General features: G+C 40.8%; 1 protein-coding gene across 1 annotated transcript; it reads right to left on the bottom strand.

Annotated features, from left to right (window-relative positions):
* Window positions 1–45,388: 45,388 nt before the first annotated feature.
* ISOC1 (isochorismatase domain containing 1) lies at window positions 45,389–63,367 on the bottom strand. The gene is made up of 5 exons (XM_047731013.1): window positions 63,006–63,367; window positions 53,635–53,754; window positions 53,322–53,525; window positions 51,569–51,685; window positions 45,389–46,539 (listed from the first exon to the last, which is right to left on the bottom strand). Exons 1-5 carry the CDS (start codon window positions 63,306–63,308, stop codon window positions 46,393–46,395), a joined length of 891 nt encoding a protein of 296 aa, XP_047586969.1. The 5' UTR covers window positions 63,309–63,367; the 3' UTR covers window positions 45,389–46,392.
* Window positions 63,368–72,089: the final 8,722 nt, after the last annotated feature.

Below are 72,089 nucleotides of genomic sequence, written 5' to 3'. Positions count from 1 at the left end.
TTTGGAAGGAATCTAATTAGAAAACCCAAGACAAGAAATTTTGGGGACAAAGTATGGGGTTAAACCTCCCTGGGAGGGGGGGAAAAAAGGGTACTTGTGTCCCATGTAAACTCTCAACAAAGAGTGACCTGAGCAGCAAAGGATTTCAATAATCAAGTGGCTAGAGGGACCTGATGACTGTTCTGTAGATACCAGTCAGTCTCTTTCCCTGGTCACTCCCATCAACACCCAATGGGCTCATGAACAAAGCGGCCATGATGGCAGTAGCAGAGGTATGAACAGGATCTTCCACTCACCGAAGCCAGTCTGGCTATGACCAGCACTGAGTGCCCCATCTGCTAGCAGCAGAGACCAACTCCAGACCACCCACAGAGCACCACGCCCTTAGGTGATCAGCCATTAACAGGCTGACTACACTGGACCACTGGACTACCAGTGACTACACTGGCCCTCATGAAAGGGCTACATCTTGTCCTTAATAGAACAGACCCTCACTCTCGATATGGACTTGCCTTTCCACCATTCAATGCTTCCAGCAAAACTGCCTGCCATAGATTTATGGAATGCCTTATCCATCATCACAGTATTCCACATACCAATGCTTCAGATCCAGGAACTCATTTTACAGCAAAAGAAGTATAGGGATGGGTCCTGCCCGTCAAACTCACCCATGGTCCTCACCACCCCCAAAGCAGCTGGCCAGACAAAACAGAGTAATGGACTTTTGAAGACTCACTCACAGCACCACGTCAGTAACAATTCCTTACAGGTCTGTAACAAGACTCTCTAGAAGGTTGTATATGCTCTGAATCCATATATGGTATTATTTTTCCAGAAGCCAGGGGAAACAGGTCCAAAAATCAAGTAACAGAAATAGCAGCGAGACCACTCGGTTTCACTCCTAATACCAACCAGCAAAGTTTTTGCTGTGTTCCTGGGTAATAGGCTCTGCTGGCCTAGGAATATTTTTCCTTAGGAAGAAAAATCCACCAGGAGACATAACAATGAATCCATTTAACTGGAGGTTAAGACTGCCACTGGCTGTCCACTTTGGGCTCTTCAGGTTTCTGAGTCAACAGGCCAAATGGGAAGTTTTACTGTCCACTGGGGTAATTGATCTAATACCAAGAAAAATAATGGACTACTACTCCATAATGGAAGCAAAGCAGAGTATGTCTGGAATACAGGCAATTCCTTAAGACATCATATAGTAGTACCATGTTCTGGAACTAAGGTCAACAGGTCACTACACTAACCCAGTCTAAGCAGGAGTTCTAACTGCCCAACTACTTCAGACATGAAAAACTGGGTCACCTCACCAGTTAAAGAACCAAGACCAACTGAGGTGTTCCCTGAAAACAAAGAGAATCTGATGAGGGCCTGAATAGAATAAAAGGCAGAGGAAGGGGGGATTTGCTTCTTTTTTCCCCTGCCTCATTAGCTGAGCAGAGACATCCCATCTCACCTCTTTCAGTCTCAGACTAGACTCATATCGTTAGCATCTCTGCTTCTCAGGCCTTCAGCCTAAATGAATTACACTACCAGCTTTCCTGGTCCTCTTGGCTGCAGATGGCAGACTGTGAGGCTTCTTGGCTTGCATAACCAAGTGAGCTAATTTCTATTAATAAACTTGCACATAGAGACACCCACATACATATGTACACATATATACTTATCCCATTGTTTTTGTTGCTTTGTGGGACCCAGAGTTAAACTAGGCTTCTCTTCTGAACATTCTAATTTTGTCATTTCTTAAAGGAAGTCAGAAAAAAGTGTTCTCTTAAGTAAGCACCCCAACTGATTCTTAAGATGAAAAAAGTTGCAAACCTCAGATTTAAGCAAACAATTCGTACCACTGTACCCATAGTTGACTTAGCCAGTCTGATCAAGTCTAAGAATCCTTCCAAAATTCAGTTCTTCTGAAGAGAAATATGGGGCTATAACAGAATCCAGTAACTAAATTTCTCAAAGAACCTTCCATTGTGGACATAATCTTCCCAAAGTAAAAAAAAAATTTTTAAGATTTTATTTATTTGACAGACAGAGATCCCAGGTAGGCAGAGAGGCAGGCAGAGAGAGAGGAAGGGAAGCAGGCTCCCTGCTGAGCAGTGAGCCTGATGCGGGGCTCGATCCCAGGACCCTGGGATCATGACCTGAGCCAAAGCCAGAGGCTTTAACCCACTGAGCGACACAGGCACCCCCCAAAGTAAAAATTTTTTGACAGCCATAACATTTATCTATGGAAGACAAGCCAATGTAACTAACTGAATTTTCACAAATGACAAAATTGGGAAAAACTTGTTTTATTTAGTTAGCATGTTGCTATTCCAATTAGTTATCTCACTGCACCATAGAAGGATTGTTAAAAAAAAAAAAAAAAAAAAACTTAAGAAAAAAATCCTGTTGACATCAGTGGATTTAGCAAAATAATATTTAAAGTATCTTGAAGTAGATTTTTAAAATCATAATCCTCTAATTTACCCACTTACAGAGTCTAACTAATGAGAGCGCAGAAAGATAATAGCCAGGGAAAATATAAGAGCTTCCCAGCTATAATTGCCTTAGTAATAGTTCCTTGGGCACATCACACCAAACTCTGGGGAGTTCATTTTATTGACTGATCCCAAGTATTAAAATTCAAGAGAAAAAACAGTCTCCATTTGAACCACACAAAAAAGAGAGAAACTCTTGTTCTTTGATTCCATGTTCCTGCCAAATATATTAGGTCTCTATATTCACAGATGATAAGCAGTTATTTCTAGTGTCATGATAAAAAAAATACTATCTTCTCATATTGTTTGCCTGTTTTAAATTCTTTCCACAGAGCCCTTAGGTCACATTGAATAGCAGTAAGTTTGGCCAAAAGAGAAACCTAGTCATCTTTATTTTCTGTTCTCTCTCTATCTCTCTAACTTCCAAAATCCAACCTATTTTCAATATATGCATGTTTACCTCCTAAGCATCTTGGAGCCTGTGCAGTTCTCTCCATCCCTAGAGCCTTCTAGCAGTCCAAACGCCCCTTCTATCTGACAGGATTACTAACATACCCTGCTATGAAAACTTCCTGTGTCTCATATTGCTCCTGTTCCGTTAATTCTCTCTTCTGAAATCACACCTCTCTTTTCAGAACACAAACAAATATTGATCATATTTTATTCTCTGCTTGAGAGTCCTCAAACCCTATTTCCCTCAGAAGACTGCTGTTGAAAGTGTGGTCCATGAATGTGCAGCATCAGCGACACCTAGGAGCTTATTAGAAATTCAGGAGAGTGGGCTCCCCTTGAAAGCTAGGGAGTAAGACTCCGTGTTATAGTAACATTCCCAGGTGGTCTGAATGAACGTTACCTTTTAAGAGCCGCTGCCTCAGGATCCAATCCAAAGTTCTTCACAAGGCCAGTGAGGGTCCTCATGAAGTAGCCCCCACTTACCTTTCCTGCTGTTGATCCTGACAAGCCCCATCACCCAATGAAGATGCTATGAGGTCCCCGCCATCTTTCCCATACCGTCCGAACTCCTCGCTTGCTGACCTTTTTAATCATTTAAAAATTATTCCCCAGGGCGCCTGGGTGGCTCAGTGGGTTAAAGCCTCTACCTTCGGCTCAGGTCATGATCTCAGGGTCCTGGGATCGAGTCCTGCATCGGGCTCTCTGCTTGGCAGGGAGCCTGCTTACTCCTCTCTCTCTCTCTTTCTCTGCCTACTTGTGATCTCTCTCTGTCAAATAAAAAAATAAAATCTTTTAAAAAAATTATTCCCCCAAAGAACTTCACCTGGTAGACTGAGATAGATGTTTCAACTAGGTACTGTAATGACCCTTTCTATGTCCTTATTGTAGAACATCTCTCAGTATTATAATGGTCTGTGTCCTCCAGACTACCGTAAGTACCCCAGAAATAGAGACCCAGTTTAAATCATTTGCTGTTGTGCATGTGACACGAGAAAAATAACACCTATTCATGTAGAATACATATGTGTTCAAAAGTTTAAAGGAAAAAAGCTTATCTCATAGCCTACTTAGGTGTTTTTTTTTTTCTTCATGCCAAACTATGCCCAAGACTAATTTTGTGGGTTGCTTTTGTTTCTAACCTAAGGGTTACCTAATTCTGGAAAATGAGACGGAATGTAGTAGAACATACTCGGACAGTCACTTGGGGGCAGTTAGGGAAGAGGAGGCAATCCAAAAGGTAGCATCTCAGAAGATAAAGCCAAAGCCAGAGAAACTGTTGTTAATCTGTATATGGCAGTCAGCATGGGCCCTTACATGTACATCAGTGGGAAAGACACTGAGTAAATCATATGGGAGCAAGTGGGTTTTCAGTGGGACAGAGAACATGCGGAAATTCACTGAGTCAAAGAATAGAGCTTATAAAGAGAAGTCTGCAACCTTAAGAATGGATCATTCAAGGAATGAAAAACCCAATAGTTCAGAATATTTTGCTTTTCTGTTCTCTTTCCAGGATCTTTTCTCTTCCTCCCCATCTCATTTATTTCACCTATAAATAGTTTCCTTTGCCTCCAGAGGAGGATTTCACACTCCAAGTGGCTTGTATTTTTAAAATGTTGTATACTCCACAGAGCTGTGTGGATAAGGAATTACTGGATTTCCAGAATGGATGCTACGAAATCTGTGACAATAAACCAACCTAGTTATTATCAAGGCCTGGAAAGTGATTGTGGCAGTGAAGGTGGAGGGAGGATGGGATATATGGGATATATTTGAGTGACAGTAAAGAGGCAGTGTTGGTGAAGGAGATTATGAACTGAAATAGAACGTCATTGGTGATCTTGTTTAATACCATAATATCTGGTAGGTCAAATACATTGCTGAGGGAATTATAAAAATAAAGTGTTCTCTTCCTAGGGCAGTGCTCAACAAGGAGGATGTAATTCAGGTAGAGCATAAAGATTGTGAAACCTAATGGTGAAAAGCCAGGCAACTTCTAGCCCACCATCTCTCAGGCTCTCCTTGGGCTAGAGATTAATTCCCAAGTGAAGGCACGGCTATGGGAGCTGAATATCATACCAACCAAGGAAACTGAAGTTGATGGTGATCAGAAAGGTATTATAATCTTTTTTTCTTTTTATTTTTCAATCTTTTTTTCCTTTCTTTCTATTCTTCAACTGAAATAATTCTAGGGGGGGATAAAAAAAGTCTGATAAGTACAAGAGTTAAAGTTGAGTGGGGAGTGTTGGGTCTGCGACTTCGGGAATGCAGGAGAAACAATAGAAATGACCAGCGGGCTGCCATCTTCCAGGCCCCTCCCCCCTCCCAACCCTTGACTCTCTCGTCATAAGGATGTATGCCCGGGTCACGTCTCCACAAGTAACCTGATACCTATGCAAGAAACCGGAACATCTGGACTCCCCCAACCCTCCAATCCCCGAATACCATACCTTATATAGCTGTGAACCTATTCCCTGTCTTAACCCAGATAAAAGACCCACTTGACCCCCTCCTGGCGCGACTTCCCCAACTCTCCTCCCCAGAGTCGTGGAACCTTGCCCAAGGGCACCTTTAATAAATCTTGACTTGTGCCTACCTCGCCTGGTGTCATGTTTATCTCGCCTGTAAAACCTTATAAGGAGCACATCATCTTCAATGCCCAGAGGAGAATTCTGCCTAATCCAACTTGAAAAAGCTGTGTAAAATAATAATAATAATAATAATAATAATAATAATAATAATAATAATAGCAGCATTCCAGGAACCACACTCTGACAGTTGCACGCATGTGATCTGGAAGGACTTAGTCTTCCCAAATGGAACTGTGAAAAAGAAAATTCAGGTGAAACTGGACGCCAGTCAGCTCATTAAGGTTTGTTTAGATGATGCATGGCAGAAAAATGTGGAGCATCAAGTTTCAACTGTTTCTCGAGTTTGTAAGAAGGTCATGCATGAGGATGTTCATTTGAAATCCCCAGAGTTTCAGCTGTAAACAAAGATGGCAAAATATCCTTCACCTAAACAAAATAGGGGGAAAAACAAACAAACAAAAAACAACTCCACAAACATTTATATAAAGGCAATTTCACAGCCCAATTTCAAAGACATACCAGAAATAAAAGGAACTTTTTTCCAGGAGATTGATAAAGGTCCAGACAAGCTAAAACATATTCATCCTATATAGACCCTTGTTCCAGAAGGTATCACTAAGGTATGGTTCCCTACAACTACTTAGTACCTAAGAGAATGACTTGCAAATATTTAGGTTAGCATTTACATCAACTTGCTTTCCTCTTTCTATATTGCCAGCAGCAAAGAGATCTTATTAACACCTCTCCAATACCCCATTAATATCATGCACACTCAGCAAAGACCGAAAGCCAACTCTGGAAATAAGGACCAAACACCAAAGTAAGACCTACTTTAAACGTAACCTAAAACAAATTAAAACCAGGTCCAGGGAATATTTCGAAGACTTACTACCCAAGTAAGAGGGGCTTGAGAAAAACCCTAAGCTTTCCAGAGATTCTAAGAAAGCATTAAGTCAAGCCTACACAAGTTCTAAGCGTTCAATGAATAATTAACTACATGCTCACAGAAAAAACCTAGAGTTTCTACAAAATGTTTTCTCAGTAATGTGCTTTACACATTTAAAAAAATGCTATTTGACAAAATACAGCATCTGTTCCTGATTAAAATGCTTCAAAGTATAGGGATAGAGGGAACATTCCTCAACTTTATAAAATTTATCTATGAAAAACCCACAGCAAATATCATTCTCATTGGGGGAAATGCTGACAGCCCTCCCTTTGAGATCAGGAACATGACAAGGATGTCTACTGTTGCCCCTATTGTTCAACATAGAAGTCCTACCTTTTACTAGAAGTCATAGCAACAGCAATCAGACAACAAAAAGAAATAAAAAGTATTCAAATTGGCAAAGAAGAAGTCAAACTCTCTCTCTCTTCGCAGATGACATGTTACTTTATATGAAAAACCCCAAAGACTCCACCAAAAAACTACAAGAACTCATACAGCAATTCAGTACTGTGGCAGGATACAAAATCAATGCACAGAAATCAGTTGTTTTCTTATACACTAACAATGAAAATATAGAAAGGGAAATTAGAGAAGCAATTCCATTTACTATAGCACCAGGAACCATAAGATACTTGGGAATAAACCTAACCAAAGAGGTAAAGGATCTATACTTGAGGAACTACAGAACACTCATGAAAGAAATTGAAGAAGACACAAAAAGATGGAAGAGCATTCCATGCTCATGGATGGGAAGAACAAACATTGTTAAAATGTCTATACTGCCTAGACCAATCTATACTTTCAAAGCCATCCTGATCAAAATTCCACCAGCAGTTTAAGTGCTGGAACAAACTATCTCAAAATTTGTATGGAGGCAGAAAAGACCCCAAATTGCTAAGGAAATGTTGAAAAAGAAAAACAAAACTGGGGGCATCACATTACCTGATTTCAAGCTTTACTACATAGCTCTGATCACCAAGACAGCATGGTACTGGCACAAAAACAGACACACAGACCAGTGAACAGAGTAGAGAGCCCAGATATGGACCCTCAACTCAAATAATCTCCAGCAAAGCAGGAAAAAATATCCAGTGGAAAAAAGACAGTCTCTTCAATTAATGGTCCTGGGATAATTGGACAGCTATGTATAGAAGAATGAAACTTGACCATTCTCTTACAACATACACAAAGATAAACTCAAAAGGATAAAAGACCTCAATGTGAGTCAGGAATCTATCAAAATCCTAGAGGAGAACATAGGCAGTAACCTCTTCGACACTGGCCACGGCAAATTCTTTCAAGACATGTCCCCAAAGGCAAAGGAAACAAAAATGAAAATGAACTTTTGGGACTTCATCAAGATCAAAAGTTTCTGCACACCAAAGGAAACAGTCAACAAAACAAAGAGGCCACCCGTGGAATGGGAAAAGATATTCACAAGTGACACTACAAAGGGCTGATATCCAAGATCTATAAGGAACTCCTCAAACTCAACACACACAGAACAGATAATCATGTCAAAAAAATGGGCAGAAGACATAAACAGACACTTCTCCAATGAAGACATACAAATGGCTAACAGGTACGTGAAAAAATGTTCATCATCATTAGCCATCAGGGAGATTCAAATCAAAACCACATTGAGATACCACCTTACACCAGTTAGAGTGGCCAAAATCAACAAGACAGTAAACATGGAGAGGATGTGGAGAAAGGGGAACCCTCTTACACTGTTGGTAGGAATGCAAATTGGTGCAGCCACTTTGGAAAACAGTGTGGAGATTCCTTAAGAAATTTAAAAATAGGGCTACCCTATGACCCTGCAATTGCACTACTGGGTATTTATCCCCACGAAACAGATGAAGTGAAAAGAAGGGCCATCTATACCCCAATGTTCATAGCAGCAATGGCCAGAGTCGCTAAACTGTGGAAAGAACCAAGATACCCTTCAACAGATGAATGGATAAAGAAGATATGGTCCATATCTACAATGGAGTATTATGCCTCCATCAAAAAGGATTAATACCCAACTTCTGTATCAGCATGGATAGGAGTGGAGGAGATTATGCTGAGTGAAATAAGTCAAGCAGAGAGTCAATTATCATATGGTTACACTTACTTGTGGAGCATAAGAAATAACACAGAGGACACTGGGAAATGGAGAGGAGAAGTTGGGGGAAATCAGAGGGGGAGACAAACCATGAGAGACTGTAGACTCTGAGAAACAAACTGAGGGTTTTGGAGGGGAGGGGAGTGGAGGGTTGGGTGAGCCTGGTGGTGGGTTAAAGAGGGCACATATTGCACAGAGCACTGGGTGTGGTGCATAAACAATGAATTTTGGAACACTGAAAAAAATAAAATTAAATAAAATTTTTAAAATGCTAGAACTATAAAAACTGTTGTTGAACATGTTAAAAAAAAATTGTTATTAGACATCTAATCTAAATTGGCCAAGATGGTAAATTTAGCAGACAATTTTTTTTAAAGATTTTATTTATTTATCTGACAGACAGAGACCACAAGCAGGCAGAGAGGCAGGCAGAGAGAGAGAAAGGGAAGCAGGCTCCCTGTCGAGCAGAGAGCCCGATGTGGGGCTCGATCCCAGGACCCTGGGATCATGACCTGAGCTGAAGGCAGAGGCTCCAACCCACTGAGCCACCCAGGCACCCCTAGCAGACAATATTTAACACAGGAAGTATAAATAGGTTCAAAAACTAGAGAAAAGTGTGGTCAAAGACATAGAGGAAAACACAGTCTTGATGAATGAACAGATAGGAAATAGGAACTGAAAAATGAAAATTATCAAAACTAACCAGGAAAACTTTCTTTCTCTCGATGAATGTTAATTTTGAGAGGATTCTCTTTCTCTAATAGTAGAAAACATAACAAAATACATAACAACTGAGATATTTTCATTATACATATTTTAGTTTCACCTTATATTCTTAACCTTCATTGTATTTCTAAGAGAACCATTTCAAGCAGCCTATATTAAAACAATTTGTGTTAAGAATTTTTAGATTTAAATTACAAATATTGGCTGGAAAATTTCAGTTCTAAAAAATAAAAAATTTCTCTTTTTCTCTAAAGTAGTATATTTTATATGTAATGAAATTTCTTTTTATCCTATCAGATATAACCTTTTACTTCCAGAGAAATATACTTGGTGTCTTTGAGAGAAATATTCTGGGGCCATAAAGCAGAAAAACAAAGAAGTTGATTGAGATAAATAAAAATAGCAACTGCTGATTTTAAAGCAATGACAAATTTATAATTTGTCAATTCCAGGTATCAAACCCATTTTCCTTAAAAGGATACCATGAAATATAAAGAAGTCAAGATTATCTCATCAAAAAGTGCCTAATATTTAAACAATATTAGAATTAGCATAGTAAAGTATGCTATGAAGTATTTTAGTAACAAGTTCCTATAGTGCACTTTAAATATCTATTCCTAGGAAACCTTTATATAAAAATTATATCACAGGTAAAATGACGCTTTTTAAGAAAAAAATCTCACTGATCTTGTTAATTTATTCATTCAACAGGTATCCATTATTGAATACCTAAAATGCTCTTGGCATAGTTGTAGATGCTTGTAGACCAAAAAAGACAGAAAAAGATCTCTTCCTTCATGTAACTTTTATTGTATCATGGAGAGAAAGCAATGATTAATAAATATGATAGATTAGTAAAGTAACCTGTTAGTAGTTAATAAGTGATTTGAGGGAAAAGAATAAAGAAAAAAAAGTAAACCAGAAAAAGAATGATCAAGAGTGCCAAGGTTTTGTGTGTGTTACATCTTCTTACCAAATGAACTGTAGCTATTTTTTCCAACATACTAGTATTTTTTAAAAGATTTTATTTATTTATTTGACAGAGAGAGAGAGAGATCACAAGTAGGCAGAGAGGTGGACAGAGAGAGAGGGGGAAGTAGGGTCCCCAGTAAGCAGAGAGCCCGATGTGGGGCTTGATCCCAGGACCCTGAGATCATGACATGAGCCAAAGGCAGAGGCTTAACCCATTAAGCCACCCAGGTGCCCCCAACATACTAGTATTTTAATAAGACATTTTATAGTGCAAAATAGTTCCCACGTTAAGAGTGCAATATCTAGGAGAAGGGAGCAAGATGGCAGAGAAGTTGGAGACCTAAATATCCTTGGGTCCCAGGAGTTCAGCTAGATAGTTATTAAGCCATTCTGAACACCTATAAATTCAACAGGAGATGGAAGAGAAGAAGAGCAGCAATTCTAGGAACAGAGAAGCAACCACTTTCTGGAAGGTAGGACGTGCAGAGAAGTGAATATGATGCGATGGGAAGATAGTCCGCGGGGTGGAGGGCGGGGAGCTGGCTCCCAGAAACCAGTGGAGCAGCAGAGCACAAAATCAGAACTTTTAGAAGTCTGGTCCACTGAGGGATGTCACTACAGAGGCTAACTGGGGGGTGGAGCTCTCCCAGGGACAACTGTGGTCTCAGGACCCATAGAATCACAAAAAGACCAGGGGTGTCTGAGTGTGGTGAAGCTCCCAGGTATTGGAGCAGGGAAGCTGGCTCAAGAAACAGAGCTGAGGAGTCAGTTCTCAGCTCAGGCTTACCTTAAACCATGATCCAAGGCACAGTTAGGCCACTGCTCTTCAAGCAGGGACCCCACAAGTGGCAGATCTCTGGAGACTCCCTCCTTTCTCTTCCAGGAAGAGTGGCACAGGAGTAAACAGCAGGAATCTGCTGGGTTTGGAGACTCCAAAGAGGGCTGTGCGCCTGTGATAGAAACGCCCGGTCACAGGCTGGGCGAGCAGAGTGTGGCTGGAGATGAGGAAGACGGGAGGGATTGACTGCTTTTCTCTGAGTGGACACTGAGGAGTGGGGCTCCAAGCTCTCAGCTCCTACAGGGCCGGAGTTTGGGAGGCCGCCATTTTCATTCCCATCCTCCAAAGCTCTACGGAAAGCGTTCAGGGAACAAAAGCTCCTGAGACCAAAACCGCGCAGAGTACTTAGCCTGGCTCCAGACAAAGGCTGTGCAATTCCACCTCAGGCAAAGACATTTGAGAATCATGGCAACAGGCCTCTTCCCCGGGGAGATCAGCAAGAACATGGAGCCAAGACCAAGTTTATCAATCAATGAGAACTGGAAAACTCCAGCAATAGGGGAAAAAAGCACAAAGAATTCATGGCTTTTTTCCCATGATTTTGTAGCCTTTAAGAGTTAATTTTTTAATTTTTTTTCTTTTTAAATTTTTCTTCTTTCTTATTTTAACCTTTTTAAACTATTTTATCTTATCAATACTTTTCTAAAAAATCTTTTTAAATTTTCATTGTTATATTCTATCACTTCATTGTATTTAACCTTATTTTTTGTATACATATAGATTTTTCTTTCTTTAAAATTTTGGGATACAGTTTCTTCTAACAGATCAAAATATACCCTAAATCTAGCACATGGCTTTGTTCTAGTCTTCAGCCTGATCACATTCTTTCTTTTTTATTCAACCAACCTCTTATCTTATCAATTCCTTTTTTAGAATCTTTTTAAATTTTCATCTTTACATCTTTACAGTCATATTCCATCCTTTCATCATGTTGACCCTTATTATATACATATATATGTATATATATATGATGTGTGTGTGTGTATATATATATATATATATATATATATATATATATTCTTTCTTTCTTTAAAATTTTGGGATGCAATTTCTTCTAACAGACCAAAATTTTGGGAGGCAGTTTCTTGTAACAGACCAAAGTACACCCAAAATCAAGTGTGTGGCTCTGTTCTACTCACCAGCCTAATTTTTATATATATATATATATATATATATATATACACACATACATACAGAGAGAGATATCTATATCTAATTAGATATCTATATCTAATATCTATCAATCTATCTAAAGTACTTTTTTTCTTTTTTTTCCCTTCTTTTCTTATCCCCCTGGTTTCTAGTCTCTTCTGATTTGGTTAGTATATATTTTTCTGGGGTTGTTGCTACCCTTTTAGTATTTTATTCTCTTATTCACCTATTCTTACCTGGATAAAATGACAAGGTGGAAAAACTCACCTCAAAAAAAAAAAAAAAAAAAAAAAAAGAACAAGAGGCAGTACCAATGGCTAGGGACCTAATCAATACAGACATTAGTAAGATGTCAAAACTAGAGTTCAGAATGATGATTATCCTCTCTGTCTGCCTCTCTGCCTACTTGTGATCTCTGTAAAATAAATAAATAAAATCTTTAAAAGAAAAAAGAATGATGATTATCAAGGTGCTAGCTGGGCTCGAAAAAAGCATGTAAGATACTAGAGAATCCCTTTCTGAAGAAATAAAATCCCTTTCTGGAGAAATAAAAGAACTAAAATCTAACTAAGTTGAAATTAATAAAGCTATTAATGAGGTGCAACAAAAAATAGAGGCCCTTACTGCTAGCATAAATGAGGCAGAAAAAAAGTATTAGTGATGTAGAAGACAAAATGATGTAGAATAAAGGAACTGAGAAAAAGAGAGATAAACAACTATTGGACTGCAAGGGGAGAATTCGAGAGGTAAGTGATACTATAACATGAAACAATATTAGAATAATTGGGATCCCAGAAGAAAAAGAAAGAGAGAGAGGGACAGAACATATATTGGAGCAAATTATAGTGAAGCAAATTTGGTGAAGTGAACAAACATCAAAATCCAGGATACACAGAGAACCCCCCTCAAAATCAATAAAAATATGTCCACACCCTGTCATCTAATAGTAAAACTTACAAGTTTCAGTGACAAAGAGAAAATCCTGAAAGAAGCCTGGGACAAGAAGTCTGTAACATACAATGGGAGAAATATTAGATTGGCAGCAGACCTATCCACAGAGACCTGGCAGGTCCAAAAGAACTGGCATGATAAATTCAGAGCACTAAATGAGAAAAATATGCAGCCAAGAATACTATATCCAGCTAGGCTGTCACTGAAAATAGAAGCAGAGATGAAAAGCTTCCAGGACAAATAGAAACTAAAAGAATTTGCAAACCCCAAACCAACTCTACAGGAAATCTCAAAAGGGGAGCTCTTAGCAAAGAGAGAGCCTAAAAGTAACAGGCCAGAAAGGAAGGAAACAATATACAGTAACAGTCATCTTATAGACAATACAATGGCACTAAATTCATATCTTCCAATAGTTACCCTGAATGTAAATGGGCTAATTGCCCCCAATCAAAAGACACAGAGTAACAGAATGGATAAAAACAAAACAAAACAAAACAAAACCCACTGATATGCTGTCTGCAAGAAACTCATTCTGACCACAGACACTTCCAGATTTAAAGTGAGGGGGTGGAAAACAATTTACCATGCTAATGAACATCAAAAGAAAGCTGGCATGGCAATCCATATATCAGATAAATTAGATTTTAAGCCAAAGACCATAATAAGAGAGGAGTAAGGACACTGTATCATACTTAAAGGGTCTGTCCAACAAGAAGATCTAACAATTTTAAGTATCTATGCCCCTAACATGGAACATGGGAGCAGCCAATTATATAAACCAATTAATAACAAAATCAAAGAAACACATTGACAATAATACAATAATAGTAGGGGACTTTAACGGCCCCCCCTCACTGAAATGGACAGATCATCTAAGCCAAAGATCTACAAAGAAATAAAGGCTTTAAATGACATACTGGACCAGATAGATATCACAGATTTATTCAGAACATTCCATCCCAAAGCAACAGAATATACATTCTACTTCAGTGCACATGGAACATTCTCCAGAATAGATCACATCCTGGGTCACAAATCAGGTCTCAATTAGTACCAAAAGACTGGGTTCATTTCCTGCATATTTTCAGACCACAGGGCTTTGAAACTAGAACTCAACCACAAGAGGAGAGTTGGAAAGAACTCACATATATGGAAGCTAAAGAGCATCCTACTAAAGAATAAATGGGTCAACCAGGAAATTAAAGAAGAATTTTAAAAACTCATGGAAACAAATGAAAATGCAATACAAGTGTTAAAATCTTTGGGACACAGCAAAGGTGGTCCTGAGAGGAAAGTATATAGCAATACTAGCTTTTCTCAAGAAACAAGAAAGGTCTCAAGTATACAACCTAACCCTACACCTAAAGAAGCTGGAGGAAGAACAACAAATAAGGCTTAACCCCAGCAGGAGAAGAGAAATAATTAAGATCAGAGCAGAAATCAATGAAATAGGAACCAAAAGAACAGTAGAACAAATTAATGGAACTAGGAGCTATTTCTTTGAAAGAATTAATAAGATTGATTAACCCCTGGCCAGACTTACCAAAAAGAAAAGAGAAAGGACTCAAATGAATAAAATCATGAATGAAAGATGAGTGATCACAACCAACACCAAAGAAATACAAACAATTATAAGAACATATTATAAGCAACTATATACCAGTCGATTTGACAATCTGGAAGAAATGGATCCATTCCTAGAGACATATAAACTACGAAAACTGAACCAGGATGATAGAAAACCTGAACAAACCCATAACCAGGAAGGAGATTGAAGCAGTCATCAAAAATATCCCAACAAACAAGAGCCCAGGGCCAGACAGCTTTCCAGGGGAATTCTACCAAACATTTACAAACCATTATCCTTGATGAACATGGATGCAAAAATTCTCACCAAAATACTAGCCAATAGGATCCAACAGTACACTGAAAGGATTATTCACCACAACCAAGTGGAATTTATTCCAGGGCTGCAAGGTTGGTTCAACATCCACATATCAATGTGATACAATACATTAATAAAAGAAAAAACAAGAACCATACGATACTCTCAATATTTGCTGAAAAAGCATTTGATAAAGTACAGCATCCTTTCTTGATCAACTCTTCAAAGTGTAGGGACAGAGGGTACATACCTCAATATCAAAGCCATCTATGAAAAACCCACCGCAAATATCATTCTCAATGGAGAAAAACTGAAAGCTTTCCCACTAAGGTCAGGAACACAGCACAGATGTCCACTATCACCACTGCTATTCAACAAAGTACTAGAAGTCCTAGCCTCGGCAATCAGATAACAAAAAGAAATTAAAGGCATCCAAATCGGCAAAGAAGTCAAATTCTCACTTTTTGCAGATGATATGATAATTTATGTGGAAAACCCAAGAGATTCCACTCAAAATCTCCTAGAACTTGTACAGGAATTCAGTAAAGTGTTAGGATATAAAACCAATGCACAGAAATCAGTTGCACTTCCATACACCAACAGCAAGACAGAAGAAAGAGAAATTAAGGAGTCGATCCCATTTATAATTGCATCCAAAACTATAAGATACCTAGGAATAAACCTAACCAAAGAGGCAAAGAATCTGTACTCAAAACTATAAAGTACTGATGAAAGAAATTGAGGAAGACACAAAGAAATGGAAAAAGGTTCCACGCTTATGGATTGGAAGAACAAATATTGTGAACATGTCTATGCTACCTAAAGCAATCTACACATTTAATGCAATCCCTATCAAAACACCATCAGTGTTTTCAAAGAAATGGAACAAATTATCTTAAAATTTCTATGGAACCAGAAAAGACCCTGAGTAGCCAGAGGAATGTTGAAAAAGAAAACCAAAGTTGGTGGCATCACAATTCCAGACTTCAAGCTCTATTACAAAGCTATCATCATCAAGACAGTATGATACTGGCACAAAGACAGATAGATCAGTGGAAGAGAATAGAAAGCCCAGAAATGGACCGTCATGTCTTTGGTCAACTAATCTTCAACAAAGTAGGAAAGAATGTCCAATGGAAAAAAGGCAGTCTCTTCAATAAATGGTTTTGGGAAACTAGACAGCCACATGCAGAAGAATGAAACTAGACAACTTCCTTACACCACACATGAAAATAGACTCAAAATGGATGAAAAACCTCAATGTGAGACAGGAATCCATCAGAATCCTTGAGAAAAACATAGGCCTCTTTGACCTCAGCTACAGCAACTTCCTTCCTAGAAACTTCATGAAAGGCATGGGAAGCAAGGGCAAAAACGAACTATTGGGACTTCATCAAGATCAAAAGCTTTTGTACAGCAAAGGAAACAGTCAACAAAACCAAAAGACATCTGACAGAATGGGAGAAGGTATTCACAATGACATATCAGATAAAGGGCTAGAATCCAAAATCTATAAAGAACTTATCCAACTCAACATCCAAAGAATGAAAATTCCAATCAAGAAGTGGGCAGAATACATGAACAGACATTTCTGCCAAGAAGACATCCAGATTGCCAAGAGACACATGAAAAGGTGCTCCACATCACTCACCATCAGGGAAATATGAATCAAAACCACAGTGACATACCACCTCACACCAGTCAGAATGGCTAAAATTAACAAGTCAGGAAATGACAGATGTTGGCAACGATGCGGAGAAAGGGGAACCCTCCTACACTGTTGGTGGGCATGCAGGCTGGTGCAGTCACTCTGAAAAATAGTATGGAGATTCGTCAAAGAGTTCAAAATAGTCCTACCCTATGATCCAGCAGCCACACTACTGGGTATTTACCCTAAAGATACAAATGTAGTGATCCGAAGGGACACGTGCACCTGAATGTTTATAACAGCAATGTCCACAATAGCCAAACTAGGAAAGAACCTAAATGTCCATCAACAAATGAATGGATAAAGATGTGACTGATACAAACACACACACACACACACACACACACACACACACACACACACACACTGGAATACTATGCAGCTATCAAAAAAAAAACCCAGAATCTTGCCATTTGCAATGACGTGGATGGAACCAGAGAGTATTATGCTAAGCAAAATAAGTCAGTCAGAAAAAGACAATTATCATATGATCTCTCTGATATGAGGAATTTGAGAGGCAGGGCGGGGGGTCATGGGGGAAGGGAGGGAAAAAAAGAAACAAGATGGGACCAGGGTGCGAGACAAACCGTAAGAGACTCTTAATCTCAGGAAACAATCTGAGGATTGCTGGGGGGTGGGGAGGAGGGATAGGGTTGCTGGGTTATGGACATTGGAGTCGGTATGTGCTATAGTGAGTGCTGTGAATTGTGTAAGACTAATGAATCACAGACCTGTACCTCTGAAGCACATAATACATTATATATTAATTTAAAAAGAAAGAATGCAATATCTATTCATAAACTCTGACCCAAGGTTTATTACAGAGTAAACAAACATTCCTTTTAATTGCCATCCCTTTCAGAATTTCAATTAAACAAAGTTCAATTCTTCATACCTTATCATAAGACATAATTTTAAGAGCATTTCAATTAAAAAGTTACAGGAAATACATAACTTACTTTTCTGTGTATCTTTTTTCAGTAGAATAGAATTTTCACATAAAGCTAGAATTCTATCAGCATTTATTTCTCGATGCAGGAAACCAGAGAATCCTGAGATTATCTACTTAAAGGTTAAAAGTAAAAAGTTAACCTTGTACTGAAGAATATCTTGTGATTATAATTTATAATCATATAGTTTATATATATAAATTCCCCAGATTTATTATTGATTTCTCTTATAACCCATTGGTTAATGCTTAAATTTAAAAATGTTCAATAGTTATAGTTTAGTGCCTTAATTTTTCCTATCATTTTTAGTAATTTTTACTTATTTTTAATTTTTAGTACTGCTTAATTGTAAAACTGAGTAGACTTTGAAGCACTTCAGCATAAATATCCCTGCTTCAAGGTTAGTATTGGTTCACTGATTCAAAATAGCCAATAACGGGGGTATAGATCAATGTGCCCTGGGAATAGTCATTTGCTTGTTGAAAGTCAGCTTCGGTTACCAAAGAATCCAGTCCTTTTGAGAAAAAGCCGTTGTACCTGCAACAGTGACAGTTCAGTGAAATGGTCATACTTTTAAGACCTTTGACCCAGAGAGCACCTGATCCAAAGCCACTCCTCTCTCTGTACAGGTTCAATAAGTCAGACACCGGTATTTTCTGCTCTCCGCAGCCCAGAGTGGTCAGATGGTCTCTCAAGGAAGATTGGACACTAAATTTTTTTTTTAAGATTTTATTTATTTATTTGACAGACATAGATCACAAGTAGACAGAGAGGCAGGCAGAGAGAGAGGAAGGGAAGCAGGCTTTCCACCGAGCAGAGAGCCCGATGCGGGGCTTGATCCCAGGACCCTGAGATCATGACCTGAGCCTAAGGCAGAGGCTTAACTCACTGAGCCACCCAGGTGCCCCTAAATTTTTTTTTTAAGATTTTATGTATTTATTTGACAGAGAGAGAGAGAGATCACAAGTAGGCAGAGAGGCAGTCGGGGGGCGGTGGGGGAAGCAGGCTCCCTGCTGAGCAGAGAGCCTGATGCGGGGCTCAATCCTGGGACTCTGAGACCATGACCTGAGCTGAAGGCAGAAGCTTAGCCCACTGAGCCACCCAGATGCCCCTAACATTTTTTTAAAAAACATTTTTAATCCAACATGAAAGGACTGAGTAGTACTTCTACTATCATTAAAAGCTTCTGAAATTTCATAATGGAAATCTTTGAGAGTACAAAAGAAATCATATTATATTAGATAGTACACTAGGAACACAGAAAAGCTAAAAGCCTGACATCTCAAACAAATAACCCGCTGACAATGTGGCCTCCTCCCACCTTGCTGCATGCCTCCCACTACACCCCACCCCACTTGAGGTGTTTATGCTTGTTTATCTGGTTTAAATTTTGCCTTCTTTTACACCTATCAATAATACTAATTAAACAGCACAATAAAGAGCGTGAAAAGGTGATCAGGCAAATAGACACTGAAATGTAACACAGCAGGAGGTTTGGGGTAGCTAGAAATCCTAGGCTATACCTCTCAGACTGATGGACAAAATGACATTATCCTTGACAGCGTGGTCAGAGAAACACACCCATGTTCCTCATTCTCCTGTCACTTTTCACTTCACTGGAAACAGGTCTGAGGTTAACTTGCCAACTCAAGTTAAACCTCTAAAGGCTTCTGCCAAAATCATGAATTTTAATTCCCTTCACATTTATTTCGAGAATTCCTTTAAAAACAGAGAATACTCTCGAGTGGCTGCCAAGGTATTCATTGTGTTGCCCACAAAGTACAAAAGTTCAAGAACCATTTTATCTTCTCCATCCCATCTCCAGTTTTGCAAGGAATTCCACATGTACAAAATTAGTTCCTTAAAATGAATTGGACAGGGCAAGAAACTTAGGCGGCAAACAAGACTAGAAGCTGGTTGGGTGGGATCAGACAGCTTCTCACCTCTCCCAGTAAGAGACGGTTGCTCAAAGGGGTGCCAACAGATTTAGGTTCAAATGCAAACTCCTTGTAGCTTTGGCCATCACTCCAAATGTAATCAATGGCCTCTCTCGCTGTTCCCGTGGAAATTTGTACCTCCAGAGAGTCTTTGGTCTTCTTCCTTCTTCTACTAAATTGTCATCAGCTTTAGTTCAGGGATAATATTTCATCATCTCTCTAACTCCTGCAGTCAATGTAGTCCTTTTCACATGGAAGACAGTCAACAGGGGCACATGGGTGGTTCAGTTGTTAAGCATCTGCCTTTGGCTCGGGTCATGATCCCAGAGTTCTGGGATCAAGCCCCGTATCAGGCTCCTTGCTCAGTGGGAAGCCTGCTTCTCCCTCTCCCCCTGCTTGTGTTCCCTCTCTTGCTGTGTCTCTCTCTGTCAAATATATAAATAAAATATTAAAAAAAAAGAAGACAGTAAATAAAAGTTCAGTTAGTTAAAAATGGTGGATTAGAGGACCCTGACCTGAGGAATCCCCAGACACCAAATGTTCCCACATTGCTCTTTAGAAAGGCTGATTCTCATCCTCCGCAGAAGAAACAAAATACCAATTATTTTCTGGTAAGAAAAAATATATAGTTTCAGCACCTTGCCTAGGAATTGTAAGACACTAAGCCACATACAGCACTTGGATGTTATAAAACTACATGAAATATGCCCGCCTTTTCTCTGCCGAAGAATCTAGTCTGCATAGCTCATTCCAAACACGTATTAATCACTCGTTATATTCTAAAGGGACTTTTCTCAAAATGTGTGCTCATAACTCATTCCAGTTTTAAAAGACTTACACATAAAGATAGACTACAAAAGGTACCCAGACAAGTTTTATGTTTAATCACAACTTAAATGAAGGTAAATTTAAAATGTAGGTATTAGATTAAATTATATAGCTTTTACTCTGTATCAACAAAATCCCAGGCACTGGGCTGAATTGTTTAGGTATGAAAGAGCATATATTCTCTCAATAAGTTGGAACTCGCAGGGCACATGGGTAGCTTACTTAGTTGAGCATCTGACTCTTGATTTTGTCTGGGGTCATCATCTCAAGGTCACGAGATAGGGTCCTCTGGGAAGCTCCTTGCTCTGTGCCTTCTCAGGCAGCTTGGGATTCTCGCCTCTGCCTCTGCCCCCTGTCTGCAGTGTACTCACTCTCTGCCCTTCTAAAAAATAAAAATAGAGGGCCCCTGGGTGGCTCAGTAGGTTAAGCCTCTGCCTTCGGCTCAGGTGATGATCTCAGGGTCCTGAGATCGAGCCCCACAGCAGGCTCTCTGCTCAGCAGGGAGCCTGCTTCCCTTCCTCTCTCTCTGCCTGCCTCTCTGCCTACTTGTGATCTCTCTGTCAAATAAATAAGTAAAATCTTAAAAAAATAATAAAAAATAAAAATAGAAATAAGTTGGAAGTTGCTTTACCCTAAGTCAAGAAAATATTTAAGTGACAACCCAAGGTTCCTCACTTTTATGGGGTAATGAGAAACTAAGTTCCTAAAGGAAAACCATTCCTTCTTGAAGCAGTTTTGATGAATTAATCAATGAAGAAATTAAATGGTTTTGGAAAATTTAGCTTACCAGGAAGACACATTATTTTATAAATTATTTGAACACAATGTTTTGCAGATGGGGGAGTGAGGCAATGTGAAGCAGCAGGGGTGGTAACCTGTTTTCAGAAATCAGTAGCAAGTTTCTTTTTTTTTTTTCTTAAGATTTTATTTATTTTTTGACAGAGAGCTAGAGAACATGAGGAGGGGCAGAGGGAGAGGGAGAAGCAGGCTCTCTGCTGAGCAGGGAGCATGATGCAGGGCTCGATCCCAGGACGCTGGGATCATGACCTGAGCTGAAGGCAGATGCTTAACCGACTGAGCCACCCAGGCGCCCTTAGTAACAAGTTTCTATCCATACATAACTGCTCTTATAAACTCAAAGCAGAGAAGGGGAAGACATTTTTGTTATGGATAACGGGCACAAAGAAAAATATTTTTATGTTTAAAACACACACACAAATACACAGATAAGCTTATCCCCAAGAGAAGTGGCATAAAGCAAAGGGCCTTGGTGGGATCCATGTTGGATATGGTCTTCCTAAGCCTGCAGATGGCCACAGTGAACACGTCTGGACATTCAAGTATCTAACTGATGAGGGAGTGCTCCAAAGATGATAGGGATAGAAACAGTGCACATGAGTCAAGTGAGTGTGTCTACTAATCTATTTAGAGAGAAAGGGCTCCAGCTCCAGAGTCCATCACCAGTAATAAACCAGGTGAGGGCGCATTTCCATGGTTCCTAGTCCCTGAACCCAATACTAGACAGTGATCACAGAAGTCAGAAAGGAGACATGAATAGAAGGAAAAGGAAGAACAGTCACCTACAGAGGACCTGATCTGTGCCTTATAAGATATACTGAAGGGTTGCCTGGGTGGCTCAGTTGTTAAGTGTCTGCCTTCGGCTCGGGTCATGATCCCAGGGTCCTGGGTTCAAGCCCTGCATTGGTTCAAGGCCTACAAAGGCCTGCTTCCCCCTCTCCCATTCCCTCTGCTGTGTTCACTCTCTCACTGTGTTTCTCTCTGTCAAATAAATAAAATCTTAAAAAAAGAAAAGATATACTGAAAAAGCAGCATTTTATAAGCAGTAATATTATTGTAGTTTTTTTTCATTACAGAGTTTTTAACCTAAAATAGTAACTAACTATTGAGAAAATACCCAAGTTTTAGAGATAGGCATATATGTCTATATATGTCGACTTATCTCCTGATGCTGTTAGAAAGGACAATAAACAAACCCTCTCACAATAATGCTTTGCTGTCTCTGCCAGCGACAGATCCCAGAGGGAAAAGATCATGTGATCCCCAATCATAGAGCAAAGTTTAAAGGCTGTACCTCTTCTTAAGTTAATAGTTAATAAAATTTATACAGTTAATAAAAATATTGATGTGTGTGATGTGAGCCCTTTCTTTATCCCTATTTACACATATTTTATAGGTTTAAAAAAAATGAAGTAGAAAAAAAAAATTCCCCAACAGTCACCTTTCCTCTATCAACCCAATGAAGTGAAAACAGGTCCCGCCAGGGTATACGTCCCGCTGTTTCATGGTTATTTAATTATGCAGTGACTCATCAAGTTCTCATTTAGTCAGAGAATTATAAAAAAGCAATCATCATGAAATCAACACTGAGGATAATCTGGACCAAGGGGCAGGATTGAGAAAAGTTACATAGCTGTTTTTCTTCTTTGCTGGCCCCTCAGCCTCACATTCTGGATGGTGGTCAGGAATCACTCACCAGTGAGAATGATGAAGAATTTTCAAGATGTGTTGATGGAACATTGGAAGAGTCTCAGTTTACCTCCGCCTGCTGGCATGTTTCTGCGTCTGCTTATTGTCTTTATGACAAAGAAGGTTATTTTAAAATCAGAAGGCAGCTTTAGAAACACTGTGGCAATGAAAACGAAGGACTCTGCAGAGCAGACAGCAGGCATAATCGTGACTGTGTCCTGGTGGAGGCACCAATCAAGCATTTCTCCTAGAGTGATGCATTAGGGAGGAGTTGGAGCCAAGCACGAAACCCAAGAATCTCAACTACTACTTTTAAGAAGCCCACGTGCCTGAAAACATTGGCTACTGGCAGGTAACCAGAAGTACAACTAGGGAGACACAGAACTAACTAAGGAGCAGCCTGAGCGGGGCAGTGAAAGCCAGGACAGAAAGGGGAGCCCCTTGCTGCTGGTGTAAGTGTCTGGCTCAGAGGCTTGCCTCTCCACTTCCTCCTTCCCGTGACTGGATGAAAACAAAGATAAATCAATGTGTGAGCATAAAGAGAATTGTAGGTGGTCGGGGGGCTATTAGAGCCCATTAATTTCCTGCAACTGTCAAAGTACATGGAAATATGCTAATGAAAATGAAATCCGCCAGGGAGTTAAATGGAGATGAAAGGGAGGCCCAGGTGGCTCAGTTGGTGAAGCATCCGCCTTTGGTTCAGGTCATGATCTCAGGGTCCTTCCTGGAATTGAACCCCACATTGGGCTCCCTGCTCAGCGGGAAGCCTGCTTCTCCCTCTCCCTCTGCCCTGTTCCCCCTGCTTATGCTCTCTCACTGGGTCAAATAAGAAAATAAATAAATAAAATCTTAAAAAAAAAAAAAAAGTGTGTACCAGTTCAGCGTAGTGACTCATTTCTAAAAGATCAAGTAAGAACAACAACAAAAATACCTTGATAGTAGACACACCTGCCAAACACTGCCTCAACCAACCAGGAAGGCTAATAGCACCAGGAGTTCATGGGCAGGTCCTACGCCCCTGAGAATGATGTGATATGCGCATTTCACTCTTGGAGCATCCTTCCTCAGGCCTCTTAATTCCCATATAATCCTGAGGAGAACCATGGTACACTGTAATCAATAACCAGTGGCCGTCATATATAACATCATATATAACGGTCAATAACCAAAACCGTCAAGGTCACTGAAAACCAGGAAAAATGAACCAATGCTCACAGACCAAAGGAAAATAAAGAAACACAAGGAGTCAGTTCAATTGTTGTAACCTGTCCTAGAAGCTCAAACAGGAAAGGGACAGACATCAGTCTAACACAAATAAAGTCTGGTGTTCAGTTATTAGAAACGTACTGATGTTGGTTTCTCATGTGTGACCAAAAGAGAGTGATAATGTAAGATGTTAAGAGTAGTGAGAACTGTACTGTCTTTGCCACACCTCTGTAAATCTGAAACTCAAAATGAATTCAAATAAAAAATCTGGTGTTAGTCACTAGTAATTTACATCTGACATAGTAGAGTAGAGCAAAGGAAATTGCTTAAAGCGGACAGGAGGTATGCATAAGAATATTAAGTTAAAATATATATACATATAAAATATATACATCTATGATCAACAGAAGAGATAACCATCACTTGAGGAGCAAGACAGAGAGGGGTTGGGCACAGTTAAGTGCATATATAAGGTTATCTGTAGTCATTTGTAAAGGGATGGAACTGCTTTGGAAATTAGTCTGGCAGTTTCTACCACATCTCTGTGAATGGACTACTTAAGACCTAGTAATTCCATCTATACTAATAAACCTCAGAGAAATCAGTGCCTTTGTTCACTAGAAAGATACACAATACTTGTTTGAAGCAACCCCATACGTCACAGTCCAAAGGGGGAACCACATAGATGTCCACTGACATTAGAGTGGATGCAAAATTTTTACCAACTTCAAAAACAAAACTCATCTGTTGCATGAGAAGTCAGAACAGAATTGACTTTCAAAGGGAGGGAGAAGGGAGGAAAGCAAAATACAAAGAGTGCTCCTCAAGAATGGGTAATGTTGTGTTTCTTAATTTGCTGGTTATAGGAGTTCAGTCACTCTGTGAATTCATTTTTTTTTTTTAAAAGCAGGTCTTTTTTTTTTTTTTTAAGATTTTTTATTTATTTGTCAGAGAGAGAGGGAGAGAGAGCAAGCACAGGCAGACAGAATGGCAGGCAGAGGCAGAGGGAGAAGCAGGCTCCCCGCCGAGCAAGGAGCCTGATGTAGGACTCGATCCCAGGTCGCTAGGATCATGACCTGAGCCGAAGGCAGCTGCTTAACCAACTGAGCCACCCAGGCGTCCCTGTGAATTCATTTTGATGTTCAGGTAGGATATGCATACTTTTCTAGGCAAAAAAGTTATTAAAAAAAAACTTTTCTTTTTAGGGGTTGGAGTTTAGGAATTGGGGTGGGAGACAAAGGAGCAGCTGTGTTGTTTTAACAGACATGTTCAAGTACTTCATTTTTCAAACATGCGTTTTAAAATTTGCATTTTCAACAGAGGCCAGGATATCTGATTTAACTTTTTATCTACAGCATAAAACATGCTGTCTACTGGATACTAGGTATGCACTGAACATACAGGGGATGAGGGCATGAGTGCAGGAAGGAAGGAAGCAGGGACTTCAGAGCTACAGGAGAGCAAACCAAGAGCTCTGAGAACATCGAGTGGTTTCCCCAGAGACCCAAAAATCATAGATATAGCTCATTAACCTGGAAAATAAACATCCATTTGTATTTGACTTAAAGATATGGAGGGAACCATTACAAACCTATTAGAATGACCCGAAGCTGGAAACATAGACACCATCACGTGGAGCCAACAGCATGTGTCCACACGAGCTCTCACTCACAGCTGGTAGGGAGGTGAAAGTCAAGAGCTGCTTTTGCAAACACTTTGCCAGGTTTTTACAAAACTAAACCTATTCTCATGTATGATCCAGCAAACTCACACCTTTATGGCCACCCTAAGCAGCTGAAAATTCATGTCTTCTGCACGCGGATGTTTACAGCAGCTTTATTCACAATTGCCAGACCTTGAAAGCCACCACGCATCCTTTGGTGGGTGAATTAATACAAAATTGTCATTACCAGACAAGACAATGTTATTTGTTGCTTGCAAAGAGAAAGGACAAAGCTATCCTGGCCTCTTTAGACACAGAGGCAAATTCCACACTTATTACTAAGTACAAGAAGCTGATCTGAAAAGCCAATCACACACACTGTAAGATGCCAACTCTATTACAGTCTGGAAAAGGCAAAACTATGCAAACCAAAAGCATCAGTGTTGGCCACAGGGTGGTGAATGTGCAGGGAGGAGGCAGGGGTGGGGGTGGGCAATGCTGAAGCAGACTGCAGATGGTTTTCAGGGCTGAGAAAATAGTCTGTATGATACTATAATGGTGGATCTACGTAATTTAACACTTGTCCAAAGCCAGAGAATATAGAACACCATGAGGGAACCCTAAGGTAAACAAGGGAATTTGGGTAACAATGATGCACAAAGATTCATCCTGGATAACAAGGAAGTAATTATCAATACTATCCTGGTGAGTGTGATTAGGAAAGGGGAACAGGCTCTGCCTGAGTGTGGGCAGGGGTGGGGAGGTGGGGGAGGAATGTGGGAAATCTCGATCTCCAGCTCAATTTTGTTGTAAATCAAAAACTGCCTGGGGGTGCCTGGGTGGCTCAGCAGGTTGAAGCCTCTGCCTTTGGCTCTGGTCCTGGCCCCGGGGTCCTGGGATCAAGCCTAGCATTGGGCTCTCTGCTCAGTGGGGAGCCTGCTTTCCTTCCTCTCTCTCTGCCTGCCTCTCTGCCTACTTGTGATCTCTGTCTGTCAAATAAATAAATAAACTCTTTAAAAAAAAAAAACAACTGCTTGAGGAAATCACATCTTGAGTAACTTCTGTAGAAAATAAGGCCAAAAAGGGTATGAAGAAGACTTAGGAAAGGCGCTAAAACTGAAGGTGAACAGAATCAGTGAGTCAAGCTACTTGGATTTTACAACTCAAACAGGCTTAAACCTCATTATGTGATATTTAGGCTTTAAAAAACTCCTAATATATATGAAGTCAAACACTGGAACAAGTTATCAAAGGTAACTTCTCTCCAGCATCTGTGTAAGAATACAACTCCTTTGCCTTTAGGGGCTTTAAAGTGGCTCTATTCACTTGAGTACATGGGCCACAGAGACTCTATTTTCTGTGTAAGCCTGTCTCTCAGATTTGTGCCATTTGGTTGAAAAACAAAAAAATCTACTTGCTGGCATTTTAATAACTATATCCTAAAACACTCACCTATTTTTCCCCATACACAGAGGTTAAGGAGAGACCACAGAAAGAGTCAGACCATTCCAGATTCATAGATGGCAGTTCTAATCAGCAAGGGAGGTAACAAGGCAGCTCCAAGATGGGGAGGTATCCACATCCACCTGCCCAAATCTTCATAGTTTGTATGTATGTACATATGTACATATGCATGTATCTAGGGGTGTGTACATATAATACACACACACATACACACACACACACACAAAATCATGTATACCATCAGGGTCTCAAGACCTTACTCTCTCAAGGTCACATCCTTGCAAGGGCTTCGGCTATGACAACACTGCTGGAACTCCATTCCAAGGACAGGGAGGGGACAAGGGGCTTCCAATTGCCCAGACCCAGCTATAGAGTCAGTCATTATTGTCTTCATGACCTCCTCGAACATGTACTTGCTATTCCCAAACCTGGGCTGTTACCAGTCTTGAATGAAAAATTCCATCTTTATTTCATAGGTTTCTATCTGAGCTCATCTCATTCTACCAACTGTGAATGGCACCTACAATCTGGCTGATTCTACATTCTCGAACTTTGGCAGAAATGTCACCTTGTTGATGGTGCAAATGTCCCACGTACAATGATCCCAGAAATCTATTTACTGTCTACTGATTATTTTTTCAATGAACATAGTTTATTTTATAATAGAGGCTCAGGAAGAGAGGGTTTGGGGTCTGGTTGGCACCTGGGCATAGAAGCATGGACAAGTCCACTCATCTCCCTAAACCTTGGTTTTCTCAACAGTAAAATCAGAGTATTAACTCAACAGTCTGTTTCTTAGTCTAAGTGCCATGGATGCATTTTCATTTTCAAGGGTGAAACATCAACTATTCTCATAAATATGGCTGGTATCACAAGGGACCTTGCTCTAGTCTTATCATTCAAATAAACCAGTTCCCCAAGCTTGGCTATGAAAGCAGGTCTGTTCTGCTTCATGGTGGTTCCAAAGCTTCATCATTTGGAACCAAAATTTCAATGACTTTTCCCCCTTTGCAAGGCCTCTTGCTATATCTGAACTTCTTCCTCCCGCACCACTCCAGTGAGATCTGTGGTTCTACAGAGTATCTTTTGAAGGAAAAGAAAAGTATCACATGTAGGTGAAAATGAGTGTCATTTAACTTCCTACCTTTTAACACTCTGGCTTCTTGGACTTTGGCCCTTCATTTGAAAACCTTCCTTTGATTCTCCTAAACAGTCATTTAAAATTTTGAAAATCAGTGTTTTGCTCCCAAGTTAAAAACCCCCACTGATGGACAATTTCAGATTATACTCACAAACTACAATATTGGGTTAAAAATAAATCCAGAATGGTAAAGCTTATTAATTTTAGCTACTAGGAAAGCATAACTTTTTTATCCTTTTTTTTTTCCTATTTGATGGGTCTAGTTAGGTAACTCTCCTCAAGTTTCACAATCAGATGGAAGTTCACTATTTCCAAAAGAGTAAAAGGGAAAACAAAAACATCACCAATAAAAGCAACTGTATCCATAATTCTGGTAGATAACCTAGGAGAACTGAATATTCATAAGGGGCAACATAACGATGAGCAAAAAGGGAAGGTGCTTCTACTCCTACAAAATATAGGTCCTTGAGTCAGTCACTTCCCTAAGCTTCAGTGCCCCCATCTGTTAAATGGGTATTATTAAATTCCATCCACACAGAGTTGTGGAGTGGTTAAAATGTCAGCTCTGAACTATTAGTACCCTGTTACACTCTATAAACGTCTAAGGGCGTTAGACCTAAGTATACACTTAAGAGCTGGGATGAAAATCAGTAAGTTTTGCTCCCAGCTACTTAAAGCCAGTCCTCCAACACATCTGGGCCTCTGATTCCCCACCTGTGAAAGAGGGTGCTCTATCAGACAATGTGATTTCTCCATCAACTATGGAATTTTAGAAGTGAGTAATTGTGAGCTGGGTAAATTTACGATTTGATGAGTATTTCAGTCTGGGTGAAATGAATGTCTTGGTCTCACAGAGCCTGCCAGGGACAAGACTTAACCTAGTGTACTTTCCACTTGGCCATTGTAGAGTCTATAGACACCTAAAACTTCCTGAATCAATCAACGAACACCTAGTGAGCACCTACTTCAAGCGAGGCAACACAATAAGCTCTGAATTAACAAGTTTTCCTTACGTATGTGGAAAAAAAAAGTGGCCCAACTCTTCCATCACCCTCTCATTGATAGACTCTCAAAATGAAACAAAAACAAAACCCTTTCAAGACTAAAAATCACGAACTACACTTAAGTGCTCTATTATCTGATGGGTTGACAAAACACATCTGTACAGTTTCATTAGCTAGTACAGCTGTTTTCTTGCTCCTTTTACTGCAGCACATTTTTTCAACACGATATGTACTTTAAGACTCCATTGTCCTATACAAGACAACACACACCAGGCTGGCACAGTGGAGACGGTTCATCCAGAAGCCATTACTTGAAAGTAATTTTAATTTTTACAGCAATTTATAGGAAATATGGGTAAATGTTCAGGCATACATTATCTACGCATAGGATTTCATATAGATGCGTCTCCCTGTGTTTGTTTTGCTTGAGGAAACTATAAAAGGAAAACAAAAGTAACAAACACTCATTCGGAGGTACATTTTAATTCTTTGATGAGGAAGATATTCTTGTGACAACACTATTATCACACTACTGAGGGAGAAATATCAAAGGTCAGGGTGGTTTCCCAGGGGGAGAGAATAATCTCAAGAGGGAGGCAGAAATCTCAAGATTTTTAGCTCAGAGAAAATCCTAAAGCCCTCCACCAATGTTTTCTGAACTGTTGCTCATGTTCCCTCCTGAACAGCGTCATACCTGTCTACAGAATGCCAAAAATCCCAGGAAGAAGTAAAATATTCAGTTCTATTTGGAAGTTACTATTAGCAGCTGAGATAGGCCGGTGTGGGGCACTTGCCTGGCTCAGTTGGGAGAACAGGAGACTCCTATCCTCGGGGTCTTGAGTTCAGGCCCCACGTTGGGTATAGAGTTTACAAAAAAAAAAAAAAGGTTTGAGCTCACACAGCAAAGAACGGATGGGCCTGTTTCCAGAAGGTGGTAAAATCAACACCTTGTCAGGTAAAGCAGGATCAGCAAGCAGAGTTAAGGGACCACTTAAATCTACTTCACAGATCTGATCCAGTGTTAGGTCCTGACCAGGCATGAAGTGTCTTTCCATTTAAGTAGATTTAAAAATATACCTTAAACTGGCAGCAAAAGAGCCACAGGATTTACATACACATTTAAGAATCCCTAAGCTCTAGGTGAGTGTTTAATTCTTATGTGTTCACTGATGTTGAATCCAGTGGTAATGTGTTCTGCTCCGAAAAGCGAAAAATCCCCTTTGCTATGAGGATTCCAACTGGAAAACGTTCTCTTAGAACTAGGTAGCTCTTTCTCAGGTTAGTACTTGCCCCACAGAGGTATCTGGAAGACCCTTCAGCCTGAAAGCGGCCTACCATGGAGCACAGCCAACGACTAAATAGGAAAACCTACAAAGAAAACAACTGTTCATGCTCGAGGTGACCCAGCCCTTTTGTCAAGAGGAAAGCAGAGTTCCTCAAGCTGACCTGTTAAGAAATGCTCAGCATTGAATTGTGCAGACTTTGCAAGCCTCTATGGGCCAGGCTGCAAGCAGAGGAGCTTGGAGGCAATTTTACCCCCGCCTGTTTCCTGGTACATATGCTTCAAGCCCCAGAGCGCTTTTTCTCACTGTTTTTATGAGGTAGCCACTGCCACCAGAACCACTTCAGACAGCCTGATAAAAATCAAGACTTGGCCCAATTTCAAGCTTACAGAATCACAATTTCTTGGGCCTGCCAATCTGCTTCACACAAACGGCCCCAGGTCATTCTGATGCCCAGACCAACAACCACCACTCAGGGGGAATGGATAATGAGGCAACCACCACGCAGCACCTACCCCTGAAGAAACCCATTTCTCCCTCCCCGCTACCCAGAAGACAGAGGGTCATTTCCAAGTGGCAGAAATGTCAAGTGCAGCTCAGGATTCTGTTAGGATCCAGGGGCACCCGAGATGAAAGAAAGCCTCTTTTACAGGTGTTCTCATTCCCCAAATTCTCACAGTATTTCCTTGTCAGGAGACATTTCAAAAAATGATGTTCGGAAAGTCTATTAGGAGCTTGACAGGAGGATGGCTCTACATTAAACAGTTAAGAGACAGGCATATATTTTTGAATACAGCCGGGGGCTTTCACTATATAACATGCCCAAACTCTTCATGGGACATGGTGGAGAAGCATCTTAGCCAAACCTCAGCCTGAAAATCCTTAAAAAGAACAGAGACTCATTTTGTTAAGAGAGTAAGCTACATAACCTTCTTCTGATTATGCAAGAAAGCACATGCTCTGGAGAAAAAAAACAGTAAATAATGAAAACCATACGGAGTAAAACACGAGACACTAAGTGTCAGCCTCAACTAAAATGTAAGCGCTAAACAGGGATTTTTGCTTGAGGCGATGCTGTAGATAGAGGACTTTGGCAACAGTCAAATTGGCTAGTCAATAAATATTTGTTTAATGTGACTCAAAAGTCAATGATAACTAATGGTTATTCTGACAAATTTCCTCACAACCATTTGTATCCATCCATGTTTCTTCCCTAATAAGTAACAGGGATGAGAAACTGTTCTTTGAATTTCAAGACTATATATTAACCAGTATTAATGTGTATTTTTTATTTTACCATCTGTCCTCTGGAAAGTTTGCACCAATTTACACTCAAAACTATAGGAGACTGCCATTTTATTTGTTTGCTTTTGGAAGTATTGTGAACAGTGGTAGCTTCCTGTATTTGCTTGTAATTTTTGAGGATTAATTATTGAATTTTTTTTTCATGCCACAGTCATTTGCATACTTTTCTTTCTTTCTTTTCTTTTCTTTCTTTCTTTTTTTTTTTTTGATACATGCCTCATAATTTCTTATTTGCCTCAATTTCTAGTGGAAAAGTCTTTACATAAGAATGTTAAGTTTTGGGGCGCCTGGGTGGCTCAGTGGGTTAAGCCGCTGCCTTCGGCTCAGGTCATGATCTCAGGGTCCTGGGATCGAGTCCCACATCGGGCTCTCTGCTCAGCAAGAAGCCTGCTTCCCTCTCTCTCTCTCTCTCTGCCTTCCTCTCCGTCTACTTGTGATCTCTCTCTGTCAAATAAATAAATAAAATCTTTAAAAAAAAAAAAAAAAGAATGTTAAGTTTTGGGTGCCTGGGTGGCTCAGTGGGTTAAGCCTCTGCCTTCTGCTCAGGTCATGATCCCAGGGTCCTGGGATCGAGATCCGCATCGGGCTCTCTGCTTAGCAGGGAGCCTGCTTCCTCCTCTCTCTCTCTCTCTGCTTACTTGTGATCTCTGTCAAATAAATAAATAAATAAATAAATAAAATCTTAAAAAAAAAAAAGAATGTTAGTTTTTAAATTAAATGTCATGGAATTTTCCCCAGTTGTTTGCCTTTTAATATTACAGGGTTTTGTCCAATAAAAGATTTTAATTATGTTGTGATCACATTCCTTGGTATTGTATGACTTTTTTCAAACTTGAGATAAGCCTAAAGTCATCAAAGGTATATATTTGGTCATTATGTATGGGGGGAAGGGTGGAAATCATTAGTTTAAATGAGAGTGAAAACTGTAGTTGCTGTTTAAGTCAATACATTAGATGAAAGAAATACACATTCTAGGCATGAGTGTTTTGAATATTTTTTCATAATGTGGTCCTTAAATATATTTTATTATCATTCTCGTTTCTGTAAGATTAATTGAGGTCGACTTAGAAAATGACAATTTTGTGGTTTGAGTGGTGCTGTTTCAAGTGCACCTCATTCAGACATTTCCTCAGTCTCCTTTCTGAGTACTTCTACCCCTTTGGATAAATTTTCAATCACACCCAGTTGTCTTTGTCAGCTACCTTCTAAGTGTGATTCCTCGACAGAAAACACACACTCTATTTAGAGGCTATATAGATCACCTTGTTTTACCCTGCACTTGCCAGCTCACCTCCATTTGTGCTTATTGTAGGGTGGACAAAATCAGCCATCTTGAGAAGGCAACTGTATTCATTTAAAATTCTTTTTTGGAGGACAAAATATACATAACAGTGTGAACTCTACTGGAATTAAAACACTTAATGAAAATGGGAGACAAAAAAAAGAATGAACTACTGAAAAATAAAGGACCAGCCATCAGCCTATCTTGCCTTTAAAATGACCTAGAGGGCGCCTGGTGGTTCAGTCCTATAAGCTCCTAACTTGGTTTTGGCTCAGGTCATGATCTCGCCGCAGTGGAGGGACTGGGCCTCACGTCAGGCTCTGCACTCAGTGTGGAATCTTCTTCAGATTCTTTCTCCCTCTACCTCTGACCCTCCCCCCATAAATAAATAAAATATTTAAAAAATTAAAAAATTAAAAATAAAATGACCTAGAAAGTAGGCCTAGTAGTGAAAATTCACTTCTGTTTTACTAGTTAAGCGAAATAATAAATACAAACTTACTTGTCATAAAATTTAAACAATTAGCTCACAGTATACTCCTCAATTTCACATAGAAAGGTTTTATGTTTGTTTTTTAACCACCTGGGGTTACAGAACTACACAAAATTCACTGTGGAAAAATATATTGTTGGGTTATGGCTTTGCCAAAAGTCTTTATCTCATTAAATTAGGTTTCCTAGCATTTCCTCTAGTAATATAGTTTCTAGTTTCGTTACAAAAGAAAAATTCTAACACTTCCAAATACACGAACAAATCTAGTTTCACCAAATGTTTTAACTGAAGATCTAAGCTTTTGTTATATACATGGTATTACTGATTACTTAGAGCAATTATGGTTAAGTTTCACCTCTACAATCTTAGATGAAGTAGACTTTCCCTGAAAAATATTTAAGTGCCTTAAAGTAAGATCATTCCTTGTTAGTGACTTTTGGTCAGAATTCATTTCACAAATAGAAAACACAGAAATCGCAATTAGAGATAAAACAAATCTGAGAGAAGGAGTGATGATCTCTGTCCAGTTCAGTATTAGTCACATTTCTGACTAGTTATTTGTAATAAAAGGAGGGAACAATCAGAATGGACAACACTACCGAATCCAACAATTCGAGCTGACTGCCCTGACACTCAGCAGGGTAATGGAGATTTCATTCTCTCCCCACTGTGTGACTTTTTTTTAGGCATCACTGCATTCGCAGTGCAGAAGAGACACTGAATACAAATGTTCATCACATTTAGGCATTCAAAAACACCACAAATGAGTAGGTTAAAAGCCTCTCGGGAACTAGCATCAAACAGTATAGGCTTCTAATTAGCTAAAAAAAAGTAATCATACTAACTCAACAATAATTTTCCAATTTAACAATTCACATTAAGAAATAATGAATCCCTATTTTTCATATCTTGATGCAAGCTTTCTCTTTCTGAAGCTACGAGGCCTTAGAAAGCTTTGCTTAAAGTCAACACTAGCCCCTCAAAACGGCAGGGGAATCTCAGAGGCCAGTTAGGTAGACAGTGAAGCCCACTAAACACACGGATGACTGAGAATGGAGGTCTGCACCTCAATCTTGTCCATGAAAGATGGAGGGAATTTCTCAGGTTGCATTTATTAGATAAATTCTTCAATTTCTAATTAAGCATTCACTCCCTCTCAATGTAGCTCACTAGGGAGATTAATATCATCACAAAAGATATATGCCTTCCCACAGACAAGAACAGACAACCGGGGGGGGGGGGGGAATACCTAGGAACCTGTTACTAAAAGACAATCTAAGACACTGTTGGAGATACCACAGTAAGAAGATTCATGGTTTTCATTTTCTTCAAGTGGTTTCTAGGTGATCTGATCCATTTTTATAAAATGAACAGTCGAGCTACCTCCAGAATGCAAGCTCCACAAAGTTAAGGACTCTTACTCTCCTAGAAATGAAGATGTCTTTGGAACAGGAAAAAACCTAACTTGAGTCAAACTGCTCAGGATAAAGGCTGTGTTAAAGCCTTATTTCCACAGTGTGCCCCAAGGGGGCGCCATAGAGCTGGTGCAAGTGTTTCGTGGCTAGGCTTCAAGTATGATTGTACTGTGATACGGATCTTCCCAGCCCTCTGAACAGCCAGAGCTTTGAGTATGTTGCCTCTCCTGGACAAATGTGATCAGTTTACCCCAAAGTGTCTTACAGCTGTTAGCTTTTCATTTCTATTCCTGCTATGATACAAAGACTGTAAACCACTGTGGTACATGACCAAGATAATGAGCCTGTTACTCATGATGAACAGGTGTGAACTTTTGGCCCCTTTGGCAAAAGAACCTTCATGTACACTGGATTTCAGGCTCATCCACATGCATTAGCTTTCCAGCATGCTCCACGAGGCTAATAAACTGAACTGCGCGGCTGAACTGGTTTATTTGTCTGGGGGGAGAAACAACTCCATTTACACAATAATAAGGATTTTTGGCTTCTCAGGGCTACCTCTTGCCTCATTATGGTGAGCCATGCTATCTGCATAAACAAAGGTAATTATTTTTATTTTATGTGATTGGAAGGCATACAAGTAGTTCATTAAAAAAACCTGCTTTCTTTTGGGTCTAAGTTAAAGGGGAACCAAGTTCCTTGAGGCACACCATTTTAAAGTATCTTCTGTCAAGAGAAGACATTCTGCCCAGTTGGATTAGGCTCTGAGAACTATACAGACTTGACACTGTGCTAATTGCTTTAAAAACATTTTATGGAGTTTGATAAGTAACACAAAATCCTGTCCTTTTTTTTTTTTTTTTTTTTTTTTACAGCTGAACAGTGACATAATTCATTTTATTCCAGGTGATCTCCGAATCCCCTCGGATAAGACATCTGGCCGACACATTCTGTACCGTATTATGGGCCTGTACAGGACTGCAGGTTGGGGACTGACTCTTCTCTCTACCCCATCAGAATCATCTTTTTGGGTTCTCTGTGAAAGCACAGTAAGTGTGCATGCTTCTACTCCTACTTTTTTTTTTTTTTTTTGAACAATTTGGCTGTCTAGACAGATGAAAAACCACAGAGCGAAGGGCTGTGTAACCAAGGCTCATTTATTAAGGGACAAGCACACAAAGAATACGAAGTTTTTAGAGAAAAACACCACAACTAAAAGACTAACTCTCCAATCCACTTTCAAAAGTGGTGAGTGGAGAGTTAATGTAAGTAATTACAAAACAGTCCCACCACCTAGATGGAACAGCTAATAGTTTTGGTGACCTGGAAAATTCTCCCTGTGTCTTTCTGAGGTATCAGAGGACGTCACCGTGAACACAACTGAACTAAGGCAGTGATCTTCAACCCTGGCAGCACATCAGCCTCACTTTGGAAAGTATTCAAAATGCTGATGCCCCAGAGGCACCTCGGTGGCTCAGTGGGTTAAAGCCTCTGCCTTCGGCTCAGGTCATGATCCCAGGGTCCTGGGATGGAGCCCTGCATTGAGCTCTCTGCTCGGCAGGGAGCCTGCTTCCTCCCCTCTCTCTGCCTGCCTTTCTGCCTACTTGTGATCTCTGTCTGTCAAATAAATAAATATTTAAAAAATAAAAATTAAAAAAAATAAAATGCTGATGCCCAGGACTTAGCACTGAACAATTATTCAGTTAGAATCTCCCATGACAGGCCATGCATATGAGTACATTTTTACTCCTTGGTGATTATAATGGGGAGCCATGATTAAGAACCACTGTGCTAAGGATTAAAAGTGATGTCCGGTGATTCTCCAATTTTGACCCACTGAAGAGTCACCCAGGAAGCACAGGGTAGGGCTTGCAATTATGTATTTGCTGTAGACATGATGGCAATGATCTGAGGGATATACTGACTAAGCCAAGTCTTCAAGCACTGGTTCTCCAAGTGGGCTGCACACTGCAAATAACCTGGGGAGTTAATACTCCAAAGTATCTGGGTCCTTCCATGGAGATTCTGACTTCCTTCACGTGGGGCATGCTCTGGGTATTGGGTTGTAAGAACTTACCAGGTGATTCTAATAGGCAACAAGTTCTGAGGCCACTGCCTTAGCTTCTGTGGAGTGAAACAGCAAAGACTAGTAAACCAGGAATGAAGAGGAATTAGAGAAGCATCGTGTTTAAGTGACAGGCTGCACATATAGGTCTCATGGCCAATGGAATGTCTGACAAGTCGTGCTTTTCTTTTCTACAGGATTTGGAAGCTCTGCCATCACTGAGCTTGCATTCCCCCGTGGTAGCAAGCAGGTGGGACCACGTAGAGTCGGCCCCCTTAGACAGTACGTGCCCTTTTCCCCGTGCCAGCCTACCTGCCCCATTCCCTTCACTTGTATTCCCTGCCTTGCCCTGCGGGCAGTTGAGTTGGACAACTTGGGGTTCAGCAAAGCCTACACACCCGGACTTCAGGTCGCTGGGTTCAATGAGCAAGTCCCCAGCAGAGCTTGCTTTAGTCAAGAGTGACTGTACACAAAATGAAAAATTAGCCTCTTCAGTTTTTAGACACTGTATATGCATTGACGAGCTACCCTTCCCATACATGGTATTTAGGAATATTAAAGGAGAGAGTTAGGGATGAAGCCCTTGAAACAGGTCACACATTCCATCCCCAGGCTCCAGGTTCTTACCCACTATTTGTGGGGATAACAACAACCCTGTCAAGGTTTTGAGAATCAGAGATAGACATCAAGCCCCTATTGAAGTGCTGGACTCCTAAACAATTGCTCAATTGACATCAAGCTGCTGTTACCCATTTTGTAGCTCTGCTGCCCTTCACCTGTGCACTGAAGCTGGGTAGGCCCTGTGCACAGTAAGCTTGGTGCAAAATTTCCTATTCTTTTCAAGTAAAGGCCAGAAAATATTTTATCAAATCAAATCAAACTAATCACCCACGAAGCACTAACAAAATTAAAATGAGAGTAGGTTTTGGACGCACAAAGCTCTAATCCATCTGGGGAGAATCTGTCATCTGGCATGCCTTATGGTATCCAGTATGTCATCTTTGAACAGACCATGCCCTATGCCCTTTGTTTCATCTATGGCTAGACACAGGCCCTTCGGAAATAACTGTTCCCTCTTCTCTCAACTAACCCCACTGGGGAGGCTTTCACAAGGTAGGTAATTATTAAAGCAGTACTCAAAAAATGAACAAATAAACCCACATACACGCATTCCAGAGAAGTCTTGGTAGCTGATGTTGGCTGGCATTATTTTTCTTAAGTGTTAAAATATTTCAGAATCTACACTGTCAGTCTATCAGTGACCAAACAGCTGTTATTGGAGAATGTTAATAGAAAGACAGCCCTATGCACCTGGACTACCCATTTCCCACATCCCAATTAGCTAAAAGTGTTAAAATTTGGAGTGGTATCTGGGTGGCTCAGTGGGTTAAGCCACTGCCTTTGGCTCAGGTCATGATCTCAGGGTCCTGGGATCGAGACCCGCATCGGGCTCTCTGCTCAGCAGGGAGCCTGCTTCCCTTCCTCTCTCTCTGCCTGCCTCTCTGCCTACTTGTGATCTCTCTCTGTCAAATAAATAAATAAAATCTTTAAAAAAAATAAATAAAATAAAATTTGGATTGTACACAATCAATAATGATAGGGTGGTTCATTTTTCCAGAACTGTGCTTCATTATTTTGTGTTAGTATGGATTAAAATCATTGAACGCTTTCCCACATACCTTTCATTTTTATCTTTATTAGATCTTTCATAAGTACAAGTGCTCAAGAGGTAGAAGAGACTAAACCTACTTCCAGATGTTTCGATCCACCAAACTGTACTGTACTATTCAGCAAAAGTGCCGTATTCACAGAATTTACTTCTGTCAATTTAAAATAAACACCCATCAATGTGTTTCAAAAAAGCAAGCAATGAACTCATCCCTTTGTTCTTGAAAAACAATTTTCTAACAGTAAAATCACTCTAAAGTTTTTCTTTTTTTTTTTTTAAAGATTTTATTTATTTATTTGACAGAGAGAAATCACAAGTAGGCAGAGAGGCAGGCAGAGAGAGAGGAGGAAGCAGGCTCCCTGCTGAGCAGAGAGCCCGACGCGGGGCTCGAACCCAGGACCTGGGATCATGACCTGAGCCGAAGGCAGCGGCTTAACCCACTGAGCCACCCAGGCGCCCCACTCTAAAGTTTTTCTAAGCTAATTCACACACTCCATAAAGATGGTCGTTTTTTTAAATGCTCATGACACCCTTATGCCTTATCCAATCACTACATTTTTTATGATTGTTCAAAGAAAAAGAAAACGAGGTAGTATTTCTTAGTCATGTATTTATAATTGTGTTTTCATTTTCTAAGATATATTTCTCTTGAAATTACAAAGGGCATCCTTGATTGAACAATTACAATGATTCATTTTCTCTTCTAAGAATCCATTTAACACATGAGGGCGATCAGCCGTACTATGTTTGGACTGCTTGGTTATGTGAAAAGGCTCTAAGCCTCATTTTTTAGCCTTAGGCAACCTGTGTTATTTTAAATGAAGGTTTTCAGAAAATGCTAACACCTAGTAAGCAGATGAAGGAGTAGACACTTTTGGGCATCTCCCCTAACTCCACATCCTATGGGAGATAACCCAGAGATCTCTCACAAAGTCTTGAGGGCCACCATAGAGAGAGAGCTAGCCCAAGAATCAGAACCTGACAGACTCCATCTGCCCTTTGCCCTGCAGCACGCCCCAGCCCGCTGTGGGCAGATACAGTACTTCTTGGGCTCCCCCGGGGTGATGTGCCATTTGTCCAGGACCCTGAACATTTCCACCCAGGCCATTTCTCAGTGTTGTTTAGGTAGCTGGTCACCTTGAGAGAGGACCCTGAGAACTCCTTTTGGGTGAAGGGCAGCCTTGCTTACGTAGCTTGCTATGAAAGCTCAGTGTGTACCTACTGAGTGCAAGCCTTCCAGCCAGCACACACTTCATCACCCCTGGAGCAGCCTTAGCTTGTAAGTACAGTAACATCAGCTCTGACACCTGGCAATGAATTCAGCTTGAAAATTCATGTTTATAGCTTATTATAGCAAATGATTTTATTAGAATTACTCAGAATATGGAGACTGGCAAACAACATACCAAACAAAAGCATTCAAGGACTCTAGTAGATGTGTGTTCCCATTACTCATCATTCCAATACGTTCTTAGGCTATTTTTGGTCCTCATCATTCAGGTCTCAGAAGACTTTATATTTCACAGACCTTCGAGCCAACTAAAATATTCAAGTGCTTAAGAGATAGCTTCAGTCTTAAGTATATTTTGTTATTGAAATAAGCAGAAATTAATTTTTTGAAGGCAATGAGCATTCACCATAGCTAAGCTATTTACCTCTGAAAGTTTTGAACACACAGGTTGAGTGAGTCGATAGAACAATTTCCGGCTAAGAAAACTGTATTTTGGAAGGCAAATCTTAAAGCAATTTAATGAATGTCTCAAGGACGTTTAAAGAGAGCGAAGAGTTGACATTTAGTGAAATTCTTATGTTTCTCAAGGAGCTCTCTAAAGAAATTAAATATTTAAAGTAAAAAGTGAAGTCTTCAAAACAAAAACCTAGCTATTTATAGAAAATCTCAGAGTGCAGAGAAGGTTATCTACACAAAGAACGAACTTGGGCGTAAAGAACTCCCCCTTGCCACCCATGCTTTAGGCGTCATTAGGGCTTCCTCAGGTTTCCCTGGTGCCTGGAGGAGGGTGTGTGGCTCACAGGACAGCAGGAGGGAACAGGGCAGCAACGTTCCTGCACACTCTAAATTCCAGGCTCAAATCTGCAGTCAGAATCTCAGTCTCACCATTTCAAAGGAGCTCAGTGACCTTGGGCAAGTTACTTAATCAGGTCTGCATTTACGTAACAGGGCTATAAGGACTCAGTTCATATAAAGTACTTTGCTACCTGGCACATTTCCTAAGATGACGGGCACTCAAACAAATGTTGGATTTAATTCACTCATAATCTGAAGCATAGGGTTTACAACTGCAAACAAACCCTACTCAGGATGCAGTGTAGGCCGATCTCTTCGTTGTGCAGACAGGAAATCTGCTCCAGGTGCCAAAGCTAGAGAAGTACGAAGCCAGGTGCCCCATCTCCATGCACTGCAGGAGTGGGGGCTACTTTGCCAGTAAGAAAATCTCCCAGGGCACCTGGGTGGTTCAGATATTGGGCTCCGGTCATGATTCTGGGATTGAGCCCCGCATCGGGCTCCCTGCTCAATGGAAGCCTGCTTCTCCTTCTCCCACTCCCCCTGCTTGTGTTCCCTCTCCCTCCCTCTCTCTCTGTCAAATAAACATATAAAATCTTTAAAAAAAGAAAATTTCCCATTCTTTTCTGCCAACTCCATTCACCAACAACCCCAACCATTTTTTTTTTAACTTGAGCATAAAGGTATGTGAGACTCCCCCCTCCACCACCGCCCCAAACTGTGGTGTATGGAAACTGTGCTATCTGCAGGAATAAATTGCTAAAATGCAATACTGACATCATAAGATGCTTATTTTTTCCAAATTTGCTAAAATAATAAAGCGCTTACTTATTGGCAAATTAACAATACAGCCAAGAAGCTACTAACGTTTTGGGTGGCAGCCAATAATTTTCACTCGTGTTCTCTGTAGGTAGCATACATTCCTTCTTGGGTCTTAATTTCTTAAAAAAATTAAGAATTCCCCATTTCCAACTTGTAATTTACAAAGTATTCCACATTTTCGGCTGAGGCTACCAAACAGGCTATTCTGAAAGCACACAGTCATTTTCCAAAAGCCCAATTCAAAGCTGCGTGTATTCAATATACGTCAACAATGAGTACTTGTGTATTAACTGTACGTTCAGAGACACATCCCCTTTCATTTCTTGCATTTAGTGCCTGAAGTGGGAGGAACAATTTAACAAGGAAGCAGCTGCAAGAACAATGAACCTATCTAAAGCCTAGCGACTCTTAGAGTTCTGTAGTAAAATACACTGTGTAACCAACAATTATATCAAGAAATCAAGCCTCATATGACAGGTGTGCTCTAAGTTGCCTCTTTGCTGCTCTGAGAAATACAAAAAGCCAAAAGGACAAGGAAAAATGCAGTATTAACCATAACAAACTACAAGACATTCATTTTCCCTCCCTGCCCCACTTTTCTGGAAACAAATTAGTAAGAGCTCATTGTAATGCCAGACATTATTTTATTCTCCTAAGAGCACCCCACTTATTTCCTTCCTCCTTTTCTTCATATAAACATGGTTACAAATTAAAAAAAAAAAAAGTATGTTTCCCATTGTTGTATAACCAATTATCAGGAATGTAGTGACTTAAACGTATTACCTTCCAGTTCTGCAGGTAGGAGTCCGGGAACATCGTGGCTGCATTCCTGCTCAGGATCTCTCAAGCCAGAATCAAGATGCCAGCCAGACCCTGTTCTTCTCTGCAGCTTCTAGAGAGCATTCTTCCAAACTCTACTCAAGCTGTTTGCTGAATTCAGCTCTTTGTGCTTATACAACTGAGGTCCGCATTTCTTTGCCAGCCACCGGCATTTCTGAGGGTTGCAATCCCATTCATGTTCAAAGTCAGCAGCAGATCCCCCCCACAACCCCAGGGAGTGAGGGATCCCTCTCATACTCAAGGATCTCTTTGCTCAGGAAGAGCCGATCCCTTTTGAAATCTCCCCTCATTACCTACAAGCCACCAAGCCAGTCTATCTTAAGGGGCACTGATTAGAAACTTGAATCACCTGAGCAAAAACCCTTTCCTGCTATGCTGACACCGGGAGGTTTAATTGCCTGCGCGCGCACGCTCCCACACCACAGTGGGAACTAGAGGAGCCATTTCAGAATTTTGTTTCCTACGGCTGGCAAACAGGGATTAGAGTTTATCCAATAGGAATTATTAGGTTATTTTTCCTGAACCAGCATTTTGGATTTTAATCTCTTCTAAAAATATAAACTTTCTTGATCTGTTCAGCCCTAACAGAGAAAGAAAAGCAACTTGGAAACCAGAATTCTAAAAGCCAATGGCAATTCTTTTAAAATTCCATTTCCATCTCATCTAAATAATTGATAATTCCCATTATGGTAGCCTAGTGGTTTTTAAATTCTTTTTAATCAAAGGTTAGTTGTTGATAATTAGGCTCTGTGGAGGATTAAGGAAGCATTAATGATGTGTGAATATTGACCTATAGTTTTTTGACAATGCAAATAATTTCCGTATTATCAGCCATCTTCCTGAATTACTTAAGAAAGCTGTCCAGAGAGAAATAAGACTAGACTGAAGACAGCAGGCCCAGGGAGATAGAGCACCGGGGGTATCCCATCGACTTTGCTAATGTCAACGGCCATGCTGTTCTAGACTGTAACATGCATCCTTTTCCTTGTTTTCCCCTTTCCCTATGATCATCTTCACAGCATGAACCACTGGTATCAGGAAGTACAAGATAATGTGTTAAGAAACCTTGTCCTCATTCTGCTACACCTTTAATCAGTCGGGCATGTTTAGAAAGGGCAATTATCTCTGGGTCTTACTGGCCACATCTGTAACATAAAACCATGTTAGAATTTTAAAGCTGAATTTCACCTTTGAGATCATGATCTTTCAAGTTCCAACCAGCTTGAGTCATATTTATCCAAACATCAGCTTGTCAAAAGGGAAAATATTCCGATTAGAGAAATGTGGTATTTAAAATGGGTAGTAACAGGGTACTTCGTTCCTGCTTGGAGTAAGTTATCACTTTCATTCCTTTTAAAGTTCTGCATATGTTTTTACATTTCAGTAAACGAAGCATCTTAATCCTGTTCCGAACCCCTCAACACCAGACTCCTCTTCTGCTTCAGTGCTCAACTTGTTTCCATTAGTTAAAAGAACACTGTTCTACAAAACTGTAGGCCTTCCCAATTCAAAGCCTAATATATTAAAATCAATTCAGTCTTCTCATAATAACAAGGCCATGTCACCCTGCTTTTGCATGATCTGTGAAAAAGAAGAAGCCAGAATTCCCAATTATATTCTTCTGAACTCTGGAATATTGACATTCCTGAACTTTTGACATAACCTATTTCAATTTACATTTGCTGAGAGGTTGTGATAGATCTGACTTTATACCAGACCAGGAGTTTCCTACAAGCATCTTTTTATCCTCAGCACATAGCACAATGTTTAGAACTTAGCAGGTTCTCAAAATGTATTTCCAGAATGAGTACAGCAACTGCACAGATTCTGCTTTCAAAGAGCTGACAATCTAGTGGGAAAGAGGGATTTCAGTCCAGTGATACTCATTTCAGGCTTCTAATCTACAAAACTATATTAAGTTTCTGTGGTATTGAGCCACTAAATCTGCGCTAATTTCTCATGGGAGTAATAGGAAGCTAACCTGGGGGTCAGGGAATTGGTTTCAGCTCTGACAAGGCTTCACTGCACTGGTATTTCATGAGAAACAAAGGGTGTGGATGCAGGGGAAGGAAACAGGTGTTGTTTCTGAAATGCTTGCTACTCAAAATGTGGTCCATTCTAAGCAACCCCGGTGCACAGAGCCTTTCTTTTAGAAATGCAAAATGTCAGGCCCTCCTGCACACCTACTAAACCAGACTCAGTGTTTTAATGAGAGCCCCAGGTGAATGACATTCATATTAAAGTCTGAGGAGCAGTAGGTTTGAAGTTCTTCAAAACTATTTCAAAACTTTGATTTAAAATTTCTTTTTTGATACCCAAATTGCCTGGGGGGAAAGAATACTCAACCACACCCACAGGATTGCTGGCTGTAGTTTGTTACAGGTGACAAAAAAAATCAGCATTTCTACCGCTCTTAAATAATGCCAAGGCCCTTCAGGAAAATCCATCTGCCCCACCTGCAAAGAATTTTCCTTTGAAAATTTCCTTTGGTTGATAGATAATTGAATGTCAAAAGTTTTACACTTTGAAAAAAATATTAGAATTCCTGGCATAGTACTCACAGAGCCACGTTGTGGAGGACAAAATAATTTCATTCAAATAATACATTTTCTTTAATTACTTTAATATAAAAGACAGCAGTGTTTCATATTTCACATGATATAAAAAAAAGTTTTAAAACCCTCTAATAAGTTTTTAATGAAAATAAATTTATTGAAGGGTAGCAATGACTACAAAATTAATACTACCAAATCATGACTCAAGCCTTTGCCTTAACTGTAATATTTGGAGGGTAGGTAGAGAAAATACCAAACAAGAATATGGACGTTTGAAAACCCTATTTTATCCAACCTGTGACTCTTCGCTAAAGCTGGTGCATATTGGAAGACATATTCAACATTGTAGTAAACGCATGCAGCCAAAGTAATCTAAAACAGTTCTCCCCTGATTTTGTAACATTGCAAACCATTCTGTTTAAAAAATTAAAACAAAGAATGGCCCAATGAGTATTTTAAGGAAAAGATACAGCTAAAAAAAAAAAGAGAGAGAGAACATTAACAGAAAATGAGTGATAGTGACTAGAATAAGAAAATTAGCATCATCAAGAAAGATACATAATTATTCAATATACATTTGTTTGGTTAGATCAACGCTACTTACTCAAGTAAGCTGACTGCATTGTGAAAGAAAGGGGTACCATGATCCATAGGTCTGTTTGAAATTCTCACCTAATAATCCTATTTCAATCTATCTGTAAAGTAAAAGCACTGAGTCTGGGCTACAACAGACATCTTAATAATACTATGAAAGTCAAACCATTATTGGTACATTTTTTTTAATTTACAGTGCACAATTTGAGAAAATGTCACAAGAGTATTCACGTTAAAAAAATAATGACCAGTGGACACAATATACACAAAACAGGCACCTTCATTATAGTTATTTTAATAAATAAAAGCACATTAAAAAAGAAAAAAAGAAAAGAAGAAGAAGGTAGGCAGCACCTGAAGCCTTTGACATTTGTAACTAAACCTTGGTACCCAAATGGTCTAAGTGGTTATGTCTGACTAAGAGGCGCAAAAAAGGAGCCAAGTTTTGACTTTAACATTTTAATTCTAGTGGAGACAAGACTTGTCCAGGCTTACAGTCCTGTCACCTGATGGTGAGCAGCATACCAGACCTTCAAATGTCCTTATACTTTGGAAAGCAGGCCTGACTCTGGAGCACTCGCCTTAATTAAATTCTGAATTTCCTTGAATTTTGGATGGTCTTTATCTGCCACCAGCTGTAGCAGAACAGCTTCACTCGTAGTCACTATGATCCCGGTTCGAGCAAGACGCTTAAAAAAAATAAAATAAAATAAAGGCAAATCAAGAAATGAGCACAACAAGGAACACTGTATTAAACAGCAAAAGCTATGGTGGGATACAATAATTAGTGTCCTCTATTAAAGCCATGGTCCTTAGCCAGACCATCCACTTAAGTGATGGGGACAGATTTCCAACTAGTCACACCACAAACTGATTACAATTATTCTCAGTAATAGTAATGTGGACTAGAAACAAGGAAAAGAAAATATGTAGCTAATGTTATGACTTATATGTGCCAGGCACAGAAGGGACATCAAGACTATGAGGGTAAAACAATGACTTTTAATTTCTTTCTTTCTTTCTAAGATTTTATTTATTTATTTGACAGAGATTACAAGTAGGCAGAGAGGCAGGCAGAGAGAGAGAGGAGGAAGCAGGCTCCCCGCTGAGCAGAGAGCCCAATGCGGGGCTCGATCCCAGGACCCTGGGATCCTGACCTGAGCCGGAGGCAGAGGCTTTAACCCACTGAGCCACCCAGGCGCCCCGACTTTTAATTTCTTTTTTCTGTCTCCAAACATATGACATACAGCAATGTGTGTCCTTCCCATAAGTCAGAAAGAACTGGTTGTAGGAGAGCCTCATGCAATTTGTAAGAATGTGCCCCTGTGGCACCTGGGTGACTCAGTCCTTAAGTGTCTGCCTTTGGCTTAGGTCATGATCCTGGAGTCCTGGGATCAGCCCCACATCGGGCTCCCTGCTCCGCCAGAAGCCTGCTTCCTCCTCTTCCACTCCCCTGCTTGTGTTCCCTCTCTCACTGTCTCTAACAAATAAATAAATGAAATCTTGGAAAAAAAAAAAAAAAAAAAAGAGTGTGCCCCTGGGCTGATAACAGACCCACCAGCACTGCCACCACCATAAACTTCAGAATCATGAAACAAGAGCATAAAATTTAAAGTTTCGCTGACAGATCAAAGAATGTTGTTGCCAAACTGCCCCAGTGGCATCATAATAAAGAAGCAAGGACAGAAGTCTCAAGGAGGGAAGAAGGGAGAGAGGAGGGCAAAGAAGACAAAATTGAGAACAAGCAGGAGAGGGGTAGAGAAGGGAATGAGAGAGAATTCTAGAGTTGGAGTTGTCTTCTCTGGCCATCTCTATTATCAGAAACCATAGGGAAAAACCTGGCCAACTGCTGTCCCTCGAACCCTCTGCTGTAAGAACCAAGGAGAGAGGCAGAGACATAATTCCCAGGCAGGTCAGGGGAAAAGACCCAGGTCAGTGACTCTTCATGAAGGAGGAGTAAGAACAAGAACCAGGACATCCTCCAGGAGCAAGGTGAAGCCTTGCAGATGTGCAGGCCTAACCTATACTGGCAGAGTAAACCCCTTCTTTTTGTCCCCAAGGACGCAGAAGGGAGAAGCTCAGCCCACTACTCAGAAAGCCAGCGTGGACCTCAGCAGCCTGTGTGGAAAAGCATGCAGGGCAGCTGACCAGCAGGCTTGAGGAAAGAAAAAACAGCAGAATTACATAGGAAAGAGGAAGAAAAAACCAAGTGTGCTAGTACCCTGTATGTTGGGACAAATACCCCAAAGTGAGTTTTTTGAAGACTTCTGGAAACTAAAGTCCTCCTCCTTTTAGTCCACTTCTGACTATCCTATCAAAACCCTTAGACATCTCCAGGACTGTGTGCTTCCCTCCCAGAGAAGAGCAGGGGACAACTGTAAGACTAGAGCAGCTCCTGCCCTGACCAGCTGGCAGCCCGGCCTGGCCTTCCTCAAGGCTCGCAGTTTAATGAGGGGACTCTCAAGGATTCACTCTGAATCTTAATCACACACTGGCAGTGTCTGTGAACACGCCTGATGCATGCAGAAGTGCCAAAGAAGTCAGTTCTCACTCATCTTTCCAGTTCCTCCGTGAGGCAGAAGGACAGAGAACTGCTCCCAGGTCTACGGAAGAAAGCAGATAGATAACCCCTGAAAACACCAGCTTTCCCTAGGGCTCCGCTGACCACAATCTGCTGGACTGACGGCAAGTCAACAGTCCCCGGTGAGAGTCGGGTCACCGTGGCAGAGGTGGGCTGGGATCCTCAAGGCACAGAAACACATCTTAGTCAACTGACACCAACCATGGCTTCAAGACGGAGATACGGCCAAGGCTGACTGGATTTAAAAAAAAAAAAAAAAAAAAAATCAATCCCCTCCCTCCCCCCCAAAAAAATCAAGCAAAGAACCTACATAAGCAGAAGGCATGGCTCAGCAACATGTAAAGTTTTCAGAACCGACTCCTGGACCTTCCCACGGTGCCTGCCAACCCCAAACTGAGTGCCTGAGCAAAGAGAGAAAAGCGGAGCTTCTGCGGACACAGGCAGGTCTGGGCACACCCACAGGCACTATAAGGACACCTCCAGTCCTTCTCCCAAACTCTCTCTTTCCCGGCTGAAAATGAGGCAGAAACTTCAAACCACACCTCTTTAATGCACACGGGTATAGGGCTCCATTGGCTTCCAAAGTTGATCCCCTACACTTACAAAACCAGTCCAGCAAGGTCGAAGCAAAAGTTACTCTGACCCACAAACCTCAAAATGCAAGGGTACAAAGCCATGAGACCTTCAGAGAGGGCAAAGGGGGGGGGGGGGTGCTAAACCCAGTAAATTTCCAATCAACATGAACCCCACCCACCCCCACTATAAGTCCAAGGGTATCAAGTTCCAGAGAGGGTTTCATTCTATTTTATTCTGCATTTACTCTACAATTATTAGTTGAAAGAAACAATGCCTGATAAACAGTTGGTGCTCAAAATATTCTGTTGAAGACAGCACATGCCACAAACCCAGGCCCTGAAGTTTCAGTAACAGTATCTATAAATCTTTTTAATATAATGATCTCAAAAGGCAATGTGGGTAGTCTCAGGAATTCCTGTGAGGAATGTGTTCTAAAGGAACAGGGAAGGCGAGCTGGCCGGATTGCTCTTTAACTTTCAAAGTCCTACAGTAAAAGAAATAAAACTAACACTTCTCCCAATAATCTAGGTACAAACTACAACACCTCCATCAAAAATTAAGACTAAGAGAAAAATCTGCAGTGTGGCACGCCTCCCCCATCACGATCTGACCTGATTCTTTCTTTTCACTTTGCAACCTCTGTGCTTGAACCCACGCGATGATGGTTGCTCTGTCTCACCCAAAGCCACCAGACAACCACACTCCCTCCTTCCTGCTGGGTCTGAGAAGCTGACCTACTGCTTCTACATTTCGGGTTAAGACTGCATGGATACAACAACAAATAATAACCACAAGAGAAATAAATGCAGCAGCTAATATTTGAGTGTTTACTTCATCGGACGCTACACTAAGTGCTGTCAACACCTTACCTCACTAACCCACACCAAATCCCCCAGTGGGGTGGCTTTTCACTATATCCACTTCCCTGGTAAGAAATCTGAGGCAGTGGGGCTCCTGGGTAGCTCAGTCATTAAGTGTCTGCCTTCGGCTCAGGTCATGATCCCAGAGTCCTGGGATCGAGACCCGCAGTGAGCTCCCTGCTCAGCAGGGAGTCTGCTTCTTCCTCTCCCACTCCCCCTACTTGTGTTCCCTCTCTTACTGTCTCTCTCTGTCAAATAAAATCTTAAAAAAAAAAAAAAGAAAGAAAGAAAGAAAAAACTCTGAGGCACGTGTACTAGATAACTTGTCCCTGGACACACATTTACAAAACGCCAGGCCTTGCATTCAAACCCGTAATATCCCTCCAGTGTCTAGACTCCTCATCACTGAGATGAGACAACTTCCCAAAGAGTGTCTGATGGTAAAGAGGTTCACCATGTTTGTATCCCCAGTGTTAGGAGGAGACAGAGGTGCCAACAATCATAATTTTCTGTAATAAATGCCATAATAAAGACATGTCTCAAAAACTTATTTGAGTGGAGGACAAAAGTCCTTGCAATTTCTTTATAAGCAAGATTGTTATTTTTGGATGTTTTTAGTCTTCCACTTCCGTGGAAACACTTCAAGTTCTGGCCCTCAGCCTTCCTAGAGAAGGGATGGCCAACCAGGGTCTTAAAGAAGCTACTGCTGCCACCTCCCCACTTGCTTCTGCATCGGCCTTCTGCACAGACTTTTCTTCTTTCTTGCCTATATTCTCTCATTTGCCCTACCTCAACACCCCTGGGAACACTCCTGGTAGAAGCAATGACTTTGCAATCCAACACAGAAAGTGGTTCATAGGCCAGCTTGGGCCTGAACACTGGAGGATCTCAACAATGACAAAAAAATCTGTATTTCCTATTCTCAATAAAAATCATCAGTTAAAGAATATGCCAACTCAATCCACATGGACATGACTCTAAAATTATTACAGAACTAGAATTAAATGCAAGCGAGAGAACAATCTACAATATGGAATGTTTCAAAGGATTATGTGGTAGTTTGCTTTTCAACAGTCTTGGAAGAGAAAATGCTTACAAAAGAGTACTGTTAAGCAACACTGACAAAATATCTCTGATTCCCTGACTATGGTCCACCCTGATCCTCTGGGGCAGACAGCCAAGAAATACTATGTGTGAGTGGTGTCCAGAGGCAGTAACACACCTCCCATTGCCCAGAAACTCAAGACGGAGGAAACCCAACAGAAGCTGAACCAGGCTTAGGCTGGCCATGCCCTAGGGTTGGGCATGGCCAGCCTAAGCCTGGTTCAGCCTCTGTTAGTTAAACTAGGTGGGCTGTTTCTGATTTGCAAATCTCTCAGTGATGCAGATTAAGCTTACTAGAAGGCTTCTTACAAGTTCATACATCAAACCATAGCAAAGTCATGAGAAAAGATGTATGAGAGATTCTGGTATCACTAGAAATCTAGATCTGAGGAGATGGAAGATGTAAAAGAAGATTTAGTGGCAACACCTCAAAGGTCGGTCAGCACACCACCAAGACTCTGGAAGTCAGGGAATCTGAAGTTGTCAAAAGACACGCAAATTGAAGATGCCAATTTTTCATTGCTATGAAGTATTCATGATTCTTCAAATTAATCGGGAAAAATTGGTAAATTACTTATTTTCAAGCAGGACAATTACCTCAAGAGCAAACATCCGGTCCATCATGCTTCTCGATGAGGTGGCATCAGCAACAATATGAACCTCAATACCTCGGCCCACTAGTTCCAGAGCTGTCTGCTGGATGCACACATGAGTCTAGGAGGGACATTAAAAATCCTACGTAATAATGCGGGCACACATTTTACAAACATGTGACAACATGATAAAGCAGAAAAAAGCACTACAGTTCTCATGACCTTGCCCTCCCTCTGGCCTTGCCTCTAACTTGCTAGGTCATCTTGAAAATAAACATCTCAGGCTTTGGTCTTTGGTTTCCTCACTGTAAACTCAGAAACTGGATTCCATCAAGCTTCCTCACACTAGGATCCTTGAGCATATACTTGGAGCTCTGTGACAATTTTTTCAAAAGGATTTTCATCTGTCATCTGGATGACCTTCCTAAGGCTGACTACTACCACTCCGTTTTGATGCTGCTCGTGGTTGGGTTTATTTCTGAACTCACTCTGAGTGCCCAACACAAAGAATGAGTCAGCAGTACTGTACACGGAGAAACAAGTAGAAAAACTAAGTTGGTACGAGGTACCCAGTAGTAAAGGTAGGCCAAGTTAAAAATAACAAGTGACAAAGGCAAAAAATATCCGGTATACAGCACAAGCAGATGTATCATACAGATTCCGTCTTTGTAGGTACTAACTTGTAACAATTCATTAGCAGACAATACAGAGCAAAACCATGCCCGAAAAGAGCTCTGTTATATAAAGAATGAAAGCACATTTCAATAATACCAGGATGCCAAACTTATGTGCACGTGACGAGTGAACTTTGGAGAATTATCAACTGGCATGCCATTAAAATTGGCACTGGAGGACTGTTCAAAGATGATTTTGATTAGGCACGAAGTATAATAATGACGAATGAGCAAAAAAAAGTGCCCAAGTCAGCAAAAGTATTTGGCATGACATATTTATATCAATAGGCTTCCTCTGTATTATCATTATTGAAGTCAAAATACAAAAATACTTAATGCACACCTAAAACTAAGGCTGCATCCTTGTACTCTTAAAACCTACAGTATAAAACCTACTATCATAGGTATATTAAATTGATACTATTTGGATTTCACTGTATTTATCATTTTTTTCCATAATTTTAAAATTTAATTCAATAACTGTTTAAATGCTATGAATAAATACATATATTCTGTATATACAAATGCCAAAAAACCAGATCAAACAAAAAATCATTTTAATCCACATAAAGAATCTTGAGTATTTTTTTCCTTCAAAAAGTATGTAAGTGATTCAAGTGGGAAGGACAAGGAACTACATGACTTCTGAGGTTTTTCTACAGCAAAAATATGACCAAAGTGAAATCCTATAACACATAAATAAAAATAATGCCTCTGAATGTAGGCTGATCGATTCTTGTGCCTCTGCTTTTAACTACTACTTTTGGGGCACTGTGTTTTTCTGCTGTGATATGCATCCCTTAACCAGCTACCTGCTCCAAGCAAGTTGCACAGCATGTGTGTTTTAGTTTCCTCATCTGTAATAGGGGGAGACCCAGAGTACTTCATTGGCTCAGAAAGTCACTGGGAGTGTTGGATGACTGAAGAGCTACAGATCACTGCCATGCAAAGAGTCAACACTCATTGAAGGGTGGTGGATGTTTCTCATCATCACTATCACCTACCACATAGCCTACACATAAAATCGCACTGCAGTTTTTCTACAAATGACATTGTACCCCAAACATAACAAAATGCACTTACTTCTACTCCAAATAATACAACACTCCTGACTCCAGGAATCTCGGCTAATGCTGCTTCTACTTCTGGTATTACCATTGAAAACCTGGTCTTCGGAAGGACCAGTTTTACACCTGTTAGGTCAATTTCTTGAACAGTGCTTCCAAGACCTTTAGGGTACTGTTCTGTTACAATAACTGGAATTCCTAACATTCGGGCCCCTTGTAACTAGAAAAAACAAACAGAAAACAAGGATAATTAGCAATTTATGTATTTTGTAACTATATAAATGTATACCATGCTTTAGGGAGTTGGAAAAATAAACAAGCAAACATACCAATCTTTGTCCCACGCTAATAATATCCCCAAAATATTTGATGGCTGGTCTAAATCGCTCCTGCATATCACAGCAGAAAAACACAGTGCTTGAAGGTGTGAGATTTCCCAGGGTGGTGAGCTGAGGAAAGAAGAAAAAAGAATGATTTAGCACTCGTTATAGGACGACATTTATTTTCAGTGGAGGTCAATAAAGGAGAAAAGTGTTCCTACTGTTTGACCTAGTAAGTCAATTTCTACAACTATTATCCAAAGGAAGTGATCTGAATTATTGAAAAAAAAAAAAATCCACAAAGATGTTGTTGACTGAATTGTTTTTAATAATGAAAATCAGAAAAAAACCAAGGACCCACAATACAGAAAAGACTTCACAAAGTTGAACACACTCCCATGAGGAAAAATTTTTTAGAGAACTAAAATAATATATGCAAATAAGTTTTTAAAAATATTTGAACCATCTATGAAGAAATGCTCGTGATCTAATATTAATTTTAAAAGGAGAGCACAGGGGACGCCTGGGTGCTCAGTCGTTAAGTGTCTGACTTCGGTTCCTGTCATGATCCCAGGGTCCTAGGATCGAGCCCTGCATTGGGCTCCTTGTTTGGCGGGAAGCATTGCTTCTTTCTCTCCCTCTCCAGATGCTTGTGTTCCCTCTCTCTCTGTCTCTGTCTCTCTCTGCCAAATAAATGAATAAAATCTTTTAAAAACAAATAAATAAACAAATAAAAAGAGAGCACTGAAGCTCAGCAGTGTTTCAATCATGTAAAAATATAAATAGAATGTAGAAGCAAATACATGTAAATATTAACAAGTAGTTACACAGTTATGGGTGTCAGTCATATTTTTTTCTTTATACTTCTCTTACCTTCTCCAAATGCTATTTAAAAACACTTCCCAAACGTTATTTAAAAGTACACATAGCTTTTACTGTTAGAAAAAAAAAATGTTACGATGGTAAACAACTTAAGTTTGACGATGGCATTGCTTCTAAGTACAAAAAGTAACCCTGAAAATAATCTGTAGCAGAGACTATGGAACATAAAACTAAAAAATCAGAACAAATTCAGAACTGCTGCTGTCATCAGACAGAAATATTAAGATGCTGTTCTCAGGAATAACTTCTCAGAGTTCAAAAAAAGAAATGCAATGAAATAATGCCAAGCACATCACCACTGTTCAATGGACAGACATAAATTGGACACCTGCATTCATCAACAAATTCATCATCATCAGGAAATTAATGAATTAAGGTTAAAAACAGGTATTAGATTACCCAGCTTGACGTTAATTGCCATAGTTGGTCTACAGTAACAACGTGGGCCCAGGAGGAGTCTACAAAAAAGTGGAAAGCCGCTGATGAATGTTAAGAATTTCATGTCACTCATGCATTCTTCAGGGTCCATGATGCTGTTCTTCCTGCCTTCTCAAATTTCAGAAAGCACTGCAGAGGAAGCAGTCTGGTCCTGAATGAACCCATGCCCCTACTCTTACTAGCCAGCCCTTAGATCTCCCCTCAATTTTCCCATTTTGCCCAAAAACCACCCATGGATAATGTCTGTTAATAATTTTCTAGAGAAAACCCTGTGTCCCAATTACATGATGGTGGCTTCCCCACCAGCCTGGCCCTACACACTCCCAGGAAACAGTTACTACAGGAATTAGGTGCATCATTAAAAGGAATCTCTTATCCTTCCATTGAGTCTGTACTTCCTTATCTATGTGCTGGTCTGAGGAACTCTGGCACCCATCTCCCTCTACAGACCAAATTCATGGCAGAATGGGAGTGCCATCTGTAATGCTAACACTATGTAAAAGGTTTCCCTACTTTGCCAATAAAGGATGATCAAAATAAATATTCAAGCATCTTAAATTACATATTCTATCTTAAACTGTTCGCTCCCTTAAATTTTTAATGCAAGTATCATTTTCCAAAGCAGGGAGCGTGACATATATATATAAGTTACCCAGGACACAATTTTTTAAAACCAATCACTATTTATGAATACATATTTTAAATTCTCAGTAAAAATTAAATTTTGGATCAAAGGGCTCAAAGTCTAAGTGGATCCCTAGACACCCACAATGTGTTTAGGGCACATGACAGAATGCAGTTTACCTGCAACTGGTCTGTTTCAAATTACAGCAATGCAACTCAGTCATTCTCGTCATTCCACGGCATTGAAAGAAGCACGCAAGCAAAATAAACCAAACTAAGTGTGCCAGATGGCCAAACACTATCATACTCAGAGCTCGTGGCCGCTCTATCTCTAGCTCGCAGATCTCACCTCAGATAACGGACGAACTCTGTACACATTCCCAACAAGTTTAGTCCTCCTGGCCCTAAACTCACAGAAGGTTATGAACAGCAAATCAGAAAGTAAGCGGCTAGAGATAGGCAAACTGGTATCAGCAAGAAATGATAGGTGACAGAAAAAAAATTCAAAATACACTAAAAGCAGATCAAAACTCAACTAGTTCCACATCTAGACTTCTAGTGGAACAGTATGTATATAATAACATAAATTGGGACAGCATTTTAGCACACTCGACTAAGAAAATGTTAAATTATATAATACTTCAGGGCTATGATATTAAAATGGCCAAATGTATTGGGATACATAAAGGAATAAAGCCTTACCTATCCAGAAACCCTAAATATTCAGAGTTGTGGTCTCCTGGTGTTTCTGTTCCTACCTCCTTTCAGCTATGAGGTCTCCTATTCTGGGCAGGGGGCCACATCAGATATATGTCATAGTGGACACAGACTGAGGATGTCAAAAAATGCAGCCACAAAATCCTCACCACCTTGAAAAACCCTTCTAGTATAGGAACTCATCTATTAACCTTCAGCAAACAGAGAAACGACAGAGATAATGTGACAAGGCATGTTCTTGTGCAGAGATGACTGGCTATAATTTAGTGAATCAAAAATGCCCAGACAGCCTCCTCTCAGTAAGTCAGAGTTTAACTCCTGATATCCCTCTTGGATGTGGACTGCATGAAATGACTTGCTTCCTCAAAGTAGAATATAGAGGAGGTAACAGGGTGACTATTTACAATGGAAAAAATCTGCAGACACTGCCTCAGCCAGGTGATCAAAACTGAGAGAATCAGTCATGCCACATTGCTAGTATATCGACTTGAAAAAACGTGATAAGAAGGACCTTCACCATCTGCCTCTCAAAATCCCACAGCCCCATTTGAAGTGTGCGAAAAACATCAGATAAACCAAATGAGATACATTCTACCAAAAAATCTGACCAGTACTCCGCAAAACTGTCAATGTCATCAAAAACTATACAATAGAATATAGACAAAACAAGTCTGAAAACCCAAGGGAGCCTAGGAAGACATGACAACGAAACATAATTAGTATCCAGGAATGGACTATGGAAGAGAAAAATGGCATTCGGGAAAAACTAGTGAAATGTGAATAAAGTGTATAACTCCAGAGATTCGAATGTACCAGTGCTGGTTCCTTGGCTGTGACAAGCATTGTGCCCAGCAATGTAAGACGAGAGTCAGGGGGGAAACTAGGTACAAGTATCCAGGAACTCTCCAGGCTATCTCTGCAACTATGCTCTAACACTGTGCTAAAATTAAAAGCTTATTTAAAAACAACAACAACAACAACAACAACAACAACAACAAAGAGGTATCCCTATACACTAGGGTAGTTGGGGAAAAAAAAATTGCTACTTTTGATAAGCCAGAAAGAAGGCTTTGAGGCTACAATAAAAAGGAGAAAAAGCAAAACAAAACTACCCTGAGAAACTCTCACCATGTCCCACCAATCCATCCCCCAAATTCACATGAATTCAATAAGTTGTTATTCAATTACACACTGACTCTAAAACCCAGACTTCTTAACTTGACTCATGAATTTCTCTTAAAGCAAAACCTTGTAGATAACTAAAAATGCTGCTCAAACATACACTGCAACTGCAAGATAGCAAATTAAAATACACTGGGTCAAATGCTGTCACAAGTTAAAACACAGCAATTACAAATCATTGCATATTCAAGAACCATGAAAAAAATCACATATAAAAAATGTGTGTGTGTGAACATACACACCTTCATTTATCTATATATCTGCAAACATCTCTATACATGCATACACATAGATAACACATATCTCACTAAACATATTCAAATACAAAAAACTGGTCAGAACCTGTAGCACCTTTCAGAGATCAATTGCAAGTATAAATTTTTGTCCATTTTCTTAAGAAATGTCACAGCTGGAATCTGACCAGATTTAACAGTTAAAAGACTTTTCATCCCCAAGTCCCATTATTACATTATTATATTATCACGACTTTATATCCCCCTCTTCATTACCACCTGTGTTCTGACCATTTTCTAACAGCAGCTGTCCATTCTCAAGGAACCTGTCCTTCCTCGGTTAAGTGCCCCTGGTTACTCAGGACAGGCACATAGACGGAGGCTGGCCTTGCTCAGTGATACTCTATCTGTGCCCCAGTTCTGTGTTCCCACAAAACCAATTCACGTTGAGTATTTTATGTTGAATTGTATCCCCCAAAATTCACATGTTGAATTCCTAACCTCCAGGACCTCAGAAAGTGACCTGATTTGGAAATAGAATCATTGAAAAATAATTAGTCAAGATGAGGTCACACTGGAGCAGGGTGAGGGCCGACACCGACATGACTAGCATCCTTATTAAAAGAGGCAATCTGGACAGAGAAGGCCTTGGGAACATGAAGGCAGTGACGAAGGTGATGGGTCTATACACCAAGCAACGCCAAAGATGGCCAGAAAACCAAGAGCCCAGGAAAGAAGCATGGAACACATTCTCCCTCACAGTCCTCAGGAGTCGACCCTGAATGTTAGCCTCCAGAATGGGCGGAAGTAGGCTTCTGTTGTATAAGCCACTCAGTGTGTGGTACTTTGTTTTAATAGCCTTCTAGTGAGAACTACTACTGTGTGTCTTTAGGAATTATTAAAGTTTGGAATTGTAAATGGGATGTGTTCAAAACCGAGGCAGTCTATAAGAGTCACAAGATAGGCATGATATACTTGGGAGAGAGTCCAGAAGGGACGGTCAGGTATCAGAATTTCCACTCAGAAATGTTTGCAAGGAAATGTGATTACCACAGCTACAGCAAGGCCTTGCTCCCCCGGGGTAGCAGAGCTGTGGGCAATAGAATCTGAGACCAAATCTCAATTTCCCTAAATTCAATTACATGAAATCAGACAAATCATTTACATTTTCAAACAGCAGTGTCTTAATCTATAACAAGGCAACAAAACAGTATCTACCTCAGAGGGCTACTTCAAGGATTAAATGGGCTTCATATAATCAAACAATAAATTCATAGTCCCTACTCTCAAACACTGCTTATTTACAGGTAGCCTCCACTAAGGGGAAAAAAGTATGCAATGCTTGGGGCAGTAATACAAAATGTTAAATTTTTTTTTAAAGTGACACACACAACACATTCTATCTCTCTCTCTCTCTCTCCCATCAAACCAATGGGGGAGAGACAAACCACATCCCTCACATTCCAGCTGTTTCCTCTCAGTGCCCTGACACTATTCACCTCCCAGAGATCTGTCCTGCCTGCTTCTCCATTCTGTTTCTGAGCATTACTATCTATCTGCTCCTCCTACACGCTCCCACAGTAAAGGTTTCATAATCAAAAATCACCACCTTCAAACTAGCAAGCCCAAGGGAAAACAGATTCCTTTCCTTCATCTTCCCAAACCAGGTCTTCTCTCCCTTCCCACCATGAACTCTGGGGTCTCTTCTGGCTAATAAATGCCATGCCCTCTGTTAAAAATAATAATAGAATATTAATAGTAGTAATAAACCTCTATGAAAGTGAAGGTGCTCTGGAGCCAAATACCTTCCCAATTAACCATCTCAGGAAAGGTCACAATAACCTTCCCAGGGAAGCCCTTATCTCCCACCCACACAAAGCTGCCAGAGCCTTCCCTCCTACATACAAAGGGAAAATGGCCTCACTGGCATCCTCCTCGTCATGTCCACTTCTTCCTCTCTTCTGTTTGGGCTCTGCCTTCCATGGTGACAAGCTGGAAAATACACTGGAGGTGGTAGGATATCAAATGTACAGGAGTCTCCAGGGTTGAATGTTTCCATTAGTAAAAACTTGGGAAATACCTTAGGAAAAATTAAAACTTGGAAGTTATAAAAATGACCTAAATTCCCACTGTTCAATCCTCTCATTTACATTTCTTCCTTTGTGTCTCAAAATGCCTCGGACTTCAAGCATTCTGACAAAGCAGAAAACACATAAACCATGCTTGAAACATGAGCTGTCTTCAGCTACCTGAGCTGTCAGCAGACACTCGGTCCCTGTGAGATGATTTCAGAGAAGAAGACACTCAAAAGTCCAATATTCACAATGGGGGTCTCAAAGATCAGTCCCCACAGAACCACTAACCCACTACAGGTGCACACAATACGGCACAGGCAACCACTCTCTGTTACAAGGTCATGGCAGCAGCAGTCAGAACAAGAGTGAAAGCAAAGCCACTCCCCTATGTAAATTAAGAATATATTCTAGAATATAAGTATGTGAGCCAGGGCCCTAGAGGCTCTAAGGTCCAGTTCAAGCAAATAACAAGTTACAGTATTTAAGCAGAGGACTACATATGGCCAAACTTATGCTCTCTGTCCCTGCTGCTGGGAGAAAGGGACCATCAGGCCCCAGGAGCATGGCCTCACTGAGGGGCCATCCTGAGTCTTCTTAAGTGACAGGCACTGATTTCAAAGAACAATGAACACCAGCAAAACAAATGATATTACAAACTCAAGTTTGTGGCCTGTTCTCTATTCTGCCTGATATTTTCATTAAGCATGAGAAGAGAAGATGAATGCTATGGTCAGCTACCAGGGAGGGCCTTCACAAGCTTTGATGGCTACACCATTATCAGAGAACCTTGGGCAATTTCTTCCATTTTCTGCTATTTTGCAAAATGAGAGGTTATCAGGTGAGGAACAAGAATGGGGTCTTATCCATGTTTGAATTCACTGTGCCAGGCACTTAAAGCTGCCACTCAAATGTTTGTGTGATGAACTCTATGGTCTCATTTACCTATAAAATATCCATGTCTGTAGGATTACACAGCTAGGTTCCAAAAACATGTAATAAATTGTTCATGAAAAGAACTATCTTCCCTTTCACTTCTAAGTATATACACACTAAGTACACATATGTCTATATTAGAGACATACACTCATATACATATAAATAGGTATCAGAATAGCTTTATGGGTATATATGGAATGTATGTAGCCTTCCACATTTATTTTATAGCTGGAGGAGGCACCGGGCCGAAGAAGTCAATGTATTATTACTAAAAGGAGACAGCATAAAGAAAAATACTGTTAAAAACTTTAAAATATTTAAGGTATTATGTAACAGACTTTTAAGAACTCTTGGGCTATTTAATGAGATATAAATAATATCTTTAAAAAGATTGAACAGAGCTGTGCTATTATAATTATTATTTTAAACATCACCACCAAAAAAATGTTATCTCCTATACCAAGCAAAATATTTCAAAAGCCACAAGTTACCTGAATTATAAAATGGCTTTTGAGAATGTACAGGACATTTCAGATATACACATATACATTACTCATTTCCAGCACGTTTCATTAAAATCAGTTGGCAGACATGGCCTTGAATTTTTCAAAATAAATAAGTCTTATCTTGCGGGGAAGGGGAATAGACTTAGAGATGTGGAGTGGGGGTGGTCACTAGTTTGGCAGAGTATCTTATTAGGTATAGCCCACCCTCCCTCCCAACCACTACAGAAAATGCATCACAAAGAAGTCTGCATCTTCAGGTCAGCTGCAGACCTCCTCAGTTAGAATTTGGATTCTGGCCTTTATTAATGGATTTGTCAAAGGTGCATCCAACTTCTTGGGTATGTTGGCAACAATAACCTAAATACAAGAACAAGGAAGACGGCAGAAAGGTGTCAGCCAGGAAAACTCTTGAAGACATAAAAAATGGGGGGTGGGGGTGGGGGGAGTTGTAGTAAACACCTTCCAACCACCATTCTCACAATTCTCTGTATGGGCAACAGGGCAAATTCTGGGGTATCAGAGATCATCCCTTTAGAATCCCCACAGGGCTAAACAGTGGAACCTCACAGCCTTTGTCCTTTGAACACAGGAAATTTATCCAGGTAAAAGTATCTGCTTTGGAAGCTTCTTGCAGGGGTGCTGGGGCTGGCATGGGTGCTGTGGTGATAAGAAACAAAACCAATTCTGCAGCTACTGACTACAGCTGGGCGGAAGAAAAATCTAGAATAATCTTAAGAATATGACAAGTTAAAAAAAAATATGACACTTGAATATTAAAACGCCTTCTAAGCCTGATTCCCATTTCAATTTGGTCTTCTGAAAAAATGGCTTATCAGTTTCTCAACAAAAGAAAAATTGTTGATAGTGTAGCACCTAAAATATATCTTACGTTCTCTCTTTCCAAAAATAAAAATCCTCCAGTGAATCCTCTGAGCGTAAAAAGAACAAGAGACAGGCCCGCATAGTTATTAGTGCATGATTTAAAAAAAAAAAAAAAAAAAAATATATATATATATATATATATATATATATATATATATATATTTAAAAGCTATAAAATAATCCTCAGGTGCAATAACTTTCTCGGCCAGCACCATCGGGAAATCCTGGCGGAGGGAAAGTTGGGGAATTAACAAGGTATTACAGTCCTGGCGTCAAATGACTTTTTGAACGCAGGCGACGCATATATAATCAAGAGATCCAGTAACCGGTTACCAGGATGAGGCTACGCAAATGGTTATTTCACTTAAGGTTAACGGAGGCTTCAGCTCCAGAAACTACAAACTGGAGAGAGGAGCGGGGAAAGGCCTGACTCCTGAAGTTTGTGTTTCCGCAAGTGGTAAACACAACTCCGGGTAACAAACCCTAAGGCCAATACCCCCATCAACTCTTCACCCCCATTCGGCAGCACTCCCACAGAAAACCACAGCGAGTACCGCACAGCCCTTCGGTTACGCAGGCGGCTGGACTTGCTCCTGGCACACAAAGCGGATGCGGCCGGTCGAGGACCACACACGTGGGGGCGTTCTCGCGTGCCCAGACGCGCAGGGAGGCCCACGCCCCCGCTTCGGGCGAGGACAGCTGGTGACCGTCACCTTCGGACTGGCCCATTCTCTGAGCCGTCCCCGAGGACTGCGCTCGCGGCGCAGCCCTCCCCAGCCAGCGAGGCGCGCAGGGCCCGGCGCCAGGGCGGCGCGAGGCACCTGAGGAGCGCGGCGGGGGCGGGGACAGAGACGCGCGGGGACCGGCAACAGCGGCTGGGCGCGCGGCCCTCCCGCGGGACCCACCTGGATCTGAAGCGGCACGAGGCGGACCTTGCAGCGCTCGCTCACCGCAAAGCCCTTGGGCAGGTCCACGTACTGGCCCCACTCCTCGGCGAAGAGCTGCACCACGAATTTGCGGTGCATGTCGATCTGGTCGCCGTACAGGCTGAGGAACTTCTGGATGAGCAGCTCGTAGCCCGCGCCGTGCGGCACGGACGAGGGCCGCGCGAAGACCGAGAAGCAGAAGAGCACGGGGACCGTGCCCGACGGCACCCCCGCGCCGCCGCTGTTGGGGAGCGCCGGGACAGCCAGCTCCGCCGCCGCCATGTTCCCCCCAGCGTCTGCCAGCTCCGAGGCCAGCAAGGCGCAGACAGGGCCGGCCGCCGCGGCCCCGCCTCCCCGCGCCGCCCTCCTGCTCGGGAAGGCGAAGGGGCGGGCCCTGGCGGCCGCAGCTCGCGCGCCCTCCCCCGCCCCGCAGAGGGCGGACCGCGGCAGAGAACCGGGCGGTGGGGCCGGAGTGCGCGCCAGCCAGCGCCTGCGCCCGCCGCCGGGACCGCCCCCTCCAACCTGGACTTGGCTAGGCGGCCACCGCGCGCGTCTAGTACGCGGGGGAGGTGTGTGGCCCCCAATTCCCCCGCGCTCCGCCCACCTTCGAACAAGAGCTGTTCGCGGGGAGTTACGTTCTGCTTGGGGAACGAGGGCTGCCCAGCTTTATCTGCCAGGACGCGTTACCTGTTGGCCTTGTGCTGAGGCAGGATGGCAGCAGTAATGTCAAAACCAATAGGTCAGACTGGTACAGACCCTAAGAAGAGCAGCAGAATTTAATGTTTCCTTAGAAGGGTCATCCGAGGCTCAGGATTTCATATTTTTTCAGTCCCATGGGACACAATATCTCTAGTAATGAATTTGAGGTCTTGGCCTCCCTTTATCTCATCCCAATTTCAGGGAGAATTTGGATTGGGAATTGCAAAAGATAAGGAGGTTTATGAGCAAAGTCTTGCGGAAAATCTGGACTTTATATTTAAACTGAGCATTTCTGTTTTTAAGCGAGTAAGAGGGATCACCTTCAAATAAAGTAATCCCCTGCCTTGTGAACACTGTAAAGCACTATATAAAATTAACGGGAATTAGAGAAACATACGCTATGAAACAAGTTTCCCTAACATCAGGTCCTGGGTCAAGACAGGCTCACGATTCCAAACACATTTGAGGAACTGGGGGGTTCCTCTTTTAGGGATGTACAAACTTTTAAGTCAGGGTTTCTCAGCTGTCATTATTGACATTTGGAAAGCAGACTACTTCTTCATGGGTGGGTTGGGGGGGATGCTATCTTGTGTATTTGTAGGATGTTTAGCAGCACCCCTGGCCTCTATCCGGTAGATACCAATAGTACAGGCTCCTCCCTAGTCTTCACAATCAAAAATGTTTCCAGACATTGCCAAACATCCCCAGGGGGCAAATTTGCTCCCAGTTGAGAACCACTGCTTTCAAGTAATGCTAAGACCTCCATTTGGTCGTTATTGCTCACTTGTACCCAAACTACTAAAAATAGTCTGTTTTCTGGTTTCTCTTCAAACTCTGAGACATTCCATTAAAAACTCTTATTGTCTGAACCCATCAGACCCAAAATGATATTTTTGCATCTATCACTCCATTGCAAGTTCTTCCATATGTGGATGTGAAAATCTGTGCTAATAAAAGTGACAATTGCAAAGCTCCACTGATGCTCCAGAATAAATAAATAAATAAATAAATAAGGACAAGATAATTGACATTTAAAAGCTAAGTGTGAAAGCTCTAGAGGCCTTTTTGGTAGCATTGAAAGAGGCTCTCCGTTCTGCAGTAGGAAGACAATGCTGAGGACCAAGACTAGGACTTCATGTTAAGAGTAGCAGAGTTCCAAAGAAGGTTAAACTCTTAAACAGTGCATATTTTCTATGCCAAGGCCAGAGCCCTGGTTGGAAATGGGACCCTGACACAAGACTTGGGGTCGATGATGCCCCAAATCATGAGTCCTCAGATTCCTTAACGACACATTCCTCCATTTTTTTTTTTTTTTAGGACAATGCAGAGGTTTTTCCTCAGTAAGACATGAACTCCCCCAGGATTTCCCCCCCACTTTTTTTCCTGGTACCTAGGCCCCTAACATAGCCTTAAGTAACACCAAAACCAGACCACAGATGTACTCAGCCTTGTTAAAAAAGGAAAGGGACTATATCCCAAGCAATAGTAGAATCCAGAGGAAGAGCTGAGAGATTATGTGTGTCACTAGCTTATGAGGGTGCATGACCAAAGATGCAGAGCAAAACTTTACCAGTTAAGAAACACTCTACCAACGACAGATTTTAACACCCTGGTAAAGCTTTGGAGGGATAGACAAAACTGTGCATTTAAGGTAGCTCCTGCATGGGCCATACATTAACATTCTCATGTTATTCCCTCTGTCATACTCTGGAGAGACATAAACTGGCCGCACATCCTGCAGAATTCACATTTGTCCACTATATTGATGACATCATGCTCATTGGACAAGATGAACAAAAAGTAACTATTTGTGGAAGGCCTTGGTAAAACACATGAACTCCAGGAGGCAGAGAAACTCTAAGTTTTAAGGGCCCAAGACAGCAAAATTTTAGGGTCCAGTGCCCTAGCACATGCCAAGATGGCAAACATCCCCTTAAGTACAAGACACATTGCTGCTTCTTGCACTTGCACTTCCCACCATGAAGAAGGAAGACCAGTGCCTAAAAGGCCTCTTCAGATCATGGAGACAGCATATGCCACAACGGAGAATAATATGACTCATTCTGTGTGACATGAAATGCTGCCAGCTTTGAGGGGGGCCCAGTAGTAAAGAGGTTTTACAGTGCATTCAGGTAGCAGTGTGGACAGCCCTGCCTCCCAGGCTATATAACCTGATAGATCCCATAGTATTGGAAATATCAGAAGTAAAGAAGATCCCATCAGGTTGATGGAAAACCCTAAGGCAAGAATCACAATCCAGACAGCATCAGTTTTGGAACACAGTCGTGTTATCTCCAGCAGCAAATTCTACTGTTCCGATGGGACATCAAATTACCATCAGATGGAAAAGCTGACCCTGAGCTGATTTCTTTCAGATCCACCAAGACTTAGGGTTAAAAAGGCCCAGAAGAAATCATATTGTACTTTCAACAGAAAGTTGGAAGTGGTATATACGGGATCAAGAACAAGCAAGACTGGACAGATGAAATGATTAAATGTGTCAGCTAGCCTAGACACCCATGTTACCCACCATGTCTTAACAGCACCTTTCCTTAATGGGAAGGAGATCCGTTATCACTAATTGACAGAAGCTAAAAGATTTGAGCTTGGTTCACAAATGCATTGGCTTAATGTCTTGGTATAAGCCATGGAAGACAGGAATGAGGAGAAATCCTCCCAGGGGGCAAAGTTTGGACAATGATTTAGTTATCTACTTTTCATGGAAATAGAGGTTATCTGAGCTGGGCCTAAAAATTACACAGAATGATGGACAAAGGGAAATGGCTTAGCAAGATAGTCAGGAACCTGGAAAAAGAACGACTAGAAGATCAGGAACAAGGAGATCTGGGATAGTGACATGAAAATATTCATACGGAAAGGAGCACCAAGTGCGACAATTTTCACATTGCATGGTAATGCTCACTCAAAAGGATCCTCTACAGAAGAGACACTATACCAGCAGGAAGATACCCAGAATATAAAAAGGACTCCTTCTACTCCATGATAAAAAGACAACCCAGTTAAAATGGGAGAAAAGACTTGAACAAGTACTTCACAGAAAAAGATGAACAAATGTCCGACAACAACATGAGAAAGTGTTTAATGTCTCTAGTTGTCAGAAAATCACAAATTAAATCAACATAAAAATTCTATTTCAAATCCACTAGAATAGTTACAATTAAAAAGATAACAACAACAATATGGAACTAGAATTTTTATACATTGTAGTAGGTGTGTAAAATGGCACAACCGTTTAAGAAAAATTGACATGGCAACTTTTTACATGGTTAAATGAATCTGTTCTTTACCCACAAAATCTCAACCTGCAGTTTTTATGCAAGAGACGTGAAAACTTATACACAGATATTCGTGGAAGCTCCATTTATGATATCCCCAAACGAGAAATAACCCAAATTCTATTAAGGTTTCATAAACTGTTGGTGATATATTCACACAGTGGAATACTACAAGAAATAAAAAACAGTGAATATCTCATACACAGATCAACGTAGATGATCTGAAAAAACAAACAAACAAACATGAAGCCAGACAGAAAAGAGTATATATTGTGTGATTCCATTCAAACAAACTTCAAAAAGAGTTAAAACTAATCTCTGTGATATAAATCAGAACAAGGTAACCTATGGGAGGATTGCAAGGATTAGAAAGAATCACAGAATTTTCTGCATTGATGGAAATATTCAGCATTTCATTTGCGTTTATTTAATCAGAAGCCACCTGTGCATTTTATCATATGTAAATTTTTACCCTAAAATAAAAAGTACAATCCAAAGTCTTATATTAATTATTTCTCTGATTCTAATTCCTGCCACTCAACCCTCTGCTCCAGGCCCACTGACCTCTTGTCATTCCTCATCCTTTGCACCTACTATTTTTTCTGCCTGAGAACTATTCTGCTTCCAGATAGCCACGCTATCTGAGTTTTAAACGAGTCTATATGAGTTCCTGCTGTCTCATTTAATGCAGGTCTATGTTCAAATATGAACCTCAAATCAAAGAGGTCTGCCCTCATTTTCTTACATATAACAAGTAGATCAGTTACCGTGACCACAATCTATACCCATTTCCTGCTTCACGTTTTTTGTCTTTCTTAACACTTATCCCCATTTGTATATATGGTGACAGCAGAAACTTGTTCCCTTTGTTTCCTGCTGTATCACCACCCCAGAACACCTCTAGAACATAGGCTCTCCACAAACAGGGTGAAGGGCTGTTAACAGTGTATATATCTTTAAGCTAGCTGTACTGAAAAATCCAAGGTATGCTCAGTCAAGGGTATTATTTAGGTGACTGCTTTGTCTACATTGTAAATTAATCCTGCAACAGCTATGATTAGAGGATTACCGGATTTCTTAGAAGGCTCCAAACAAGATTATCTGACTCCACTTGCATTTTCTGAAAACTTTGTGATAAGCAAAGAAATGCAAGTCTCACATAGCTTTTACACCCTCCTCCATGGGGAGTTCTGACAATTTTCTGCAAGGAAAGGAAAGGTGTCAAGATAACATTCCATACATAGATGCGACGTGGTACAGCAAAATGATGGGAAGACATAACAGATAAATTTAAGAACCAGAGGAGACCTTAAGATTATCTACCAGAGACAATCTAGCAGAAACTTATTGTTCAGATTTGTTGTTATTTTATTATAACATCACCAAAAATCTTAGAGTTGATTGCCGGCGCATCCAGCTGTGACTAGCTCCCATAATGTTATTCAAACTCATATTAATATAAAATTCAATTGCTTGAATTTCCCATCTATTCAGTCAATGAATACTATACACTTAGAATTCTGTGGTGAACAAGAAAGATAATAAATATTCCTACAGAGCTCCTTGCTGTTATGGAGCTGACAGTCTGTCTACTGAGGTAGGTAGACAATAAACACATAAACAAATGAAAGATCTAAATAACCCTGGGTAGCAAAAAGCCTACGAAGAAAATGTCATAGACCATAGTTGGAAGTGGCAGGATGCAGGATACTTTAAATAAATAAATAATCTGCAATCTACTTTCTTGGAAGGCAGCATTTAAGCTGTGATCTGAGTGGTAGGAAAAAGTGCTCCAGAGGGAGGAACACGTGCACGGGCTCTGAAAATCTAACCAGCCTACTATGTTTGAGGAAGGTTGTGGTTGGAACGTAGAATTGCATGAGACAAGATATGTGATCAATGGCTTATAAGCACATAAAGAATTTGGGTTTATTTTGAGTATAAAAAAATTTTTTTTAAGATTTTATTTATTCATTTGAGAGAGATACAGAGACAGATATGGAGAAAGAGCACAGGCAGGGAGAGAGGCAGAGGGAGAGGGAGAAGCGGACTCCTCACTGAGCTGGGAGCCTGACATGGGGCCCAATCCCAGGACTTGGTGATCATGACCTGAGCCAAAGACAGATACCCAACCATCTGAGCAACCCAGGCACCCCTTGAGTAAAATGTTTTAATCAGGGAAATGACATGAATGATTTATAAATGAATAAAACCTCATCTTAGTACTATGTGGGAAATTGAATGTAGAGGGTCAAAAGCAGAGACAAGGAAAATAAAAGCTGAGATAAGGAGACCTGCTTGTTGGCTGTCAGAGTCATCCAGGCAAGAGAGGGTGGCTGATTGCTTTGGAGCAGTGGTTCTCAGCCAGGGGCGTATTTGGCAATGCCTGGGGGGCATAAACAGCTGGAGAGAAGAGCCAACTATGTCTAATACTGCGGAGAGATCAAGCAGAATGAGAATGCATGTAGAGAGTAGGGACATCAGTGACTTTGACAAGGGCAGTTACAGGGGAAGATGGGGTTTAAGAGCCTGGTTTTACTGTATTCAAAGACACAACTGGTAGTGAGAAAAGTTTATCAATTCATTAGATTAAGAGGGACAGGACACCTGGGTGGCTCAGTTGGTTAAGCTTCTGCCTTGGGCTCAAGTCATGATCCTGAAATCCTGGGATCCAGTCCCACATTGACTCCCTGCTCGAGGGAATCTGCTTCTCCCTCTGCCTGCTACTCCTCCTCCTTCCGCTCTCTCTCTCTCTCTGACAAATAAATGAATAAAATCTTTTTTTAAAAAAGCATTAAAAAAAGAGAGAGTTTAGGAGAATTTCCTTAAGGATAAGAAACGCTAGAGATATTAGATTATCATTATACACTGGTGAGAATCAAGCAGAAGAAAGCAAGAGATTTATAATGCTGGAGGAGAGAAGATAATTGAAGGAGCAAAGTCCTTAAAAAGGACAGAATCCAGAGCACAGAAGGGGGGCTGTGCTTCTTTCGGGAACAGAGATTCTTCTTCTATGGAGAATGAAAGGCAGAGAATTAGGGTAAACATAGAGGCAGGTTAATAACTGGAATTAAGGACATAAGGGAGTCTGTTTTGTTTTGCATGATACATAATTTTGCATATGACTCCAAAATATCTATTATCTTTATTTCTTGGTACAATTTAGATATGTTATTATATTAGGAGGCAGTCATAGTTTTGGCTTGGTCTGGTATTCCTAACTCTGTCTTTTCTTATTCTCTTTTCAAAGGACATACTTTGGGAGCCACATATCTACTTTAACACATTCCTTTCATCATGACCATCTTTCGAAGACAGAAAGGTGTTTACAATCCATTCTATTTTGTATTTCAGAACTTCCCTGTATCTCCTCAGGAAGTTCCTGTCCAATGTGGCATCTGGTTCATTTTTCCAAGACGAGGCTCCTGGAGTGGAAAGGAAAAAGTGAAATTATAAACTTGCAAGCGTTTCCATTGTCTCCAAAATTTATCTGAAGATCTTCAAGTCAGACAACCTCAGACAGTCCAGCCGTATGGCTGATATCACAATCTGCCTGGCTTTGGTTTTCTGAAGTTCAGTTATGGCTCCTTTGGAATCCTTAATCACCTTGTTGCTTCTCACCTGTTGCTGCCCACCTGCAGCAGACGGAATATCGTGACTTGTGATTCTTTGACAAAAAAAAGTTTGTAGAACCTCTCAGGTCAGCCTAGCATTTAGCCCCCACATCTTCCCTCCTGATAAGTTGAAGGAAGCAACCCTGCTCCTAACAGAGGCTACCCCTTGGGCCCTGGATCCTCCATCTCTCAGAGACTTCTGCTCTGCGATTATCCCCAATCCTGTTCTATGTGAACAAATGCCTTCCTCGCTCCTGGATCTTTCTCATTGGATATGAGTTAAGTAAGGAAATAATAAATTAACTCTTTTGCTCCTCTTCTTCTAAAAATAGGGTCCTATTTCTCTCATGTCAATTGAAAAACTTCTTGGAAAAGGTGACTCTACTTGTCTTTCCATGTATTCCCTAACTCACCCCACTATGGCTTCTACCTTCCTCTGTCCACTCAAACTGCTCTTATCAAGGTCATCAATGAGCCTCTTCTTGCCAGTGTCATGACTATGCCTACCACCAATGACCAAGTCTGCACTCTGAACTTATGGGACTTTTCAAGCATATGCAACATGTCTCTCATCATTCTCTGCTTTGTAAAATCTTTTTAGTTGGTAACTGTCATTATTTCATACTCCCCTGGTTTTCCTTCTCACTGACTGCCTTCACGAGGCTTCTAAAAAAATCTTGTTGTTCTCCCATTACCTGACTTCTAAATGTCAGCACACACCAGACATCAGTCTTGAGTCCACTTTTTTTTTCTCTTTGCATGCTTTTCCTGATCGATCTCATCTTGTCCCTAATTGCTATCTATATGTTACAACAATCAAATTTTTATTTCCAGTGCTGATTCCTCCCTGACGTTCAGACTTATATGTCAAATTGCTTTCTTGGCCCTTCCACTTGATGTCTTCAGAACTTCTCACACACACCATGATCATGATTGGAATGCCTGGGTGACTCCTTTGGTTGAGGATCCGACTCTTGATTTCAGCTCAGGTCAATTGTGTGGTCATGAGGTCAAGCCCTGCTTTGGGCTCCATGCTGGACATGGAGCCTGCTTGAGATTCTCTCTCCCTCTCTCTCTGCTTCTCCCCACTTGCACATGAAAGAAAGAAAGAAAGAAAGGAAGGAAGAAAGAGAAATGTTCAAATATGGGATGATCAACACAGAATTCTTAGTTTTCATCCTACATATATCTTTCCTCAGAGTCTTCCCTCATCTTAGAAAGTGGAGTCACCTCCCAGTGATCAAGCTAGAAACCTGTGAGTCATTCTGGACTGATCCCCACCGGCACCACCACATTCATTTTGCCAGCAGAAGCCAGTGGTTTCTACCATACAGTTTTGTTCAGGTTGCCACCATTCCAGTTGAAGCACGTCAGCTTTCTCCTGGACAGCTGCCAGAGGTTCTGCCAGTGATTCAGCTCTTGCCCCTCAGGCCATGCTCCACGTGGCAGAGTGA

This window comes from Lutra lutra, chromosome 5, assembly GCF_902655055.1.
Source record: "Lutra lutra chromosome 5, mLutLut1.2, whole genome shotgun sequence".
Lineage (NCBI taxonomy): Eukaryota > Metazoa > Chordata > Mammalia > Carnivora > Mustelidae > Lutra > Lutra lutra.
This window is presented reverse-complemented; position numbering and strand designations above follow the sequence as displayed.

Coding starts and splice junctions, on each gene's coding strand:
- ISOC1 (XM_047731013.1), bottom strand. CDS start 63,308: ATGGCGGCGGCGGAGCTGGCTGTCCCGGCGCTCCCCAACAGCGGCGGC. Junction 51,686..53,321: donor TTGTATTATTTGGAGTAGAA/GTAAGTGCATTT, acceptor TGTCCCTCCTAG/ACTCATGTGTGCATCCAGCA. Junction 46,540..51,568: donor ACCGGATGTTTGCTCTTGAG/GTAATTGTCCTG, acceptor ATTTTTTTTAAG/CGTCTTGCTCGAACCGGGAT.